Genomic DNA, 72,089 nt, shown 5'->3' on the forward strand with positions numbered 1-72,089 from the left:
AAGCATCCCTTGAGGGAAAATTGAAGAGAGTTTTGTGATGTGACTGTGATAAATCCATCAATATTTTCCCCTCTGAACCTTGGCATGATTTGCATTCAGTTTCTTCAGGACTGAAGAGTTAGTGCAGTAATCCATTGCAACCATGGCCTACAATCAACCAAAACCAGTCTGATTGCAATCTTAAGGAAGGAAGGAAGGAAAGAAGGAAGGAAGGAAAGAGAGGGAGGGAGGGAGGAAAGAAAGTAAAAGAAAGTAAAAGAAAGAAAGAAAGAAGAGAGAGAGAGAGAGAGAGAGAGAAAGAAAGAAAGAAAGAAAGAAAGAAAGAAAGAAAGAAAGAAAGAAAGAAAGAAAGAAAGAAAGAAAGTGGAAGAACAGACAGGCCCAATCAGTTTAGGCTTTTCCTCTCTTAAATTCAAAAACCATCAAATCCCTAGAGAACCTTCAAGGTTTAAGATCCAGGCAACACGTGTTTTTAGTCTGCTTAACAGAAGGAAATGGTGGAAAATATCTCACAGGATATTCCTTCTTCTTCACTTATGGTTGTTGATTTAGATCATTATCTATTAACAATTTGCATCATATGATTTCAAGAAACTCCCACTTTTCTCACGTTGCAGCATTGGCAGTATCTGATGTGTTATAGTCATTCATAAGCTGTTCATAAGGCACTGATATCTCCATCTCATTACTGGTAAAGTTAGATTCATCAGAGGATGAAAATTTCAGCAGTTTCTGGGGGCTTTGAGGCTCCTGTGCAAGATTGTCATCTACTGAAGACTTTGAAGTTTCTTCATCATCTGAAAGATCGTCCTCTTCATCATCACCCTCATTTACAAATGCTATGTTGGCATTTTCAAAAATCAAAGGTCGATAATCCCGCGAATCCCATGCTTCCCCTTCTTCTTCACTGATCCGGTCCAGCTGATTTACAAACACATTGCCTTCTATTGGGCTGTCCCCAAGACGTTTGTCAGCCAAATGCTTCATCACGTGATAGTTTTGCAGTCCAAGAGAAACATTGTCAAAGTCAAACATATTGTTCCTCGTGTACATCACTTTGAGATCTTTATTGGTATGCTGTAAGGTTGGCTTGGTTTGCTCTGAGTTGAGAATTTTGTCATTGCTTGTTTTCAAAGCCTTCTTTCCAATCTGTTTAATGAGATCATTGTAACTTTCTTCCTTTTTGGAAAGGAAACTGAATATTTTGATATCTTTCGTGTTTGACATCTGAATAACCTTTTGAGTGGGAGAGTGATTTTCAAAGGACTCTTTTCTTTTCTTCCTTCGTTTCTTGATTGCTTTGTGAACCTCTACAAACATGCTGACTTTCCAATTGACAAACAGTGAAAGCCAAGCAAGGCCTAGGTAGATCCACAGCTCCACAAAGTATCTATAGAGGGAGTGGTAGTCCATATTTGGATTCACACCTAAAAACAAAAAACACAGCAAAATAAATATAAATTCAGCTACTGTACCACCTGTAGGCGATTAACATTACTAAAAACTCAACATTTCCTTGGATAAGTTTTGCTTATGGCACATTTACAGCAAGTTTCGGCAAATCTCTAAAAGTCTAGCTTATCCCCTTTCTGAGACCTCAGTAGTCAACTGAGGCTCAGATACTAAGATGACAGCTGTCTACTCTGGAAATTAGGGAAAAAACATTCAAAGTTCATTAGCTAAATGATTATACAGAGTTAGAATTATGATTATTTCAACTTCAATCACATACAAATAATAAATAACATCTTACAATATAGGCTTGTTTATTTGTCAAGTCGCCCATAAGTTTAGACAATGAAAGCATTGTAGATATCATCTGGCTTAGAGGAAGCAGAACAGCAAATACACACAGTGCCATGGTTGTTCCTGAGATAATTTTTTCATCCCATTTTTTTTGTCTTGAGTCTCCGCATTGTACAGAGACGAACATACTACATAATCTTAATGGTAATTAGTTTTAGTAATTCTCATTTCTATTTACATGTTTTAAAATCTTAAAGCCAAACTGCTGAAAATTCACAAAATATTCATGTTAGAAGCTACTCAAATGACAAGTTTATTACTGACCAGCAACATAGTCTCCGAATCCTATCGTGGTGATGGTAATGAATGAGAAGTAGAGGCCTTCAATGTAATCCCATTCTTCAGTCACCATAAAAACCAAAGGAGGAAGAACCAAGTGGACTAGAATGCCCCAAACGATGAAGATAGCTGTGCAAGTAATTTGTGCTTTTCTCTGTAATAAACAGAAGAAAGGAAAAAGGATCAATCATACAGTGCAATCTACATTTAGTAGATTCCCCCCCCCCCATATTTAGAAAGTCCATCCTATCATATTTTTGATATACTGTCTTGCAGCAACAACAAAATAACTATAAGTTATAGGAAGTTGCTATTATTTCTGGATATTTTGTGCAGAAGGAAACAAGGTTGAAAATTTCTACTTTATTTCCCGTTTCATATGTGTGCACAAAGTCCTATATGTGTCATTTTTTGCTTGGTGAAGTGTTCTCATTGATTCCATCCCTATTCCACCAACTATAATAATAAATTGTAGAAATTCTTTGAGAAATGTCCTTTTCATAACACTTTTATAATTTCTCATTTCCCCATTTCTCTTTTGACCCATTTCATCACTGAAATGCCTATCTACCAAATGCACTTTCCAAGACTATATAAAACGTGATCTGTTAAAACAAGGTAATATTCAGGCCTGGAACATAAACTGCTGGATTGGACCCCTGTCAATCTAGTCCAGCAGTGTATTCCTACGAAGGCCAATCAATTTTACAAGGAGACTGCTGGTTTCTAGCAGATGGCCTTCAGATGCAAAGCCTCTGATCCTCGTGATTTTTATGAATTGGTCCAGCATTTTTTTATTCACACCATTCAAAATTTTGTGTACCTCAATTATGTCACCTGTCATTCACTTCCTTTCTAAATGAAAAATCCTCATAGACAAACAGCTATAGCCCCGTGACAATTTCAGTTGCCTTCCTCTTAACTGCCTCTGATTATACTATTCCCTTTTTGAAGTCGGGGGACCAGAGCCCAACATAATATGCCAGATGCAGCTGCATCATCAATTTACATCAGGGCATTATGCTTTTGGCTGGGTGAATGTTGCACTAAAATCTAAACTGCTAAGCTTATTATTGTTTATAGTCAGCTTTCCTATTAGTCAAGGAAGTTATAAACAGCACCAAGGAACAGGAAACAGATAACTGACATAGCAAAAAGCAGAGGTTGCATAAGATGGGCAGAACATAAATTCTTTGCCTAGTTGAGAAAGCAGAATCTCGAATCTAGAGAATTTAAAAGAAAAGAAAAAAAATCCTTGCTATACAACAGTTAATACAGAAAATTTAGTGGCAATTCTGGGCCCCAAATCCAAAATTATGGAGAATTATGTGTTTAATAGAAATATATATATTTACTATTTTTGTCCAGGGGCAGAGATGTGGAACTGCAGCATAGATTTTTTTTAAAATCACATCAACTATTAGTTAGGATTTAAAGAGAGAATCCTTCCTTAAGTTGGGGTTTCTTGAGATTGCTTATAATCCAATTCCAATAATTAATAATGTGCTGGAAGCAAATTAAACAGAATTCCTTACCAGGCTTACTCCTCTCTTTGTTAGGAACTGGCCCAGCCTCTTGGCACGACCACCAAAAAATTTCCCCAAAGCACTGATCCATGTTAAGCAGAGTGGAACACCAAAAAGTCCATAAAAGATGCAGAAAAGTCGCCCAGCGGGAGTTTTTGGAGCAACATTTCCATAACCTGAAAAAGAATATTGCGATTAAAAAGTTAACCATGCCAGGAGAGTCCCATATAATAAAAGGTGTAATTTGTCTTTTATGATTAGATGCTGAAAAAATTATAAAGTTTATTCTTAGCAACCTCATAGATAAGAGATTTTTTCCATGATGGTCTGTCCCTAAAACGGTGACCATTTGCCACTACAACTGTGTCTATCCACCTGGCTGCTGATTGTCTTTTTTCCCTCTTTCCTTCCCTCTTTCCCAGAATCCTAACCTTCTCTACAGCTAGGTCTTTTTCATAATGTATCCCAGATTTTGTGTCTTGAATGCCCATTATATTCTCAAGAATCTTCTCCAACACCAAAGTTCAAAAGCATGAATATGCTTCCTTCTCTTGCTCCATTGAAGTCCAACTATATCACAAATAATATAATTCCCCTTGCAATTCTGAACTTTATAGTTATAGACATATCAGGGTGTCTGAATAACTTTTCCAAGACCTTCATGGCTACTCTTAATCTGTGACATATTTTCTGACTGCTTGTTCCTTTATTACTGATGGTTGATCCTAAAAGGCATAAACTATCCACCACTTTGATAACTTCATTGTTAATTCCAAAGATAGTTGTCTATTCTAAAGCATGGTGACATTAGTTTGGTCTTTATGTTTAATTTGCAGATATTTTGCTTTTTCAGCTATCAGATATGTCATTGATAGTAGTTATTGATACTGATATTTCTTTCTCCAATTTTAAAGCCATGCTCATCTTCTAAACCAGCTTCCTTTAATATATATTCAGTATATAGGTTGGGTAAATAATAGATTACATAGTCTTGCCTCATTCCTTTGCCAACCTGGAGCCAGTCTGTTTCTTCCTGACCTGCCTAAAGGTTTCTCACAAGAACAATGAGGTATTTTGAGATTCTCATTTTTTAAAGCACATTCCACAATGTGACATGATTTGACAATTCAAAGGCTTTTTAATAATCTATTCAGCACATGACGACTTATTTTTAGTATTCTTTGGCTTTCTCAATTATCCAGCATGCAACAGTAATGAAGTCTTGCGTTTCTTTTCTAAAGCTTGTTGAACATTTGCCATTTCTTTGCTGAGTTTGCTTTGCAAACTGTAAATTTTACAAAATGTAAAATTAAGAATATTGTACAATATTTCTGATTCTTCTTCAAGTTGCTTGAATACTCCACTGGTTCCTATAGATTTTTGTTTTGTTAATGACTGGAGTGTTTATCTAACTTCATCTTCAAGCCGAGGTGGCACAGTGCTTAAGAGTGCAGTACTGCAGGCTACTTCAGCTGACTGCTAGCTGCAGTTTGGCAGTTCAAATCTCACCAGGCTCAAGGTTGACTCAGCCTTCCATCCTTCTGAGGTGGGTAAAATGAGGACCCAGATTGTTGGGGGCCAATAGGCTGACTCTATAAACTGCTTGGAGAAGACTGTAAAAGCACTATGAAGTGGTATTGCTATTGTTATTCTACTACAAAGTTTCCCAATGTTTCCAGCTTTGTGGGCTGATGGGGGAGATGGGATGATTCTGTGTGAGCAGTCATCAAGTGTGTATGCATGTGGTTCCATTTGTGCAATTGGCATGAATGTGCATGCTGCTCATGCAAATGGAGTGCATGCACACAGTCGCCAGCCATTTTCCTGGCAGGGTTGCAATCCGCTCATGGCCCACTAGTAGGCCACAGCTCACAGGTTGCATACCCCTGTTCTAGTAAACATTGTAAAAGCCAAACTATAAAAATGTTGTATTGGTTTTCTTGAGTTGTTTATGGGAAATATTGGAAGAGAGGAACTATCACATAAATTTCAAATAGACTTTAATAATAGTAACAAATGAAACATGGTGTTTTATTTGATTTATCAGCAAGGTTTCTAATTCCCTTTCCCACTTTCCCTGGTCAGTTTGTTTTCCAGCACTATGTGTGTTCTATATCAGAACAAACAAACTTTGTAACACTTATGTTTTTTCTGTATCTTACAGGGATAGCACAAAAGCAAACCTGAAAAAAATATCATCCCACAGTTCCGTTATCATATTTATTCTGCGATTTTTTCCATCAAAGTCAGCAATACCAATGCAGGGAAAACATTTCTCACTGCGGTATTGTAAAGCCACCATATTGAAATGCATGGCTTTTGAAAAAAAATAATCTTCTCACAAAACAAATGGCTTTATGTTCAGGAGAATGGATTTAGAAATCCAATTATTTGGCATTTCTATGGAAGAAAAACATTGCCATAGAAATCTCTATTTCTCCTGTGCTTTCTTTCCCTATGTTTTACATGATAGATTGATTCAAAGTCAGTAAACAGAGAATCTATTCCTACTAGGGCAGGTAGAGCTATTCATGATGCCAATATTTGTGTCTCTAAATTGCCAGTCTTAAAAAGGAAAAGAGAAATTGAGGACTTACAAACTAAGGCAGCATATAATCAAACCCCTCCAGCGTCTTACAATGTGTCAGTTTTTTTCATTTTATTAAATAGTATTACACTATATAGTTTAATATATAAATGAACCTCCATATGGACAAACTGATACTTGCCAATGGTTGTAATCACTGTAGCAGCAAAGATGACAGCATTAGGCCAGTTCCAGTAATTAAATGTGTCGTTAGCATCAATTGAAACTCCTTGCCCAGCAGCTTCTGAGACCACCTTTAAAAAAAAATGATACATGTCATTCAAAACGCAGTAAAATGTGATATTAAAAAAGAGAAATAAAATATGTTTTTCCAATTCTTCATATGTTTGTGACCTAATAATAAATATGGCTGTAGTAACTAGTTTTAAATTAGAAAATATACTTACTATCAGCACAAATACACAATGTTCAATAATTGTGGATTTTAGAAACTGAATATAAAAGTAGCAGTACATGGTAAATCATTTAATTTTCTTTGTTACTCATTATTGAAAATTGATTTTTAGTATTGAAAGCAAATTAGGTTCAGTGGTTGTTAAAACATTATTTCCAAGCATTTATCCAGTAACATTACTTAAGGAAACCAACTACTGTTCTGCACAGTCACCACATTGAGGCAACATACCTTTTCTTATTGGCCTATTTATTAATATATCCACCATTTCACCAGGAGCTCCAGGCACAGGGGATCAATTATATTTTACTTGCACTATAATAACTCTGTGGGATATGATATGTCATTGACCTGGCATCATCTAATGGCTGAGAGTGAATTTGAACCCAGTCTTCCTCGTTTTAGTTTACATCATTGTGCTAACTTTCTGAGAGAGGCATGTGTATTCCAGCAGAGATAAAACAAATATAAAATAACCTGGTAGTTGAAGCATTGACGAGGCCCAGGAAGACTCATTTTGAAGTCTTATTCAGCCACATATTTATTGCATGACTTTGACCAAACATCTATCTCAGCACTAGACTTTTCTTCTGCTGATAAAATAAAGTTAAGCCTCCTTAGTACATCTCCTCAGAAAATGGTGGGACAGCAGTGCCACAAAATACACCAACAATGAATATGTGGGAAAGGATTCATTCCTCCAGTGAAAATGAATGAAACAGACTCGTATAGTCTCTTTAATAAACAAATGATTTTTGCTTTATGTATCAATTTCATGCTTTATGAAACAGAAGGTTGGTCTGAAAAATTCAGATGTGACTTGCAAAACAAGCCACATCATCTGCCCTGTAATACAGCTTGTATGAAAATTCAGGCAATGCCTATAACAACATACCAACTCTTATACTTCCTGTATATGTTAAATAATACCATCACTCTCTGTTAAAACGTGAACAGGTGACACTGATTGTAATGCCAAGGCATTCGTGCAGAAACATCAGATAATTATAATCTGTCTCATAGTTCAGGGTCAGATAGAACATTGAACACAAAGGTTGGCTTTATAAAAAGACAGAGAAGAGAAAGCAGAAGATAAAAGTAAAGTTAATATCAAAACAAAATGCATAGCTTGGCCAAGAGATTATTGCTGTAGCAGGTGAAGCCCAGGTCACATTGTTGAGGCCCTATGTTCTCCACTGCAGATGGAATGGCCAATAGGCAGGAATGGTGGAGGTGTAGTCCAGTAAGGGTCTCAGCTTCCTCCACCCCCAATTCGTGATTCAGAAAGGATATCTATCTATCTATCTATCTATCTATCTATCTATCTATCTATCTATCTATCTATCTATCTATTTATTTATTTATTTATTTATTTCTTAGCGCTTATAGACCGCCCCCTCTCCCGAAAGGGACTCGGGGCGGTGTACAGTCCATATCAAAATACATCATAAATAACTATAAAATTTAAACAATTAAAATTATTAAGTGGATAGATCTAAAGTCAAATACGTTCATATGCGAATCAATGATGTCACAGCTTTCTTCATGCACCTTTTAAACAACTATAGCTGAAACAATGATTCAGTCTGGCGTGATCTATGCCACCTGGAATCACATGAACAATTGTTTTGATAAAGTGACCTTTCATTGCACAACAGTAGCCATCCATTTATATTAATTCATCATGCTACTTGCATGTGTGAATGGCTAGAGCTATTTTTCTGAATCTATAGCATGGGTGTCAAACTCACATGACGTAGCAGGACTTTTTTTCCCCATTCGCTAAATTGGGTGGGGTGGTGCCAGCACGCAGGGCCGCAAGTTTGAGACCCCTGATCTATAGTTACAATGCCATAAAAATATTAATTTAATCAAAAGATGAAGAAAATAAAAGGAGCATGTGAAGTGGACACTAGTTTCCCTGCAACAATTACCCTACAGGTAGGTTGATAGGTCTGTCTGTCTGTCTGTGTGTGTCTGTCTGTCTGTCTATCATCTATCTATCTATCTATCTATCTATCTATCTATCTATCTATCTATCTATCTATCTATCTATCATCTATCTATCTATCATCTATCTATCTATCATCTATCTATCTATCTATCTATCATCTATCTATCTATCATCTATCTATCTATCATCTATCTATCTATCTATCTATCTATCTATCTATCTATCTATCTATCTATCATCTATCTATCTATCTATCTATCTATCTATCTATCATCTATCATCTATCTATCATCTATCTATCATCTATCTATCCATCTATCTCTTATGGAAGATATTTAGATATCACTTTGGCCATTTCAGCTTTAAAAATACCAGGACCAGCAGAGTATATACACATGTAGAAAAGATCATTTTCTGACAAACACATAGCTGAAACTCTGCTTTTGTTTCTATTTTACTGCTAGCCGTTAGGTTAGAGAAACTGTGTTAAGCAGAAGTAAATTTCACTGGGCTTTCTTTGATTTATGTCATTTTTAACCGTTAACGAAGTTTCCACCCAAATGATTTACTCCAATTTCTTATCCATGAAATAGCTGAAACAATCTTTAAGTGTTTGTGTTGCAGGGTAAGAGGTGGAAAGCATAAATCAGCAGATGGAAAGGAAGAGACCATCATTTCAGTTCATATCCTGAGGAGGCTACAGGGCCAACTCTTTTCACTGCTGTGTCAACATTTCACAAGTTTACACTCATAGCTGTTTCTCTGCCAAAGATGCACCTCCCTCTGGTCCCTATTGGCATGCTTTGATTTAGGATGAGCTGTGGCCTTGCTTGACACTGCTTTACTTCCCACATATTTTAGTTATAGTACTTCTTAACTTGAGATTGAATCAACAAAAATAATTTCATAGTGCACAGATTAGCCATTAAAAAATCAGGATATTTCTAACAGTTTTAAGTAGAAACAGAACATGCATTATCCTATTGTTGCTTATAATAATAATAATAATAATAATAATAATAATAATAATAATAATAATAATAATAATAATAATAATAATAATAATAATAATAATAATAATAATAATGAAAGAGAAGGGTTTATTTTGACAGCTCAAGAACAAGCCTTAGCCACAAACTGCATGAAGGCAAAAATTCAACATGTTACCACCAACAGCAAATGTTGCCTCTGTAATGAGAAAGACGAGACGGTCGACCACTTGATCAGTGGGTGCAGAAAAATTTCACAAACTGACTACCTACAACGCCATGACCGTGTTGCTAATATTATTCACTGGAAGTTGTACCAAAAGTTTGGATTTGAGTACAGCAAAAACCACTGGGACCATCAGGTTGAGAAGGTTTTAGAGAATGAGAAAGTCAAGATCTTGTGGGACTTCAGAATCCAGACTGACAGGCACTTGGCCTACAACACACCTGACATAACAATAATTGAAAAGAAAAAGGTATGGTTCATTGACATTGCAATACCTGGTGATGCACGAATTGAAGATAAACAGCAAGAAAAAAATCACAAAATACCAGGACTTGCAAATTGAGGTTGAGCAACTGTGGAAAAAGAAATCATGTGTTGTTCCAATTGTAACTGGAGCCCTTAGAGCAATACCTAAAGGGCTACCTTGCTATTTGAAAATTCTAAATTATCTGACTTGAACATTCTGACTCTACAAAAAACCACCCTACTTGGAACAACTTATATCCTTCAACGTTACCTTAACAGTTCCTAGGTCCTTGGTTAGGACTCGAGCTGTTGAGCTACTAACCAGCCCCAAAGGCTGTGAATCTCACCAAAGATTAACATCATCGTCGTCACCATCATCATCATCATCATCATGATAATAATATCATCTAGTTTTTGTCTAAAGGTCCTTCAGTTTTTATTATCTGGAAGCTGCAAAACCAAGACTGAATTTATGGAAATTATAAGAACTCATGGAAAGATTTAACATTCTTGGCTGAAAGCTTTTCGTCAGACTTCTTGCAAATTTAATGCATTGTCTAACTCTAAACCATAGCTATTTGTAAGAAATTCCCTAGTGCTAAATCATGCTTTTAAACATAAACTTCTTTAGATTTTCAGAAATTTGAAACTAAGTTTTGCTAGTTTTGTTCTGATCAGGAGATGACAGAAGTTGTTCTATAGATTTGTAAACTAATTGTGTATGATGGGAAGCAGCAACAAAACCGCAATTATTTTCAGTACGCATCTATGAATATTTGTCCAACATATGTTTAAAGCCACAGTGTAATCCATTCACATAATTAAATCCCAGAGCCCTTATAATTTGGATTTCATGCTTTATAAATCTTTGTTATCCACCCTATGCCTACACGGAAGTATATTTTAAGTTTAAATAAATTCTAGTTACAAAATACAGTTAAACAGGATTCTTTTCCAAAAATAAATCTTGACTTTTAGCTATGCTATACACAGAAAATACATATACAAGGCATGTCTTATATATATTTAATCTTATTACTCTGAAATTAAAATAAAAAAAAATCTTACAGGATAGAAAAAAAGTTACATAATGCGAAAGTATCAATTGGAATTGAGTTGAAAATGTTCTGCACTGTGACGAAAGAACATAAAACAATTGAGCATTCATACAAGCAAGCACTGAATGGAATGACTTATTCTAGGTCTGTGAACTCTCACCATACAAATTACTGAAATAATAAATCACAGACAGTAGTTTGGGAAGTGGCAGGGAGAGTTAAACCTGAATTCTGGAAACATTGCAGTCTTCTGGATGTTTTTTTTTAAAGGCTTTAACAAAACAATAATGTAAATCTTCAATTTAACAGATGAATGGAAAAAGGGGCGTCAATAGGAGCTGGCTGTTTGTTAAATAGCAAATAGGATTTTTTAAATATGCAATAGCACTTAGACCAGTGGTTCCCAAACTTTTTCAGTCCACCGCCCCCTTGGTGCTACAAACTGATCCTCAGTGCCCCCCAGCAAGTGGTGGAATTCAATTTTTTTTATGACCGGTTCTGTGGGCGTGGCTTGACGGGCGTGGCTGGGGGAGTCATGTGACTGGGTGATTTGCATGAAGGAATAAAGATAGTAACAGTAAAATTCAAAACTGTAACAATTAATTGCACATTTATTCAAAATCCAATTTAAAAACCTTTGCAGTTAGTTAATTCAACAAAATTGTTGAACATGATCCAGTGATACCAGGTTTTCAAAGTCTGATAGTCATTTATCAAGAACCTTAGTAACTAGTAACTTAGTAAACTTAGCAAAATTTAGTAACTACTTCACTGTTCAGTAAATTCTTAATGTGATGGATGGGCTTGATGAAGTGATACCAGTTTCCCAATGTCTGGTTTTAAGTCACTTAGCAGGAGTCTTAAATCACCACATTCAGTAATCTGGAGTCATTTTCTTTGCTTGGAGACCACACTGAAGCCATGTTCCACCAAATATGATGTTGGAAATGCAACAAGGAGCTTCTTAACCACTGTCCATAGTGCAGGGTAGTGATCAGAAATTTCTTTCTGTAACTAAAACTCTTGGTACAATTTCTTGAACTTTGGCTTCAGCTCAATGTCACCAACATTTGCTTGAATTATTTGATGAGATTATTGCATGGTACCTAGGGATTCCCAATATGGAAAGTGAGAATGGGAACATTTTAACAGATCTATATGTTCTTGGGTTATAATTTTCACTAAAGAACCATGGGGATGAAAAGGGAAATATAGGCAATGGAGTCCAATCCCCCTCCTCAACAGTTTGGAAGAATAACTCTAGCAAAGTGCAGCCTTTTACCTCTTTGGGGAATCATTTATTATTATTATTATTATTATTATTATTATTATTATTATTATTATTATTATTATTATTATTATTATTATTATTATTATTATTATTATTATTATTAATTTATTTATTTTTCCCAATACAACTCATGCAAAGGGTCATCCACAACTACATTACATTTTCCACACTCATATTTGTGATTCCTTATAACTTCTTTAAACTAAACATTTTTAGTACAAATCAACGCATTGACATATATATCACTAATGCAGTTTCCTATCTCTTCTATTGACATAATTAACACCTTATGTATTGAATACAAGTATTTCAAATATAGGTTAAACATGAATTGAAAAACATCTAATTCAAATGGATAAGCTGTGAATTTATTATATAATCACAGGCAAACATTGCACTTATGCCTAAGTCCTCTACCCACACACATTATAAGATAGATAAAACTATCTTAGCTGGCTGTTGTAAATATTACTCTGCTAATTCAACAAGAAATGCTACTGCATGAATTCTTAATGCAGAACACAACTAAAAGTGATTTTAGCAATTTTCTTTCCAAGTTAATTCAAAATGTATATCCAAATGTTCCTCTTATTTTTTCCCTAAGCACTAGGGAGGATTATATTCAAAACCAGACACTTTTGCTGTGTGTGTGTGTGTGTGTGTGTGTGTGTGTGTTTGCTTGCTTCTGGTCTCCAGAGTCAGAAGGGCCGGTTGGGACCCCCAGAGGTCATCTAGTCCCACCCCAGACAGCCCCTCCCCACCCCACATTCCCCAGCCCCACCCCTCTGGGAAGGCTCCGGTGGGGGGGGGGAATGCAGAGTCCCTGCAGAGAGCCTCTGCTGCTCTCCCTCTCACTCACCCTTCACTCTTACTCCCTCCCTCTCTTCGCAGGCCGAGCGCCCGCAGCATTACTGGGATGGTGCTCATGGATGTGCTGTCGCCCCAGGGAGGGGAGGTCTGGCCACCAGCAAAGGGCTTCCGCCGAGGCACCCCATGCAGGCAAAATAGTGAGCGAGCGGAGGATCAGGCAGCGCACCGAAGCTCCTTCGCCTCCCACTTTGTCTTGATGAGGTCACTGCAACTTCCGGGCGCGGACGGACGGAGGTAGCTAAAGCGGCCCGGGCGGGCGAGTGGGCGAGCAATGGAGGATCAGGCAGCTCTTGTGCTCGCTCGCCCGCCCCCGGGCTTCCCCACCACTCTGGCTACCTCCGTCCGTCCGCGCCCGCAGCTGCAGAGACCTCATCAAGACAAAGTGGGAGCGAAGGTAGGCGAAATGGCCTCCCATTGATCACTCGCTTTCCCCTCCTGTCCGCACTATGCTAGCCCTGCTCTCACTGATTGGCTGGCTCACCAATCATCCCGCCCACCTCTAAAAGCCCTATCTATAGAAAGCCAAGCAGAAAAAAAGTTAACTGGGTTTAGATAGGGCTCTTAGAGGCGGGCGGGGTGATTGGTGAGCCAGCCAATCAGTGAGTGGGCAGGGCTAGCATAGTGCAGGTGGGCGGGGGAAGCGAGCGATCAAGCAGCTTCTCGGTGGGCAGGGGTGAGTGAGCAAACTTGTTCTGAATAGCTCACTAGAGGAGGCCACCTCCAGCACTCCTTTGCCGCCCCCCCTTGCCTCTTACCGCCCCCCTGGCCTCTTACTGCCCCCTAAGCCATCTCACCGCCCCCAGGAGGCGGTAGCGCCCACTTTGGGAACCACTGACTTACACCTATATACAGCTTTACAGTGCTTTACAGCCCTCTCTAAGGTTGACAGAGTCAGCATATTGCTCCCAACAATCTGGGTCTTAATTTTACTAACCTCAGAAGGATGGAAGGCTGAGTCAACCTTGAGTCAGTGAAACCTGAACTGAACAACTGGCAGTCAGCAGAAGTAGCCTCCAGTACTGCATTCTAACCATTGCGCCACCACAAGTTTAATGTATAAAGTCCACATAAAATACTTGAGCATTATCTGCATTGATATGCTAAATGGGGATCTTAATGGTTGCTTTAGACAAGCATGTTATGGACAAAATTTAAATGTTGTTTGTTATATCCAAAATACTGATTCAAGGTTCATGAAAACAACGCTCCACTGTAAATATCTTCTAACCTCTCAGCAACCCCAATGATTGTAAACTTCCTTGAAAGTTATGTGGTACATCCATAACCCTTGGAACAATTATGAGACAGCTGACAAAGTAGAGGCACGAAGCTCCATCAAAGTTTTGTTATGAACAGCTGCTATTTTTCTAAACATACTAGGATATTATTATCTGAAGTTAGATTAGTGCAGTCAATTCTGATCAACACTGATAAAAGCCAAATATTACAATAATAATATTCAACAACAATGAAACTTGTTACATTATAGGCACAACAGGTTTCACTAGATTATGTTAATTTGTTTGCCCCCTTGGCATAAAGAGGCTTACATGCTAATACAAGTAGGATCAACAGCACCAGCAGCAATAACATGAGTGTTTTAGTGCCAAGAAAGAGCTATATTGAAAGCATAGAATAAGTGACTGACTCCAGATTTCAATATAGGAATGCCTGAATGTTTATCAGTGAACATTTTTAGAACAGTTATATTTTGTGATATTTAATGTCCAGCACTACTCAAACCTTCCTCTCCCCATCCCCATCCCCCCATCCCTATCTACCAGTGTTCTCTCACAATTCAACTCAAGAGTTGCACAGGGCTGTCAAACAGATGTGATCAGCTACAAACCATCTGTTTTCTGGACAGCAAACTGGGTGAATTTGTTCTCCAATATACTCTCCAGTCTTCAAGATATAGTCTTTTTCCTGACAGATAGGCCCTCTTCCAAAGAAAGAACTAAGTTGCGACCATCTACTTTTATATTTTATTGGAGCAATGATCCCAGGAGATGGCACTTACATTTTAATTAAAGTGATATTTTAAAGCAGAGCAGGGAGTACAACAGGCATCTGTGGACCCCAACAGAGCCATATTAGGATTCCCAACCATCATTGTTGAGTACTTTTTAAAAACTCTGCTACTACTGAGGCCAATGAAGCAAATTTAGTAGGTACTCAATTAAAATTGGAGGTATTTTGTTCTCTACAGTTAGTGAAGTACACGCAAGCTGAGACAAATCACAGCATTGTGGGCTATGCCAAGCTAACTTGGAACTGAAAAATGGAAAACACTTTGTCATTTTAGAGATGATGGCTACAGCAAAAGCCATTTCTTCATACCGTTCAAATTGACGTTGTGGAGGAAGGAAGAGAACAAACATTTTGCCCATTTTTCAATCCTATATTAAACTGTTAACATGTGAGATATTAGTTTGCTTGATATTCTGACATGTCAGAATTTGGAGTCCTTTTTTTCAACTGCAGACACAATTCAGCCATCTCATATAGTATGAATACTATGAGGGTCATATCCATTATCATAAATATTTCTCCCAATACCGTATAAATATTACAGGCACTTTAGTAATGATTCATTAGTAGCTCATGTAGCCTGCACCTCCCTTAAGTACAATTGGCGGAAGTACCCTTTTAGGCATTTCACAGAGGATCGAATATATGTACAATGCATAAAAACAAATTCATTCGCAGGCATTATGGCTGCCTCAAAGTATATCCAAATCATAAACATGTGATCCTTGATTACTGCCTATCTCAGTTTCCTATATCAGACATAAGTGGAAATGTTATGTCCCTTTATTTAGCCTCTGGGACCCCAGCTATTTACATAATAGCACATAATCAGGGGCAAGATGAGGACTTGAGGAAATAACTCTTGTAAATAGCGAAGCCAATTGACATACCAACCTCTCAAATGATTCTAGAAAACTAATGTAGCATGGCTAATCATTTTTTCTCTAGTTCCCTTCAACTTTATAGTGTTATTTGAAGTTCAACTTCACACCTGAATTTTCTGGAACATTCTATGGTCTTTGGGTAAGAGAAAACAAAAAAACCAAACTCAAATTGGTAGGCAAGATGCTAGAAGTCATTGTCACCTCCTGGGATTTTTCACTTTCATTTAACCTGCCATTTACTGAAAAGCAAAACTGAAAGTTGCAATAGAGAAAAAACACAGAATAGGACTCCGCATTTCTTTCTACTTCATTTAGGAAATAAGAGATCATGGTTAAAAGTTGTAAAACTTCACAAACACTCTCATCTGAGAACAAGTTGCATACACCTAATCCACTATCAACACAAAATGTTTAAGCATATTATTGTCTAGAATATATTCAAGAGGCATTTCCTGTTTTGATCATTTGTTTCAGCCAAAAGCTTCAAAATAACTTCTCACTAAATTTACTCACAAATCTTGAAGACTTCCTCATCAGTTCTTTAAAATCTTATGTAGAGTTGGAATCCCTTCATATATTTTACCAACCCAAAGGTTACTGATAATCAAATTGGAAATGTTTGTTTACTCTTAATTTGTTATTATGACTAAGTTGAACTTAACATATTCTATATATCAGAGTTGTCACTTCTTGAAATAACATAACATAATCTCTTATAGATTAACTGGCATACAAATTCAGTTCACCCATCTATTTTGATAGAAGACTTTTAGTTTCTTTTGATAAGTATGTTAACCAGAGAAGCAAGGCCAACCAGGCACCAGTAGCCATCATAAAAATGAGCCCATCTACATTGAAAAGTAGAGGTTAGAGCAGAAGTGACAAATGCTTCCTTAAAATACATGTTCCTGCCTCTTTAAAACAGCAGTACATCTATTTTTAATGTTGTCACCATTTGGAAATTATATAGAATGTGTTTTTATTGTTTTAATATCCAAAGAGGGTAAAATAAATACGGACCAATCAATCTATCTTTTTCAGTCATAGACCACCAAATAAAACACAAAAATCGCAATTAAAGTAACGAAGGAAAAATATAATGGTTCTAAAATATCTAAAAAATGATTAGAGGAAATATTACTGTACAAAATATAGAAAAATTGCAATATCAATAAGACTTATATACTGCTTCACAGTGCTTTTCCCCCAACAATATGGGTCCTAATTTTACCGACCTTGGAAGGATGAAGGCTGAGTCAACCTCAAGCCAATGAGATTCAAACTGCCGAAGTAACTGGCAGTCAGCAGAAGTAGCCTGCAGTACTGCATTCTAACCACTGTGCCACCACGGCTCATACTGGTCAAGGAAATAAAAACAGATTGATCCTATAATAACTATTTAAGAGAAAACAGCGAGTAGGATATTTAGTAAAAAATGAGGATATTGACCATTGGCTTACCTGAAGGGTCCTTTTCTGTACACCGCGGGAGAGTCCAAGCAATGGGTTAATTCAGTCTGCTTGCCCTTAGGACTGAGGAACTATTTTTCCTTTAGCCACACCTCCTGGTGTGATCAATCCCCAGAATTCTTAGAAGGAGTCAGTTCGTGCGGACGGAGCGAAGCGTCCAAGATGATGTACTGTTGACACCGGCCCTGCAGATGTCCAGGATCGAGGCCTGGGTGGCCCAGGCCGCCGAGGTAGCAGCACTTCATGTGGCGTGTGCGGTGATGCCACGCGGAACGGCTTTGGATTGGTATTCATAGGCTGACGCAAAGCAGGCACGAAGCCACCTGCCAATCGTGGAGGAAGAAACCTTCTTCCCTAGGGAACCAGGCTGGAAGGAGAGGAAGAGAGCCTCTGACTTCCTGAACTCCGCAGTGCGAGCGATTTAAACCTTCAGGGCCCTCCTGACATCAAGATTATGCCAGGAACGCTCTCTGGGATGCGACGGATGTGGACAAAAATTTGGCAACACAATGTCTTGCGCTCTATGAAACCATGAGTTTATTTTAGGAGCAAAGGTCGGGTCCAGCCTCAAGATTACCCTGTCAGGGTGGATGACGCATAGGTCCTGGCGAACAGAGCCGCCAGCTCCGAAATCTGACGAGCGGACGTGATGGCAATCAAGAAGGCTGTTTTCAGCGTCAGGAACCGAAAAGAAGTTGTGCGTAGAGGTTTGAATGGGGGGCCAGAGATGGCCCGTAGGACCACGGACAGCTGCCAAGTGGGGTAGCGATGAACGGTGGGAGGGCGAAGGTTAGACGCGCCCTTGAGGAAGAGGCGCACCTTCGGGATTTTGCTGAGAGGCAAAAGGGGGTCGCCCGACCAGACGGTGGACAAGGCCGCCACTTGGCGTCGAAGAGTGTTCGGGGCCAGGCCCTTGTTGAGCCCCGCTTGAAGAAAGTCAAGGACTCTGGAAACAGGCGCGGTCGTCGGCTCGATGAGTAGCTCCTTACACCACTTTGCGAAAGCGGCCCAAGACGCGTCATAAATTCTGGTGGTTGAAGGACATCTAGCCACCTGAATGGTGCACACTACCTCCTCTGACAGGCCTTCGCCTTTCAGTTGGTCCCCCTCAAGTGCCAGACAGCCAACTTGAGCCACTGGGGCTCTGGATGAACCACGGCCCCCTGGCTGAGGGAGATCTGGTCCGGAGGAATGCGCCGCGGAGGAGACACCGACAGGTGGACAAGGTCGGCAAACCACGACCTGCGGGGCCAGTGTGGAGCCACGAGGAGAACTTCTGCCCCCTCTGCGATGACTTTGGAGATGAATTGAGGAAGGAGAGGTAGAGGAGGGAAGGCATACAGTAGCTCGCGGGGACACCTGCAACGCAGTGCATCTGTCCCCTCCGCCCCCGGGAGTAGAAGCGGTTGAGCTGCTTGTTGTCCCTGGACACGAACAGGTGTACGGTCGGAGTTCCGAACCTGTTGGACAGCTGGTGGAACAGGCGAAGGTCCAGTTTCCACTCCGCAGGATCTATGGTTGTCCTGCTCAACCAGTCCGCCTGTATGTTGTCCACTCCGGAGATGTGGTCGGAGCGGAGGGATTCCAGATGGCGCTCCGCCCAGCGGCCCAGGGACTCCGCCTCTCTCATCAGTGCTCTGGATCTGGTGCCAGCCTGGCGGTTGATGTGGGCCTTGGTGGCCACATTGTCCGTCATCAGAAGCACATGTTGACGATGGATGGACCGGCTGAAATGGCGCAGGGCCAGGCGAGCAGCTCTCAGTTCCAGTAGGTTGATGCTGTAACTGGTTTCCACCTGGGACCACTTGCCCTGGACAACCAGGGAACCCATGTGGGCTCCCCAGCCGGAGAGGCTGGCGTCTGTGGTGATGATTAACCTCTCGGGCTCCTTCAATAGGTGGCCCTTGAGGACGGCCGGAGACACCCACCAGCGGAGAGACCTCTTCACCTCCGGCGGGACGCGAATCGGCCTGGGAGAGTTGCGCCTGGATGCCCTCTGGTGCGGCAGCAGCAGCCACTGAAGCGCCCTGGAATGCAGGCGGGCCCACGGCACGATGGAGATGCAGGAGATCATTTTTCCCAGCAGCTGCGACAGAAGGACCACTGGAGCCTGCCTCAAGCTCATCACCTTGTGGGTCATGGACCTTAGACCGTCCAACCTGTCTTGGGAGAGGAAAACCCTGCACAAGCTGGTATCTATCACCGCCCCCAGGTGTACAAGTCTGGTTGTTGGAGTGAGATGGCTCTTCTCTATGTTTAGAGTGAAGCCGTGATTCCTGAGGGATCTCATGGTGGTTTGAAGATCCCGCAAGGCCTGCTGCCTGGACGACGACTGGATAAGGATGTTGTCCAGGTAGCACTGGAGCCTTATGGGCCTGTATCTTAGCTGGGCCGCCACTACCGCCAGAACTTTGGTAAACGTCCGAGGAGCGGACGAGAGGCCGAATGGGAGAGCTTTGTACTGGAAGTGGCGACCGGCATAATAGAAGCGCAGGAACTTCCTGTGCTGGGGACGGATGGGAATGTGGAGGTATGCCTCTTTGAGATCTATAGATGTAAGGAGATCTCCCTGTCGAATCCCCGCCAGAATGGTTTGCAGGGACTGCATCTTGAACCTCCGGTAGGCGATGTGCCTGTTGAGGTTTTTGAGGTCCAAGATGGCTCTCCACCCTCCCGAGTTCTTTGGTACCAGGAAGAGGATGGAGTGACCCCCCCTCTTCGCCGGGGGAATGGGTTCCACGGCCCTGATGTCTAGGAGATGCCTGACTTCCTGGTCCATGCGCTCCCTCTTTTGAGGGCAGGTTGGGACGGGGCACCGGATGAAGGTCCGGGGGGGAGGGACAGGAACTCCAGGGAGAGGCCTTCCCTGACTATCTGCAGAACCCAGCCATCCTCGGTTGTCTGGGCCCAATGGGAGGCAAACAGCTGGAGCCGACCCCTGATGGGCGCCGAGCTCGGGCAGTCACTTTGACTTACGGAACGGCCTGTTGGAGGCCCCACCGCGGTTATACTTGCGGAAGCCGAACTGCTGCCTGCGTCTGTCCCGGAAGGGCGCCCTGTCCTGGGACCTGTCGCCCTGCTGACCGAAGGACCTATTGGAGGGAGAGAAGGAAGAGGCAGAGGTGGAAGGCTCGGAGGCACGAAAGGACTGCCTCCTGGAATAGGGAGCGGTCTTGCGTTCCTGCTTCTTGTTTAAGGAAGGGAGGACCTTCCTCTTGTCCTTGGACTCAATGAGGAGAGGTTCCAGGGACTCGCCAAAGAATTTGGACCCCTTAAAGGGGGCGGAAGCCAGTTTCCATTTGTTTTTCTGGTCCGCTTGCCAATGGCGGAGCCAGATGAGATGGCGAGAAGTAATATTAGAGCCGAGAGCCCTGGAGGCGAATTTAGTGGCGTTAAGGGATGCGTCAGCGGCGTATTGGGAGGCCGCGATTATTTTAGACACGTCCTGGTGGAGGCGGACGTCCCCTGCTGGGAGCTTGGTCAGAAGCTCGCGCAGCCAAATCACTGAAGCCCTATTGAAAAAGGAGGCGGATGAAGAGGCCCTGATGGCCCAGGCAGCCGCCAGATGGGTCTTGTGGCACGCCTTTTCCGCCTTCTTGTCCTCCGCCTTAAGGCCTTCCAGAAGGTCAGCCGGAAGGGAGGAGTTAGAAGTGAGTGCAGCGATGGGCGGGTCGACAGTGGGAAGGGCCAGAAGGTCCTCCAGCACTGGCTCCATAGTATAAAGCTTCCTATCTACCCCGCTGGGAGAGGACTGCGTGGCTGGTTGAGCCCACTGGCGCTGGATGAGGTCGAGAAACAGACCCGGGACTGGCACCAACTCCTGTTGCGGAGCTGGAACATTGAACATGACCGCATTGGGATTAGCCGGAGTGGCATCTGCCGCCGGCGCAGCTGGTTTGGGCTTAATCTCAACCCTGGTGGCAGCCTTGACCTTGTGGAGGACAGATTTAAAAAGGCTGGGCTTGAACAGACCTGCAAAGGCGGGCGCTTCAGGAGGAAGGTCCTCGTCGTCCGAAAGACCTAGCACCTCTGGATCCGGGTCCTCTATGGCAGAGACTTCGCTGACCACCGAGGATTCCAGGGAAGGATGGCGGGCACGCTTGCTAGGAGGGGGAGCTGCCTGATCGGATTTGGGACCCCTAGGGGCCACCGCAGTGGGATTCTTAAACTTCATGGCCTCCGTGATGCCCTTAGCAATAGCACGGGCCATCAGTTCCTGCATGTGGGGAGATAACTCCTCTGAATCAGAATCAGGATCTAGGCCCTCCTCCGGGGGGGGGGAACCTCACCCGGCATGTCATCTATGCTAGCATCCCCAGGGGGAGGAGCCTGCTCGCAGTCCCACGAGGGGACCGGGGAAGCCGGCTCCGCGAATGACCTGTTTGGGGACAGGTCCTGGGACTCCACCTCCTCGGCAAGGACCATTTGGAGATCCTCCCGGGAGGGAGGGATTCCGGAATGGGACTGCTCCCTGCCTGCCTGGCATCTGGCCTTCTCAAACTGCTTGTCAAGGGCCCGCTGGCGCCTTTCAGCATCCTTGGCCTCAGCCACAGAAGGGGTTCTGGAACGCTGTTTCCCAGAACTACCCCCACCACTCTTGCCCGCACCCCCACTCCCAGATGAGGAGGAACCCTTGCTAGGGGCCTGAGAGAGGCTCGGCCTAGTATCTTGGGAATCGGGGGGACTGGGCAGGTCCATAGTCAATGACCACACAAGATGGAGCAAGGCTATGACAAGGCAGAAGATTAGAGAGAGAGACTGGTTGCTGCAAGGGGAACAAAACAAAAAGATTTGTCAAAATTGCTATATGCACAGTAATTGAGTCAATACGTATGAAAGTATCCCATGCTTAATACCAGTCAGAGGCCCAGGGGTAGGATTGGGGCCTGCACTGAGGCGCAAGGCCCCGCAGGAGAAGCAGGGAGGAGAATGACTAGAAAAAAGGCTTTGGCCTGCGCTTACTTAGGCCTCCTCACTGAGCCGGTATAATGACCGTTGGTATGGCCCAAGAACCAGCACCGCTTGCAAAAATAGGCAAAAAGACGAAGGTGGTGGCCCCAGCCTGAGAAACCCTTGCCAGGCCCTGCCACCTCCAGCGGTCTCCTGATAGCGAGGCTGATGTAAAATGGTGGCCATGGCTGGGCGTGCTTTTTTTCACGCCTAAAATGGCCGCCGCAACAGCGTGGGGGCGAAGGGAGAGCGAGGAGCGAATGCGCCTTGATGGCGACGATCGCTCACTCCTCCCTGCGGCAGAGGTCCTCTAGCAGGCCGGGGAACGAAAAAATACGACTAAAACAACAAACGAGGGGCCTGGGAACGTAGGAACCTCGCCGCTGCAGCCGCGCCGTTTTAAACGACAAGCGGCAGGCCTCCGAAGCCGTCCCATAGAGATCGGCTGAGGGGCACCCCCCACCACCTTCCAGCTTACCTCCTGGCCTTCAAACGAAGATTCTGCTGGAGAGAAATGCAGCAATGAGGAGAAAAACGTCTCACAATGTTGGGGAAATGTCAGGAAAGAAGAAAAAAAACGCAAATAGAGAGTCCAAGCCAAAAAAGGATTAATTTAGCTCAGAGCTCTAGCTAATTACGTCCAAACGGGCTGACTGAGGAAGAATTCTGGGGATTGATCACACCAGGAGGTGTGGCTAAAGGAAAAATAGTTCCTCAGTCCTAAGGGCAAGCAGACTGAATTAACCCATTGCTTGGACTCTCCAAGCGGTGTACAGGAAAATTGCAACGTTCATGACAAGCAAAGTCAACGGGGAAGCCAGGTTCACTTAACAACTGGTTTACTAATTTAAAAACTGCAGTGATTCACTTAACAATTGTGACAAGAAAGGTCATAAAATGGGGCAAAACTCACTTAACAAGTGTCTCATTTAGCAACCTAATTTTGGGGCTCAATTGTGATTGTAAGTTGAGCACTACCTGTAGTGAAATTCAAAATTTTTGTATATAATTCAAAAATAACTCCCACCTTAAAACCATATTGATCTTCATTAACACCGTATCACAAATGCAAGGTTTCCTTAAATGAGACCGATTATCTGAATAATTTTTATAATCTAGTTGCAAGTCTGATTTTGAGATAGAAGCAGCTTTGGTAAATTATCTACATATAGCACTGGGCAAGGCAAGCACGCTCCTGTTGAAAATGTGACTTGGGGAGAAAGTGGGAATATACTTGTATCTTCTTCCTCCTCTGCAATTGTCACCTCCTCATGTCAAGCATGGACTTCTGAAGTAAGGAATTATTTTAAAATTAATTTAGGCCTCATGTATGTGTAGCACTGCTCACATTTTTGAACTGTTTATTTAGTTTTAAGATTTGTGTGGAGAATAGCTCAAGATTTAGATCAAATTGACACAGAAATATTGAAAATTCAAACTTTTAAGGAGCACTATAGTTTACCCTTAGTGTATATATATATTAATTGAAATAAGATTGAGAAGTAAAATGAGCATGCTCATTCTCATTCACTAATTAAAATGAGAATGATCCATCACACTTTACATCAGATAAATATGAATGTCTACCCTTTGCGCTACAGTTCTTTGCAAGAACTATCTAAATATCATGCTTCCATTTCTCTTGCTCCACTCAGACAAAGAAAAGTGGAAAAAAATGCTCAAATTGTAGGTATTAACTTTGTATTCTTTGATAACTGTTTAAATTTGCTAAGGCCTTAGGCAAGTTTTCCCAGTACTCTTTTGTATAGGACTGATTGTTGCCAATAGATACCATTTGTTCATTTCAGCAACTGACTGCTGATTCCGCAATTCTTTCTTGTGACATGAGCAGCCATATAAATTTGATGAATAAATAAGATAAAACCGATTCCTTTTGTAGCTATCTTTTCAAAGAATGGCAACAAAGTTCATGGTGATATTGCAATCTCTCTGCTGAAGCATGAATATTTCCAAGTTGTACTGGTTTAGTTAGATTTTATGCACAGCACTGGATTATTTCTTAAATCAGGCTATAATCAAAATTAATGTTTAGATGTAATCTTTTTCTTATTATTAATTAGGCTATTATGCAGTGCATAGCATTAAAATGATATTGTGGAAAAGGTAAAATTTATTTTTTCATTAAAAACATAAGGACTGCAATCTGGTTAAAATCAATAAAGCAATCTTTAAGTAAATACAGTTGGGGCTTGCACAGAAATTAACAGATTACAGATATGTACCATTCTCAACTCAAAAAACAGCATAGGTAGAATCCTGATGTACACTGAAGCATTTAATACAGAAAAACAGATCTGACTATAGTTTTGACTGTTCTTTCAATATTTGTACAACAGTACTGGTGTTTAGATATTTTAAGGCTGCAAAGTAGACTGTCTTATTTATTATTATTAATTTGTATAATTACTAAGGCAGCAACCTGATCTTGTATCTAAAAGAACCTCTCTTATCTAATGAAATGTCACAGAATGTAGGAAAATTAGTAATTTGACGTCTTGAAAATGGGAGCAAAAGTTGTCTGCTTTCTTATTTGTTGCAAGACTGAATAATGCAATGAACAGAGTTTTATTTTTTAACAATTTCAGAGAATATGGGCGGGGAGTGCTTCTTATTCTTCTTTATATCGATCTTCATCTTTCGTGCATTCATTATTTAATTTTTAATTAATGCATTTTGCTACAGGGAACATAGGAGAAATTTGCATTGCTGTAATATTAGAATGATTCAAGCTTCAAGAAAGGGAATCAACATAAATAGAGGTAAAAAGGATTAGAAATATCAGGATAAATGCCTTTAGAACAGGGCTGTCAAACTCCCAGCCTACGGGCCGGATGCATCACGCACTGGCCACGCCCATGCCCAACCGGGCAAAAGGGGGAAAAGTCCTGATACGTCATGTGACACTGCCATGATGACGTTTAACACCCCTACTTTAGAATATGCATGCAAAGGTAAAGACCATCCAAAAATAAAGTTTAAGGGTGCCTAAAAGTCTCCTTTAATCCATGGATTATTAGCACTGCTCAGTGTGGGGAAGACAAAGCAATTAATGTAAAATGACATTAGCATAGGAAAGATGCTGTTTTAAGCATCAATATTAAATTAGCAAGCAATTCACCTTTACTGTGGAATAGTATCTGTTCAACAACTGCACCACAATTTCATGTATGCATAGCCTTAAAATTATTGATAAATGACATTAAAACATAATTGATTTCTGAAGCAAATTGTCCATATATGTCATATATAGATTTGTAAACAAAAAAAATTCTCAACAGAGGAGCAAAATATGACAGCCTAAGCATAGTACAGGGTTGGAATCCTGCTTACAGTAGTCATAAATTGAGTACTTTTTCATGACAATCCTGCACCAAACTAGGATTCAGACTGCTGGATCACACCCAAGGCAAATCAGTGTCATCTCTGAACTTTTGACCTTACCTGCATTATCTCAAAACAAATAAATAGAAGCTAAGGAAAACATAGTTATCTCTGCTTTATACTTCTCAGTAAGACTGAACTTGCTTTCTCTCCCTGTCCTCAAATCACAGAAGCTACCTCTTGTTAATAAATTACAAGCATTCTTGAAGACAACAGCATCTCTTGATAATGAGTCTTCTTAACAGATACTAATTTTAAAGTAAGTAAAAAGGGGCAGAATATATTAATGGTTGCGATAAGTTTTGGATCATGAACAGGATTCTTACATTTATGAAATTTGATGCCAAATAAATGGGAAATGGTTCCAGTTTCCTGTATTGTACAGTCACTGGTGGGTTTCAAAATTTTTTAGAACCTCTTCTGTAGGTGTGGCCTGCTTTGTGGGAGTGGCTTGCCTGCCATGTGACCAGGTGGGTGTGGCCAACTTGTAAAATGCGGTGAAACTCACTTAGCAACGCTCTTGCTTTGCAACCAAAATGTTGGCTCAGAAACTCTGGCATTTGAAGCACACAAGTCTTAAAGCTGTCAAGTTACAAGACCCTTGCACCCCTAACCCTTTAGAAAAAAAAAACCCAGAGGTGTTCAAACTTGACAGCTTTAAGACTTGTGGACTTCAACTCCCAGAATTTCTCCTCTCGCTCTTCATCTTGATGATGTGCGGACGGGCGGGGGGAGGGAGCTGGAACCGGTTCTAAACGGCACTGTAGATTTGTGGAACCTCTTCTATAGAAGAGGGGAGAACTGGCAGGAACCCACCCCCATGTACAGTATTATATAAAAACACATTACAGCATGGGGAATAGGCTTACTGTCAATATTCTCATACTGATGTACTTGTGTGCATGGTTGACAGTAAAACTGTGATTGCATCATTGCACATTAGCACAAATGCAATCAATTTTAATCCATATATGAATTGCTGCACAAAGGCCATTTTATATTTTTTCCCTTCTGTTGCTTTCATATTTTAATAGCTGCTCTCATTTGCCTTCTGATGACTCCAGTAAAATATTATTGTAAGTAAAATAATTTCAACATAATCTTTTCCCAGCATTAATCAGCATCTATTTTGTAGAGAGATATGTAACAGAGATAAACACATCTAATTCTGTTTTCATTAACTTTATACTTCATGGCCTATATATATGCAATATGTGTGTGTCATATGTGGGTGAATACAGCCAAGAAATAATACCTCAAGTCCTTCATAATATAAATAGTTATTCCTCATCCCTTAATAACATAAAAGACCCTCAAAAATAATATGTAGAATATATTATGTCAAAAATGGAGGCAATTGCATATTCATAAGAATAGAGTATGCATTATATATAACGGAACCTTTATTATTTAGAATTAATGACCTAATTTAGATAAAAGATTACTCCTCATTCAATTATTTTCTGTTCACACAGAATTACAACCAAGAGAAATAAGCACAGGACATGTCACTGAATTGTATTCTAAGCCTTGTGTATCTGTTACTGTGAAAGTCCGAAATCTGGTGAATGTCGACATTCACCGGTGAATGTCGACATTCACATAGTCGCTTGGTGTATGTCCGAAATATATACCCTTATCCTCTCGACACCCTTACCCTAATACCCTTATCCTGTCGACACCTCGGCTCCTCGCTTCCTTTTAAGTGTCTTCTATTCGCGGACTTCTTTTTTTAAAAAACCTGCGATCCTGCACGGTTAGAACGAGTAGTTTCCAGGACCGCGAATTGAAAAGCAAAAGTAAAGCATTACGCTGACTCGTTATATATATGTCACCGTGAAAGACCGAAATTGGTATGTGTCGACATTCACCGGTGAATGTCGACATTCACCAATTTTGGTCTTTCATTCACCGGTGAATGTCGACATTCACCAATTTCGGTCTTTCACGGTGACATATCCATCCTAGAATCAAAATCAGCACCACACCTAACTTTCATAATAAAACTTTCGTGAATTAGAAATCTCATTTTACTTTGCTACCCAAGAAATTTAGATGAAGGAATTAAAAGCAATAGTGCTCTAAAAATTTCTACTTTAAGTAACTATTACACCAAACTCTAGCCATATTGCTTTAACAAAACTATATCCTATTTTACATCAGAACCTCTCAGCTCATGTAAATATACTTCTCCTCTAACAGATTTCTGGGTGGCTCCTCAGGGGAGAATGGTCAAGGAAAGTTATTTCGATTCTCTGAGTTCATGGTTAGCATTTAATATATAATTACGTTTGACTGTTCACGCCTGCACTTTGCCAATATTATTCAAGTGGTTTGAGGGATTCATGAAATCTGAAATCTTCTAAAGGACTATTCAATATGGGCTGCAAACATTTGGAAGACATAACAGCAAAGAGGTGCAAGAATTTAAATCCTTGTTATTGAGAGGCTCCCCTGATTTTTTCAGCCCAGCTATTAGAACTCCAAGTTATAGTAAATGTCTGCAAGAAACTTTCCTGATAAAACTTTTTGGCTTCTATCCATTGTAGCCATTTGATAGAGTCTCAGTTCAGACTAAGAGTTTTTAGCAAATTCCTTTAAACTGTACATTACCTTTCACATTTTTTTGACTGGGATGTTAGAGAGAAATAGCAATAAATAGAAATATTATAAATAGGATCTCAAGTTCTCATCCATGAACAGAATAAAGTTCAAGGACACTAGGGTGTGGAGGCAGAGGTGACAGGACAACAGAAAAACACACCTGGCCTATAGTACTGCAAATCATAACCATGAGCAAAACCGCTCCAAATAGATGTTCCCACCAAGGATCCAAAGTATTCAGCTAATATGATATATAATAGAACTAACTGATAAAGGAGGCATGGCCCTTTAAAGCAGTTTATAATGAAGAAATAATTAACAGCCCTACTTTTAACACTGGATTTTGACTATATATAGTATTTTTGGCACCAAAGGATCATGCTTCTCACAAATTGTGGTTGGCTCATTATATAATTAACATCATATTACACTGATAAATCACAAAAAATCAGATCTTACCAACAAGCTTTCCAAGAAAGGAGACCATATTATATTAAGAGATATTTGTATGTATGATGGCATAAAAGGAAAATGTTCACATTTTTGAACAGGTCACCATTTGCTTGAAGCAAAAGATTTCTATTCATTATTATTTCTCACCTTCCTCCCATTTTAATAGTCTCTATATCTATTTATAAAGAAAAAATAAACACCACAAACTTCCTTCTCTTAGCCAAGTTGCATGTTCAATAACCACTGAAAACGCAATACCCTTCTTTTGAAACAAGCGCAGCTGCAAGTGTTATTGCATCATCTCAATAGTTTACTGGTCACCAAAGGGACAGCAGCTGTTGAGACTTCAGTCCAAGAAGCAGCTGTCCATGTTGGAGGAGGTTTGGATATAAATTCTTAAGATGTCTGCAAAATTAAAGTTTGAATACTGAATAATAAATGTTTCATAGATCACTGCTGTCACACTAATTTTATACTTGTTTCACATCTCAATTAAAGATATCACTCTTTAACATGATTCTAATTGTATGAAATTGGGAAAGTAACATTGAGAAATCTCTCTAGAAGCTTAGCAAAACTGCCCTGTGATACAATATCCCACCATTTTAAACTGATTGTATATAATCAAAAGGAGTGGACTTCATAGAGCAGACGCCAGCAACAATCAATCACATTGGTAGTTGTCCTTGTCAGAGGTTTTCCTGATTGCTCTTTCCAATTTGTAAATGGAAGTTATTCAGGTTTGGTTTGGAAAAATATTGTGCTCCAGTTCCTACAAGGAAATACAAGATACTTTCATTATGCATCACACATTTATTTGGGACCCTGACTTTGTGATTTTTTTTTAAAAAAATTAACAATATCCAGAAACTAATGTATGGCAAGAAAATGCTTTCTCAAAGACAGCACCCCCTTCTTTTCAAACTACAAATATGTTTCATAATTCACATTTAGAATTAACTGTAGCTGCTGCAGCTGCTTCTTCCCCACTTTGCAGTCTAATCCAAATGAGACAATCAATAGTATGATATGTCTATCTTAAAAGGCTGTGTGAAAACCACCATCCTTAATTCACTGTCTGTAATACAAGTTGCTTTGTTCTGGATTTATCTAGCTTAGTAGATGATTGGCAGGAGCTGGCATGGTTTCCTAACCCTTTAAAATAATCATTTCTCTTTGAAAAAGTAGATGCTAAATTATGTCAACAAAACAGACTTCTGTAACTTATCTATGCACATGCTTTCAATTTGGAATTGGGGAAGGCAGTACTGACAAGTGTTTTATAGCTATTCTAATGAGAAACTTAAAGACTAATGAAGGGGACACAAGATCATCACAGCCTGACCTTTCAGTGGCTTGATTTCATGTAATACACAAGAATTCTCATGACATCAGTACACTGCCTGATCTATCACAAGATTTCTCATGTGCTTTATGGAATCCAGAGATTAATGGAAGATAAAGTTATATTCACAGTTAATTTCATAAATGAGCATAAGAATGCAGTTAGTTTTTCACCATACGCTAGGACTAACTGCTTAAGCACAGTTGCACCATAGAGAAAAATCTGCAATTCACTACCCAGCTGCATGGTAAACCTAAAGCTCACAGACTTTTCTCTGCACCTATCTATGCCAAACATGTAAGGAGAAAGGCTAAGGTTTTGATAACAATCTTTAAAGCGCTCCATGGCTCAGGACCTAGTTACTTGCGGGATCGTATTCTGCCCCATACATCCCTGCGACCAATCCGCTCGCACAGAGAGGGCCTCCTCCAGGTGCCGTCCACTAGACAGTGTCGGGGGGCGGCGCCTAGGAGTAGAGCCTTCTCTGTGGCGGGCCCAGCCCTGTGGAATGACCTCCCTCCGGATATTAGGAATACCTCTGACCTCCGCTCCTTTCGTATTAAGCTTAAGACCCACCTATTCCAAGTAGCTGGCCTGGCTCAACTTTGATCTAACCATATCGCTCCTGACGGGTTTTTAATTGGGTATTTTAATTATATTTAATTATTTAGGGGTTTTTTAATCACTGTATTCTAATTGTTTTTTATTCATCAGCCGACCTCCTCCTTGTGTATGTCTCGGTATATGTCTCTGTTATATGTTTGTTTTGTCCACATATTTATTTCATATGTTTCATTGTACGCCGCCCCGAGTCCTTCGGGAGAGGGTGCGGCTAAGAAATAAATATTTATTTATTTATTTATATTAAGGTGTCAAACTGTCTTGGATCTTGGCTCCATACCCACTTTCCACATGTAATCTGCTTTCATAAGAATCGTGGATGAAGCAAACTTCTTTTAGGTAGAGGGCTGGAATAGACTTTATGCATGCCATCAAATCAAACTACTACCTATCTTATGAAATAATCTTGTAACAATTCTAGATCAGTTACTTATTGCCCAACTCATACAGAGGAAAGAGGATAAGATCTATGCTAGTGTTGTTCCTCCCTGGCCCTGCCAGATAACATGCACTGTAGCACACAAGAGGAGAAGTGATCATCCAACAACTGGTGGGCAGATAGTGGGACTGAAGCTGATTATCTTCATTGCAAGTTTAACCAAAACAAACAAACAAAAAACCTCAAGCTGTTCAATTGCTGGATAGAAGATTCTATTCCAGTCATGAATTATACATGTACTAGAGAAAGGGATAACCTGAAGGGAAACTGGTTCTTTACAACTCTTCTACAATTACATTTTTACAAAATTCTGAATTTTAATGGCAATGTATAATTTGCATTGTGACAGTATCATACTATTTGAGCATTATATGCCAGTAATAACCATCTTAAAATATCTGAAACTTACGCATTGGTTGTGAACTGATCAACTGAACAAACAAATTCACATTTTTCTATGGCAGTGCCATAACTGTTTTAATTTGGACCTAATGCTGTTCACTGCTAGCCTATAAAATTTAGAAATCGGGTTTTTAAAAATGCTTCAGATAAAAATCTAGGAAATAGACATTTGAATTAGGAAGTATAGCACCCTAACAATATTTTTAGGGCTACAAATGGCATGTTTGTAGGGGAAATGAAATGTTGTACACTTCATATAAAAGTTTCCATAATATTTTAGTAACCAAATCATCACTACCAATAACAACAACTGCAACATTTTCAAGTTTACATTCTTCTGTCTGTTGACATGTGAATCAAACATTTCTCTCAAGGCACTGACAACACATTTTCATATAAGACCGGAACCATAATTATAGAGCATACTTTTTTAAAAAAATAACAATAAGCAAATATAATTTTCTAAAGGAAAGAGAGGGAGGTGTGTTAAAATAAATTGCCAATGCTATGCTATTTTAAAGAAGACTCAACTTTCTCTAAAAATTATCAATTTGTAAGTCATGACAATATGATCATCTCTCTCCCCTCCTTTTTTAGATGTCTTCCCATTCCCATGCTATTCTGACTGTCACTGGGATCTTTCCTTTACAATGCTAATAAAGACCCTTTCACCAATTTATCCAACTGAGAAAAAAAAACCTAGCCTATTCATTTTTGCTAAAAGGGAGAAAGTCTCCCAGCTTGGTTCCAAGAAACGAATGGATTATATGGCTGCCTGCTTGCTTCTTTATCCCCCAGCAATGGTGCAATGTTTAATTAAACACTAGTAATATATTTTTGCTTCTGCATAATTGTCAGACCACAATAAAAAATTGACCAAATTTAAGTACACCCATGTAAAAAAACAACAACTGGCAAACACATCCCTATTTTAAAAATACATGACAGGAAATGGAGAGAAAAGGAGTGCAATACTGTATTAATTTTATGCAAGATGTAACAGGAAGTGTTGCAACATGCAAATAAGACTGTGACAAAAATTGAGGCAGGCTAAAGTGTTTTAGTGGCAAATAACAACTAGACAAAGCTGTACACTAAGATAGAGGGATGTACATTCAACTTGTTACTATAGAAGTGCAGTAAATTTATCTTGCTCACATTCTAAGTAAATTCTAAGTATGTCGATTAGTAAGTAGTATCAATCATACAGCGATATCAGGGAAAAAAGAAAGTAAGTTCCATTTTCCTAGTAGTTAACTACTGACAAAGTAGAAATTGCATCAATTTATGAAGTGTGAAAAGATCTGGCTAATTCTTTTGGTATAAGAAAATATAAACGCTCTATAATATACTCAACTCATGATCACAATTGAACCCAAAATTTCCATTGCTAAACAAGGCAGTTTTAAAGATAATTTTGTCCCATTTTATGTCCTTTCTTGCCACAATTTTTAAGTGAATCACTGCAGTTGTTAAATTTAGTAATATGGTTGTAAAGTGAATCTGGCTTTTCCATGGACTTTGTCATAAGGCGGTGAAAGGTGATCACATAATTCCGGGACACTGAAACTGACATAAATACATGCCAGTTGCCAAGCATCCAAATCTTGTTCATGTGACCATGGGATGCTACAACAGTTAAGTGTGGAAAAATTGTCATGTCACTTTTTTCAGTGCCATTGTAACTTCTAACAATCATTAAATGAGTGGTTATAAGTCAAGGACTACTTGCATGCTAAGATCCATGACTAAATGATACTATTCAATAGAGTAAGATACAACTAACCTATTTTTGAATGTATGTCATTGTTTTCATAAACATATGTCGAAGAACAATCTGTTATTTAGTTTCACAAATGATAATTATATTTTGACAATATGAATTGATAATAGGTTGCAAGGTTGTATTTATAATTATCTTTGACAGAAATCCAACAAATTTCTGGAGAAGCTTTTATTCCAATATTGTTATTACACTTAACTCTTCACTCTTCAGAAATAAATTTTAAAAATGACACCTTCAATTTTGATTGACTTGGGTTTGACCTGTTGCTAAGAAACTGAGGAGGGAAAGGAGAAAAAAAGTATACATAACCGTGGAATTCAAAAAGTTGGAACAAAGCTTTAATATTGTTGTAGAGAGCCCAAACATACATCAGGTAGTGTGACCCATTCAGAATATCAGCCAATGTAACTGTGCCCAAATAAGTTAAATTAAACCTAAGTTAGAAAAATAACATTGCCCAGTGAATAAGCTAACTGCGATGCTATCTTTCATACATTATTTTATTTTACTTTATTTATTTATATGTCACTCATCTCATCCTGCCAAACAATTCTGCATTATTGTTCTGTATGAAAAAGTCATAGACCAAGAATTCTCATATTTTGTGGTTTTGTAGCCCAGTATAACAAAACACAAATATGTTCCTGTACCCAATACAATTTCTAACTGATAATGCTTTATACATATGAGAAAACAAGATCTAATCCTCGGAAGATCTTTCCCAGTAAAGTTGCCACCCTCTCTATGCATACTTATTAGATAATAAGTCCTTCTAAAATCAGTAGATATGTTCCAAAATAAACATGCATAAGATTATGCTGCTATTTTAAACCCACTCCTGCAGACATACAGAGAAAAATATCTTTTCTAATAATCCCATTCAGAAGTTCATGACATCTTTTAAGACAGAAATGCACCTGTGGTTTTAAAGAATAAAAAAAAGTTTTCTATGTACCCTGTTACAGGAAATAAAAACCAGTTACTAACAGTTACAATTTATGACTCAATGAAGCAACAAAATAGGGACATTTTATCATTACAAGTTGTGTCTATGTTACTTCATTACCAGCATAAAATGTAAGAAAAATATAGCATGAACACCAACTTTTAAAACAATTCATAGAACAACCATTTTAAAGAGGGTGGGGGAGGAAAAAGAATATAGCTTATTTGTAACTTTCAGGAAATTGAGAATAAAATAGGAGGAAGATAAGTAATATTTAAAAAAAGTGAGAGAATATATAATTGGAAACCTAATACAGGCCTCCCACATGTACAATATATGGAGAACAAAGCACAATTGTGCAAAACAAGAAACAAGTTGTGTCCAAGTTGCATATGAGAGCTACTAGGGATTTGAACATGGGTGTGGTACAATAATTTGAGCAAAAAGAAAAAGAGATAGTCATACCACCAGAATTCCTGGATTCACTTAAGAACTTTTATAAAAAACAAAAACTCCAATACAAAGTGTCCAAAATTTTCATTAATGGAAATGGAAAATAAAAAATCAATTTGTATTTTAAAAAAACCAACAACCCCTCAGGATTTACTAATTGAGTAAACATAGTGTGTGTGAAAAAGAAACACAAATGTAAAGGTCTTAATAATCATAGTCTTAGATGATCATTCATCTATGATTATTAGGACCTTTAATTGCATGGACTCCTCACTTCATTTAGAATTATGCAATATGTGCAGCAACCAATGTAAGATGAGTGGTACTGAAACTTTACTTCAAGAAGCCTTTCCCCTACTTCCTGGGTACATTTTAGGTACAGTCTGTTAATGAAGAAAGAGGAAATGCTAAGAAGTAGAGGTTTCTAAAGAATATCTTGCTATCTAGGTAAGTACTTACACTTCAAAGTGTACAGATTTGCCTCTTAAACAGCGCAAGGAACTTTTCTGAAAATTTTGAAATAGCCATCAGCTCTGTGAATGGTTCTGTATATGTGCCCAATCACTTCAGCAAGATATATGCCATAGTAGAGTTTTAATTTGGAAGTCTACCAAGCATCCTCCCAAGTGGGTGTAAGACAAGAAAATACAAGTTTATGAAAAACAAGGAAGCAGAGTAGCACTGTTTCATGCATCAAAGTTTAAGAACTTCACTGACCTGAAATAAGGGACTTTTTCAATTACAAGTGAACAAGAGGAAAATCCAGTTGTAGACTAATTTAAACAACAATATGGAGAAATCTAATTCATTTTATGAACTGAAACAGAGCTTATATATCAGCGACGGCGAACCTTTTTTGGCTCGCGTGCCACAAGTGGGGGAGCGCAGGGGGGTCGTGTGTGGGCGTGCCGCACCCATAATGCAACGTGCGACCCCCCAGTGCGCATGCGTGCAAAACGCACGACCCCCCCATTTTTACATACTTTTTTCACCCTCCCCAGGCTCCAGAGGCTTTATAGGAGCCTGGGGAGGGCGAAAAGAGCCCCCCTGCCCCCCCGGAGGCTTCAGGGACTGTCCGGAGGCTTCCCTGAAGCCTTCGGAATGCTTAAAACCACCCTCCGGTCACTTCCGGTTTGCTCAGAGGGTGGTTTAAGTGCTCTGAAGGCGTCAGGGAAGCCTCTGGACGGTCCCTGAAGCCTCTGGAAGGGCGGGGGAGGCTCTTTTCGCCCTTCCCAGGCTCCTATAAAGCCTCTGGAGCCTGGGGAAGGTGAAAAATAGCTTTTAAAAAGGTGAACTCATCTGGCCAGCGCGCGCATGTGCGCTGGCCAGTTGACAGGGCAGCGCCTTGCGTGCCCTGACAAATGGCTCTGCGTGCCACTTGTGGCACGCGTGCCATAGGTTCACCATCACTGTTATATATCATGCTAGTTAGCTCAGGTCTCCCAGATCATGACATACAGATTTATTTGGCTTATATCACAGGTGTCAAACTCATGGTGTCACGTTGCTGTCATGTGATTTTTCCCATTTGCGGAGCTGGGGTGGGCATGGCTTGCATATGACACATCTGGCCCACCAGTTTGATACCCGTGGCTTACATTATAGGTTCATCCAGTGACTTTTGCACTAATTTCTCCCAGTCTCAGTTCACTCAACTTAAAATAGGGTATTAGTGGCCAAAATGTCATAAGCCAAATTGAAGACAATTCAGTGATTATAAAGCACTGTGCAAGGTTAAAGATGCTACAAGTAAAATGCAAAATGTGGCATATAAATGCATTATAACAAAACTATTTGCCTTTTTTCTTCTTACCTCCAGAAAACCCCTCCATCTTATAGAAGAATGGAAAGAGGAAAATATAGAATATTCCAAACATGCAGCCTTGGCTAAACTCAGTATCTGGTTCAGATTGTACTCATTTGTCACAGTTCAAAAAAGTTAATAGCACAGGTGGAAGAGTTTCAGTAGAACTGCATTGCTTGTGTCTGCCTTTCTCAAACACATGATCTAGAGCAGTCATGGAGAACCTTTTTCACCTCATTTGCCAAAAGTACACGCATGCACTATTGTGTGCGCTTGTGTGCCCACCCTATAATTTAATGTCCCCCTGTGTCATGCCCCCTGCACATGCATGTGTGACCCCCCCGCATGACTTTCTTGGAGCCTGGGGAGGGCGAAAATGGCCTTCCACCCTTCCAGATGCCAGAAACGACCCATTTGCTGACTTCTGATGGGCCCAGAAGGTCCGTTTTTCACCCTCCTCAGGCTCCAGAGGCTTTCTTAGAAGGTCTGTTTTTTGCTCTCCCTAGGCTCCAGAGCCTTTCTTAGAAGCCTGGGGAAGGCAAAAATGGTCTCACCCCCACCCAGAGGCTGAAAATAGCCTGTTTTTTTTTTTTTTTTTTACTTCTGGTAGGCCCAGAAGGCCCAAAAATTAGCTGGCTGGAGTGCACATGTGTGCTGGAAATGAGCTCGCATGCCCACCGATATGGCTCCGGTGGCATGCGTGCCATAGGTTCACCAGCACGGTCCTAGAAAGTACAGTATTTGGTGCACAATATTTTTTTACTATAATTTTAAAAGCGGACCCGGCACTTAGCAGATGCTAATTAGGAAAAAATCATATATTATATATATAAAAAATAATTTTTAAGCCCACAGCTTGAAGATGGCAGGTGGGATCCTGCCGAAACATTGCAAAGACAATCTCAACCTTACACGGGAAAAGACCCGAATACAACAAAACCAGCATATATATATATATATACATACATACATACACACACACACACACACACATACACATATACATATATACGTATATATGTACACACACACACACACATATATACATACATACATACACTGTACATATTAATGTCAATATTAAACAAGCCATTCTTTTACAGGAGAAATGGAAGTGTCTTTTCCTTGAAGCATGTAACATCCTAAAAAAGAAGATCTGTATTCTTTAAACATTACAATAATTGGATTGCAATCCAGAAAACTTTAATTAAAAGGCTACTGCAGAACATCTAACATTTCTATGCTAAACACTAACATTTCTATGCAAAAGCCAAAAGGGTAGAAGTGCAGCAAGGACTTGGCCTAAATTGTGACTCACTCAGTCATAACAAATATACTGCATTCTTTATTGTACTCTCTGGCCTCTGTGCAAGACAGAGCTTAACACAAGTGCCAGACAAACTTTTCTACTTAATGGAGCTTAACAGATAGATAAGAAGGGGCAGGCAAAAACAAAGACCAAGGGAAGGACACATTCAGCGCCCTCCTTTGTTTTTCAGATCCTTATGAAGTTCAGCCAATCAGGTGCTTACAGTCTAAGCTCTCTTGAAATCTTCAGCCTTTCTACTCACTCACTGAATCCAAAGGAAATAAATAAATAAATAAATACATACATACATACATGTATATACATACATGGAACAAAAAACTGCATAGCCACTTGGATGATAATTTCCAGTGAATGTACAGCTCACCTTTGACCTTTTGAGAACCAGAGGTGCACCAGCAGTTCAAGGGGTTAGACTGCCCATACCCATTCAATGAGAAATTTTAGCTGCCTGTTGACATTATAGCCCTAACCTTTTTGGCAATAATCTTAACAGTCACCAAGAACTTCAAGAAAACTTAAAAGTGCAATTTGATTACAAAGTAGGCCTCCCTTGCAACATTAGTCTCATAAATACAATTTTTCCCACCTGTTCACCTGTTCAATTTCAGAAATATTACTGTGCAACATTTGGAGGGAGGGGCTGAAGAAACTGCAAAAAAGCACCTGCTATTGAGATAAATGCTCCCACATGGCATTCAGTATCGTCATAATCACTGCTAAAATTTTACCAGTTTGGTTTTTCACAATATCAGGGAACGAGACAAGTGAATCTGGACACTTCAGAAGTAACCTGCTTTTAAATGTAATTTCAGAGACCAATATTTGCACAGCAAATCTATACTTTCCACTATAGCAGAGTTCAGCGACTCTGGATGTTATCCATGCCTCGTTAAGTTTGTGCAATTCAGTGCACGAAGAAGCACATACCTAGCAGTAAAGCCATCAGAGTCGAACAATGTTTTTACTGTGTTCAGTAAAAGAACTGGCTCCTGCCTTCCAAGAGGGGGGGGGGAGCAAACGTCTCAATTCGGAGGGCAATATCCCTCTTTTTCACATTGCAAGGGGTGTGTGTGTGTGAGAGAGAGAGAGAGAGAGAGAGAGAGCACAATGCGTTTACGGGCGCGAATTTTAATTACTGCAGGTGCCATTTGCTCAAGCGTAAAGTGTACTTGGCGCCCTGCAACAATTGCACGTTTGAAAGGAGGCAACCCATTTTGTTCGAGTCGAAAGAGATAGCGGGAAAGAAGCTTTAAAAAAAAAACACCTCACCCTCAGGATCTTATCTAGCCCCTCCTGGCTCAGACAGGGAAACTCTTTCAGGAGCTCCGACTTTTTCTGCTTGTAACCCTCGGCCGCATTTTGCAAATAAGGATGCTCCAGCACTTCGAAGATAGCTGCTCCAATGGACAGGTAGAAAATGATCGCCGACGTCAACAAAGGACCCCTATCTACCATGGCGGTGTACAATGGGTAGCCTCAGCTCCAGAGGAAGGGAGAGGAAACCACTCGGGGGTTCCTCGGCAGGAAAGCAATAAAGCGAGAACAGTCCCGCTCCGTCGGTAGAGAATGCCAGGGATCCTCACCCGGCCTCGGCTTCCCACCTTTCCCCCCTGTTTTTCTTCTCCTCCCAACCGCCGCCGCCTTTCTTCTCTCCCGCTTCTCGCTCTTCTCCCCGACTGCTCGGCTTCGGGCTACTCCTCCGGGTTTCCACGCGGCTGCCTCCGCCGTTTGAATTTGGAGCCCTTCTCTTCACCCACTCGCCTCCTCGAGCGGCGCATGCGGAGCGTCTCCCGGCCGGCCGCCACCAGCGGCGGTCCAAAAAGCGGGCAGCGAAAGAGCGAGGGTCCCCTCCGCTCGAGTTCCCTGGCCGCAGCACGTGGCCGGAGGACCCCCTCCCTCGAGGCGCCGAGTCCCGGCTGCTCTTACGCGAAGTTCGAGCGAAACGGCGGCGGCGGCTGACTGAGGCAAAGCCGCGCTTCCGCTTTTGACTACTTCGGCCCCGCACGCTCGGCGGCGCTCTCGCAACTGGAGCGTGGCCTTAGTCTGCGCGCCGTCTTTAGTACGGAACGCCCACCCCGCGGTGCCAGCTTGTGGGACGGTCGGACTCGGTCGGAGCTCTTTGCTACTGCCACCGCCTGGGTGGGGTGAGCTGCGAGCAGCGTAGATATAACTGAGATAGCTCCTAATTCTTACCTTGAAGTAGGTGGGGTCCTGCGTAATACGTCGTGGCGGGTGACGCCCGCGTTTACATTCTCCTGCCCTCTTTTTTTTAAGGGCTGCGGGCAGGATAAACGCCGGTCAATTGTTTCGAAACGAGCGAAAACTGTCGGGTTTGGTCCCCTCGGGTAGAATCACTGCCTTGTGACTGCTGAGGCTAAGAGACTGTCGGATGAAGGCAGCCGCTGATTCTGCGACTAATAATTCTGCCCCCCCCTCAATAAAGTTGTTACCGTAATAGACTCCTTATCAAAGTATTGGGGGGGGCTGCCACAAAGAGGATCCCTGATTGTTCCCTAATAAAGTTGTCATTAGTGGCCGGACGCAGCGTGTGTTGGCAGGAGAAGAGAGGTCGACCCTACGCCCCCTTACTTGTGGGGTGCCACAGGGGTCGGTCCTCTCGCCACTCCTGTTCAACACATATATGAAGCCGCTGGGTGAGATCATCCGTGGTTTCGGGGTGGGATACCACCTGTACGCTGATGATACTCAGCTGTACTTTTCCACCCCGAACCACCCCAACGAGGCCATCGAAGTGATGTCCCGGTGTGTGGAAGCCGTACGGATCTGGATGGATGACAACTGACTCAAGCTCAACCCCTCCAAGACGGAGTGGCTGTGGGTACCAGCTCCCCGGTTCAGCCAATTAACTCCATCATTGGCCATTGGGGGCATTCAACTTGCCCCCGTGGAGCGGGCGCGCAATTTGGGCGTCCTCCTGGATGCCCGGCTGTCCATGGATGACCATGTGACAGCCGTGGCAAGGGGGGCATTCCACCAGGTTCGCCTGGTGCGCCAATTGCGCCCCCTACTGGACCGGGACGCCTTACGCACAGTCACTCATGCGCTGGTGACGTCTCGCTTGGACTACTGTAACGCTCTCTACATGGGGCTTCCCTTGAAATGCACCCGGAGGCTACAGTTGGTCCAGAACGCAGCCGCGCGGGTAATTATGGGGAGTACTAGGTACTCCCATGTGACACCGTTCCTGCGCGAGCTGCACTGGCTTCCTGTGGTCTATCGGGTGCGTTTCAAGGTTTTGATAACAATCTTTAAAGCGCTCCATGGCTCAGGACCTAGTTACTTGCGGGATCGTATTCTGCCCCATACATCCCTGCGACCAATCCGCTCGCACAGAGAGGGCCTCCTCCAGGTGCCGTCCACTAGACAGTGTCGGGGGGCGGCGCCTAGGAGTAGAGCCTTCTCTGTGGCGGGCCCAGCCCTGTGGAATGACCTCCCTCCGGATATTAGGAATACCTCTGACCTCCGCTCCTTTCGTATTAAGCTTAAGACCCACCTATTCCAAGTAGCTGGCCTGGCTCAACTTTGATCTAACCATATCGCTCCTGACGGGTTTTTAATTGGGTATTTTAATTATATTTAATTATTTAGGGGTTTTTTAATCACTGTATTCTAATTGTTTTTTATTCATCAGCCGACCTCCTCCTTGTGTATGTCTCGGTATATGTCTCTGTTATATGTTTGTTTTGTCCACATATTTATTTCATATGTTTCATTGTACGCCGCCCCGAGTCCTTCGGGAGAGGGTGCGGCTAAGAAATAAATATTTATTTATTATTTATTTATTATAGTAGACTCCGTATTTGAGGGGCTGCCACAAAGAAGAGGTGGGAGGGGGGGATCAACTTGTTATTTTCCAAAGCACCCGAAGGCAAGAGAAGAAACAATGGATGGAAACTAATCAAAGGAGAGAAGCAACCTGGAATTAAGGAGAAACTTCCCGACAGTGAGGACAATTAACAGCTGCTTTCAGAACTTGTGGCTTCATCACTGGGGGCATTTAAGAAGATACTGGACAGCCACTTGTCTGAAATAGTATAGGTCTCCTGCTTGAGCAGAGGGTTGGACTAGAAGACCTCCAAGGTCCCCTCTAGCTCTGTTCTGATTGATTGGTCTACTTTTAGCCCCAGCTCTCTTGGTTCTTCTGCGTTTTGCAGGAGAGAAAATAGTGAGCCAAGGCCAGGATCTGTTGGGTTGGATGGGCTCATAGTGGATTGTATGGTGTCAAGGGCTATGAGTGATACTGTAATAATTAAGGTTCTGATACTTTAATTGGCAGAGTGGATCCTGTGTTTTCTCAGTGTTTTAAGAAAATGTTGTGATGATGAACAACAATTTAGAGTGCCACAAGACTTGGTTCTTGCTGTTCAACGTGGTTGGAACTAGGTAAAATTTTGTTTTAACATTAAATCTCATAAATGTTATTTCTCCCAGAGCTATGTTGATAGGGAGGGTGGTCAGTCCTCGTTCCACATTGTGGGTGGCCTTTGGCAATATGCTTTGATGGTGTCACTGTTTTCTTCTCTCAATGGGTTTAATCTTCCAGCCACACCACCGAGGGGGGTGGCTACAGTAAGATACTGCCTTTTGTTAGGCCATCCGTGGGGACAATTTGGGCTGCTGACCTTGAGAACAATATTGTGCCAGTCTCTTTCCTTATCTGGACCACTCAGTCACCACTTGTGTCAGGAGCAGATACTTCATTTGCTTTCCTCCTGACTGATGCAGCATCAACAAGGTCAGTTTTCCCTTTTCTCTCTCATGTCCTCAAATGCACTGGGATTGAAAGTCCAAAATGACATGCAGGAGGAAGCAGGGGCCATCTCTTTCTTTTCTGCTCGCTTTTTCTACCCTTCATAGCTGAGAAAATAAGGTGGGTGATAGCCACAGGTGCTTCTTCTTCTGATTACTGTGCTGTAGTTTCATTTCTGAACTCAGTGGTGACTTGGAAATCCGGTACCTTTTACATATGTTAATAGAATAAGTAATAATTAATTATGGAAAGATGTATGAAAGTACTGATGAGCCAATGGTCCATCGAACATATCCAAAGTTTTCACTCAAGGCGCAAGTGATCAGGCTCAAATTATCATAGTTCAGACTTTTTATGTGAGGACCTAACTCCCTGGAAAAGGCTCTAATGCTGGGAAAGGTGGAAGGAAAAAGAAGAAGAGGAGCAATGCAAGGTAGATACACTCAATCAAAGTGACAATGAGTGTCCAGTTGAGAAACCTGAAAGAAGAGGTTTGAGACTAGAACATCAAGGAGAAAATATATTTACATGGTCACAAGGTCTCAAAAAATGACATGATGGTACATAACCAACCAATCAATGCAATAATAATAATAATTAATAATAATAATAATAATAATAATAATAATAATAATAATAATAATAATAATAATAATAATTCTGATCTTGGCATCCATGTAGAGCTCATCTTTTTCATAGTAGTTTCCAATTTTTGCTATTGCAAAACTAATCTTTAATCAAGGTAGTAGGATAATGACATTGTGGATGCAAAGCTTGAACTACATGTGCATATCAAGTCAGTATGACACAGAATGTCAGGCTAAGGTAAGGAAAAATGCAAGGCAGAATGTACAGAAAGCAAGTCACACATACTGAGAATCAACATTGCTGGTCATAGCCAGAAGGAATGTTCATTTTCTGGGAGGGAAGCCGAATTAGAATTAAGACAGTGGATGAGGCTGGAGCCTTTATTAAAAAATATTTATCTCTCCCAGAGGACGAAGATAGGGGAGGTGGGGGGAAAGGCAGCAATGTACAAGACATGGGGAAGCGGGGGCTACGGCTCCACCTGGGGACAGGGAGGAGGGAGCAATATCAAAAAGGCTCACGTCGTAAAAAATAAATATATCTGAAATATTATTGTAATTGTTGATGTACTAGAAAGTGACAAAGAAAGAGTTGATTGAACACATGGTTGATATAAAGTAAGAATTCTGTTTATGCTTATCTTTTATATGTTATTTTTAAAATTGTAGAAGCGTGAGATGTGGACGGATTTCTACTACTAACATGGGAGCTACCAAAATTTTCTATGTACCCTTTTACCTTTTCCCCATAAATGTTTTAAAACCAATAAAAATTTTTACAAAAACAAAACAAAAACATTGCTGGTCATTTAAGGGACACCAGGAAAATGAAGTGCAGTTTCTTAAAAAAAAAATCACCCAACTATCATTGCAACATTGTTGAAAGAAGTGTATAACTCCTTCAGATAAATCAGTGCTTAGTAACAGGTGCTTCTTTCTATCATTTTCTGTTGCTTTTTCTCATGCACAATTCAATACTGCAGGAAGAAAAGAAGCATAAGGAACCTTTGGAATAATTAGTCTGTGGATAAATTATGTGGTTTGCACAATATTTTCTGTTACTTTAGAAATTATAAAACTTTAAATATGTTATCTTGACAAGTCCCATACAGAGCCCCATACAGAGAATACAATATATAATTTAAATAACTCAGTCTATATAGCCCTACATCATCAATGTCTGCACAGATGAGGCAAGCAAGGAAATGTGCATTATGACATATACCTTGTGACGGATATATTTGTTTCCGACAGCAAACACAAAAGGCTGAGATTTATTGTGACAGAACAGTTGTTACATAATTTTTGCATCATAGTTTGTACTAGATGCCTGTATTCTTTGCATTGTTTCTTGCTTTGTAAAATCATATAGGTGATTCAGTTCTCATATATAATCTGAATTTCTCTGGAGTAATCAAAGCACAATTGAATTGAATTTTGATTTATATCCTATATTCGCAGGCTCTGGCAGTCAGTGACTTGTGCTTATCCTCCATCTACTTTGCAAATATTTTATTAGGTAAATTATATTTTATACAATACAATACAATACAATAGTAGAGTTGGAAGGGACCTTGGAGGTCTTCTAGTCCAACCCCCTGCCTAGGCAGGAAACCCTATACCGTTTCAGACAAATAGCTATCCAACATCTTCTTAAAGACTTCCAGTGTTGGGGCATTCACAACTTCTGGAGGCAAGCTGTTCCACTGATTAATTGTTCTCACTGTCAGGAAATTTCTCCTCAGTTCTAAGTTGCTTCTCTCCTTGATTAGTTTCCACCCATTGCTTCTTGTTCTACCCTCAGGTGCTTTGGAGAATAGTTTGACTCCCTCTTCTTTGTGGCAACCTCTGAGATATTGGAATAATGCTATCATGTCTCCCCTAGTCCTTCTTTCTCTTAAGCTAAACATACCCAGTTCCTGCAACCGTTCTTCATATGTTTTAGTCTCCAGTCCCCTAATCATCTTTGTTGCTCTTCTCTGCACTCTTTCTAGAGTCTCCACATCTTTTTTACATCGTGGCGACCAGAACTGAATGCAGTATTCCAAGTGTGGCCTTACCAAGGCATTATAAAGTGGTATTAACACTTCACGTGATCTTGATTCTATCCCTCTGTTGATGCAGCCTAGAACTGTGTTGGCTTTTTTGGCAGCTGCTGCACACTGCTGGCTCATATTTAAATGGTTGTCCACTAGGACTCCAAGATCCCTTTCACAGTTACTACTACTGAGTAAGGTATCACCTATACTGTACCTGTGCATTCCGTTTTTGTTGCCTAAATGTAGAACCTTACTCTTTTCACCATTGAATTTCATTTTATTAGATAGTGCCCAATGTTCAAGTTTGTCAAGATCCTTCTGTATCTTAAGCCTATCTTCTGGAGTGTTGGCTATTCCTGCCAGCTTGGTATCAGTGTGTGAATAATCTTTATAACTAGTATGTATCATCATACATGTACATTTATTATAGGAAGGTTGTCGGAAAGTCAGGTAATTTTAACGCTCGTTCTTGACCAGTTTCTCCATAAGCAAAGCTCACTTCTTTTTTCTTCTATCAGCAGGGTGTGCTTTTCTATTTAACTGTGGAAGTCATACATTAGTAGGCAACACAGTGCTGTTACTATATTATTATTATTTTCCTTCCGAAAATTTAGTTACCTTCCTTACTTTCAGAATTTTCAGATAGACTGAGAATGCCTCTGTCTTTAGAAATGGAGAATTTGTTCTTGGTACTATAAATATCAGGTTATCCGTATGATACATAACAGGTATCAGGTGAGTAGATTACTTGTATTATTCTTATGACTTGACTTATTCTCATATGTCCATGAGAATGCAGCCTTGATTATAAAGTAATCCATCTGGATTGAGGCAGCTGATATATTCCATAAATGCATCCTTTGTTCTGTTTAATCTCTTCTTTCATATGTTGCTGTTTAAATATTGGTGTTGCAGTTAAAATATTTTTCACAGATTTCTGTGATGATATAAAGACTAATTCTTATTTCCAGTTTATATAAGAACTAAGGGGTAAAGCAGTAATGCTAAGTTACAAAAGGATCTCAAACTCAAATTGCCCCAGGTGCGATAGAAGGAACAGTCCAAGGGTTATAACACCAAGAGACCAATAGAAAAGTCTCTAATAAGTAAAATAAAATGGACCAAACTTCTATACACAACTGCCCCAGGCTTTTCATAGAGCTACCCACCAGTGGTGGGTTCCCATTTTTTTTACTACTTGTTCGTTTGTGCGCATGCGCAGAAGCGTCCAGGAGGCTCCGCCCACCCACCACCGCCACTAGCTGTTCGCTCAATCTGGGCTGAACCAGGAGCAACTCACCTCTGCTACCCACTCCTACTAGCACAAGGGAATATTTGCAATGCCCACCTGAATTTGGCAAGCCGCTCTCCCTAGCTCTGTTGCCAAAATACAAGCTGAAAGTTTGAATTTCCTCACAATTCTCCAATTTATCTATGCTGAAAAAAATGTAACAATCATTAAATGGCAGCAAAGAAATATTAGGAGGAAAAAAGGAAAACAGATATTTTTGCTGCCATTTAGTAATTATCCATACATTAGCAATCCATATGTGGTAAGCCTAAGGATCATATAGAATAAGACTACAATGTAAATTATCTTTAGTCTATTCAGTCTGTAAATTGGCTAATGAATTCAATGTTTGCAATTGTTAAGTAATAAAAGAATTCCATTTTAATATGTTTAGAGCAATTTAAGAATTCAGAAACCAAATTCAAGTTAGATGTTGACCCAGATGGACATGGAATAGGCCATAGGGTAACTAATATAAAGGAGCATAGAAAATTCATAGAAATTCCATGTAGCTATTAGAAAATGTTTCATTTATTTTAGTGGATTTTTATAGAGTGAAAGCTAAAACAAATTTATATTATGGACAGGACAGGGGGATGATGCCAAAGCTAAGAGGAAATTGATGGAGTTCAGTTGTATCTATTTAGGCTTAATTTCATTATATACATAATTATATAGCAATTTTAAATAAACAAAAATGATTAATCTTTTTAAATTACAATTATACAGATAAAGACTAATATGAACTACAAAAAATAAAAATATTAACAATATATTAACAATGTATTTAACAATACTTCTGTTAAAATACAACAATAATCTCTCTTTTCAGTCATTCAGCCCTGCTCTGTAAAAGTCCATTAAGGGTGATCAGAAATAATGATATATCTCTTTTTAACCTAGATCACATAAACCCATTTTATATTCCTTCCTTTTAATTTTAATCTTGATCTTGATCTTTAATCTCTTCAAAGATTGTTATATTTAAATTCAAAATCTTACTCCATTTTAACTTTTTAAAATCAGTGTTCAGTTATTCTTTTTCTGTTTATCCTCCTCTGTTTTTTCCTTAAACTTATATTTAAAAGTTCTTTCACTAAGGATTAAAGGAAACTCACCCAGAGTGTCTTGTTGATAGAAGTATCTTAATAGTTGAAGCAGTTAAGGAACAAATTCTTAATACGATTAAGAAATAAAGACCAGCAGAACCTTATATCCATATAGGCTACATTACAGCAATGAGCTTAGATGAAATGTCCCAACTCCCAGCCACTTGACTCCTGAACCAGCTGCAAAAATTTCAGATCCTGTAGTTTACTCATGAAAACACATCTGTCCAGAGTATATATGTTCAATTTTATAAATTCACCTTTTTCAGAGAGATTCTGGTAGCCAGAATTCACCCTCCAGCTGTTGATCTCTGATGTAACACCATCATCACTTTTTAGAGAGGTCTACTTCACTATGATCCTCATCAGTAGTCTAGACTTAATTTCTTTATAGAGTAAATAACATTGGGCTTTTCAGTTGTTCTTGATAAATATCCCTCTTTGTTTTATAGTCCCTATGCTACGTTTCAAAATGGAATTCAAATGTTTTTTTTTAAATTTATTGGTTTTTTTAACATTTATAAGGGAAAAGGTAAATGGAAAGGTATACAAATTTTGGCAGTAGCAAAGTGTGGCAGGTGCCCCCTCCCTCCAAACTCATAGTATACATCTTAGTATAAAACATTAGTACATAGTCATATATAATCAGCATATTAATTCTATTGGTATTTTCAATCAGTGTATACATTATAGTATATAATCCACATATAATTCCATTACTACTTTCGGTCAGTTTATAACAATGAGATTTTCTTATTCATTTTTGTGATCTGAGCTTTCTTGGTATTGCCCCTTCTCCCCCCGCTGGCAGAGCTCCGGCCCCTCCCGTGTCCTGCATATCCGTTGTAGGATCTTCTGTTTTTTCTAGGTGTGTTTTGTTTTTTTCCATAAAGGCCTGTGCCTCTATGGGTGTGTTAATTCTAATTCTTGTCTCCTCCCAGAATATCAGCATACCTTCAGGCATCAACCATCTAAACCACACCCCCTTCTGGTATAATTTATTCGCCAATTGCGAATAATTTTTCCTTTTTTCCCTAATTTTCTTGGGGATCTGCTTCAAGATGGTTATTTCCCTATCGTGGTATGTCAGTGCCTGCCCGCTTTGTACACCCAGAATTTTGTCTCTTGTGCTTTTTCTAAGGAATTTAATATGGACCTCCCTGGGTACATTGTGTGTTCTGGCATAAGCTGAGTTCACTCTGTAAACCAGATCTATCTCCCATTCCATCTGTTGTTTTTCTTTGTGTATATATTCAGCCAAAATGTTTGTCATAATGTCCCTTATATTTTCCCCATCTGCTTCTATGACATTTTGAAATCTAAGATAAAAGGACATTCTCTCAAATTCTGTTTTCATTTGCTGGGTATCAAGTTCTTTGTTTCCCTTCTGCACCGCTTCTACCCCCCCCTCACCTCCGCCACCCCACCCTCCACAAGGTCTAGTCTCTTTGAGTTCTTATAAATTTGAACTTGGTTCTCTTTAATTTCTTCTTTCATTTCCGTTAATTGTTTCTTAATTTCCTCCTGTCCCTGTATAAGTTGCTGAAGCATTTGTTGCAAATCCATCTCTGTACTCTTAGGTTGCATCAGGTCTGTAATCTTTGATTGTGTGGCAGGACTGGATGTTGCAGATGTCGGGGCAGAGGTAGCAAAGCCAGGTTTTCCAGGGGGTGGTCTTTTAGGAGACATAGTTTATAAAATAAAGAGTTCAGTCAGTATGGAGAATGGACAACTGGAGAAGCAGAGCAGCCAGATGAGTCCAGGAGGCAGAAGATCCAAGCAGAAGAGAATTTCTCTAGTCAGTCTGGCAATAGAGAAAAATTTTCCCCCCAGAGAGTTCAAAGAATAACAATCCACAAGAGATTCTTCTGGGTGGCACAGAGACAAAGACCGGAAGCCTGAATTTTAAAGGTGGAATCGGGTTTCACAGTTCATGAAGACAACGGAAGTGTGCCATCTTGCCCTGCCAGCTTTGGGCTCAGAGGCATAACAAAGTTTTAAGAGTTCCCAAAGTCCTCAGATCATCAATAAGTTATGGAGCTAAATTCAATGAAAAGTCACTTTAGCAAGGGTGAGGCATCATTGGTTGGCTCTCCCCCCTCCTCCTTCCCCTGGGGCTGAGAGCAGAATCGTTCCAAGCCGCTTGTCCAAGGGGGGGGGGAAATCCCCCTCCCTCCAGCCGCGCCTCCAAAGTAATCCGAAAGTTAAAGTTTTAAAATGCTGAAAAGTCCTTCAAGTCAAGAAAGGGAGTGAAGGGGGGTAGTGCCTCACCGCACCGCCGCTGCTTCCTTCTATTTTTTCATTCTCCGATCAGCCTGTTGCGAAGACGCGAAGCGCCCTCCGAAACTGCTCCCCGATGCCTAGAGCGAAGCGGGGGGCCCCCCACCAGCCGCCGCCGATGCCGGGATCCCCCGCGAAGCCGCTTCTCCGGCAGGACGCCTCTCCGGGGTGTCCTGTGCCCACCAAGAGGTGGGGAAGCCCACCGGGGAGCCGGAGCGGGCAAACGACTTGCCCGTCGCCGTCAGCCGCCGGAACCGGAAGTTTCAAAATGGAATTCAAATGTTGATTTAATCTATACAACCCTTTGTGACTTGACGCCACCTTCAGGACCACCTCTTCCAATCATTTTGATCCTTTTGAAACTTTCCCAAGAGAGGCTGTCAATAAGGCTCCTTATTCCAAGGAAGTTGTCTACTGTTATTTCAGTAAGGTTGCCCTAGCCTAGTCTCTGGGATGGATTTCCCTTGGAGTTATGATTAGCTCCACTGTTAATAGACTTCTGGAAGCTGATTAAAACTAAATTATTCCAGGGGGCTTTGGGATAAGTTGTGAAGACTTTATTGCTGTCAATTATAACTGTTGTGAACCACCCAAGAGACATTGTAGCATATAAATAAATATATGAAACTGTTCTTTGCAATTGAATGGCATATTGAAAAGTAATTACATAATAAATAAGGCTTAGAATTCCGTCTATCAACAGGATAACTCCCTGTAAACAGAAGAGAGACGACCAAATTTGGTAGGACAAGAGAAGCTAACAATAGCAACAAAAGTACATTTGAAAATGGACTGGATGTACTTCCAGAGGTAATTAATAATTAATAATAATAATAATAATAATAATAATAATAATAATAATAATAATAATAATAATAATAATAATAATAATAATAATAATCCTCAGTGCATTCCTGAGGAAGAGAGAATTGAGCAATGCCTTAGAATGCTGGTGTCTGCTCCATTCTAAGTTCGCTTTCCTCCTGGTCATCTGCTCCAGAGAGTTGTTGCTATTAAGAGGTGGGAAAGAATTCCAGAAACCTTGTTCTGCAACTTTCCCTTACTTTGTCATCCTCTCTTTCCTGCTACTTTTGGGTTCTAGGAATTTTCAAGCACATTCTTCCCATGCGCAACTTAAAAGTCAACAAAGTTGTTTATACCAAGCATCCACAGAATTTATATATGAAAAGGAAACTTAGCTGTATTTTTGTTTTCTTGGGACAACTTAACAATTTTATTTGCACCTCTGCAGAAATGTATAAGGCCTTCAAGCCCTTTTACACTCCTAATGAATATCTTAATACCACATCACCAGACATGCTAAATTTTGGGGGAAAATATATGTAATTTAACAAGAATGATTTCCCACAAATCACTGTTGTATTGAGAGAGCAATAATGAATGGTTATCTAACAATCCATTTTAGGTAATCAAATGGTGCATTAAATTAATTATGCCTTCAGTGCCTGTAGCTGTTCAGTTTTGTTCTACCTTTTAGTTTTAACTAACATTTGGTCTCTTTGATATGGGAGATGATGGAGCATTTGTGAAAGAAGCTAAATAATGCCTCAAAATAGCAAGCCCATTGTGTAGTAATATAAATAAAGCATAGATGTATTTATGAACAGTCTCCTTTCTGGCCAATAAAATGAAACATTCCATTGATAGACAATGAAAATACTTGAAACCAAGTGCGATTTGTTTTAATATTCAGTGGAATTCTAGAAAAATTGAGAATTTTCCTTGGATGATAATCATACATTTTTCTCCACAAATATTTTTTACAGATGTCGAAAGCACTATGAAAACCAGAAGAGGTAGAGCTAAAACCGAGATGTAACATTTAATGGAATCAAAGAAATTTAAATAATTTCTTCGAATCTGTTTCCCATTCTGAAATTAATATTACATTGCATTAAAATCAAATGTATTACATTAAGATCAAAGCAATGTATACAGAGGTGGTATTCAGCAGATTCTGACCAGTTCTGTACAACCGGTAGTGGAAATATTGAGTAGTTCAGAGAACCAGTAAATACCACCTCTGACTGGCCCCACCCCATCTATTCTCTGCCTCCCGAGTCCCAGCTGATCAGGAGGGAATGGGGATTTTGCAGTAATCGTCCCCTGCCATACTCAGCAAGCCATGCCATGCCTACCAAGCCATGCCGTACCCACAGAACCAGTAGTAAAAAAAATGAATCCCATGAATGTATATTATATTACCTGCTTGCTATGTTAATTAGATTTAGTGGTTTTCAGCTAAATATATAATATTGAAATTATATATGTGTGTGTGTGTGTGTGTGTGTGTGCGTGCGCGCAAAGCCATTTTTTTAATGTTGCCTTGTTAAATTTGTGTTGCATTTGTTCATTTATTTATTTATCAGCACAAATGCAACATATATATATATATATATATATATATATATATATATATATATATATATATATATATATATATATATATATATATATATATATATATATATATATATATATATATATATATATATATATATATATATATATATATATATATATATATATATATATATATATATATATATATATATATATATATATATATATATATATATATATATATGCTGGTTTTGTTGTATTCGGGTCTTTTCCCGTGTAAGGTTGAGATTGTCTTTGCAACTTTTCGGCAGGATCTCACCTGCCATCTTCAAGCTGTGGGCTTAAAATGTGATCGGAGTTGCCGTCTTTCTGTAAGTCTTGGTGGGAGGGGATGGGGTGCTGGCTTTGTTTCAGTAAGTGGAATGATTGGTTGTGTGGTTGTATCATGATTGGTAGATTGGTGCTGATTGGTGCAGGCTGCGTGTGCATTGTTGTTTTGTATTTTAACAGCTTGGGTGGTGGGTGGTGTTCGTTTGTTGGCTAGGGCTGGTTTCCAGATGTTTGGTAGGCGGGAGGTATCATCACGTTTGTTCATGTTGTGGGGTGTTTCTCTATTTCGATGGCTTCCATGATTATTCTCTTGTGGAGGTGTTCTGTTTTGGAGATTAACCTGGCTCCTTCAAAGTTGATTTCATGTCCTGTAGCTTTAAGGTGCTGGAAAAGGGAAGAAGTTTTTTCTTTTTTTCTTACTGCGTTCTTGTGTTCTGTGATGCGTGCATTTATCCTTCTGTTTGTTTGTCCTATGTATATTGCTGGGCAGATTTTGCATGGTATTTTGTAGACTCCTTGGTTTTCTAGCTGGATTTTGTCTTTGGGGTTTTTTAAGATGTTGGCTATTTTTTGGTCAGTGGTGAAGGCTGTCCTGATATTGTGCTTGTGGAGAATTTTGCTGATTTTATCTGTGGTCCCTTTGATATAAGGGAGGAGGGCGATGCCATTGTCCTGTTCTGTGTCTTGGTTTTTTGGGAGAGTCTCTTTTTGGATTAGGTTGGTGATTGTTTTTCTTTGGAATCCATTGGAGATTAATACATTTGTGAGTTTGTGTAATTCAGTTTTCAGGTGGTCTTTGTCGGCTAGGCATTTGGTTCTGGAGATGAGGGTCTTGGCTACAGAGTTGATCTGTGCAGGGTGGTGATGGGATTGTGCATTTAAGTAGCGGTTGGTGTGTGTTTTTTTCTGGTAGATGGTGTGTCCTAGGGAGCCATTAGGTTTTTTGTAGATTAGGACATCCAGAAAGGGAAGTTGGTTGTTTGCTTCTATTTCCATGGTGAATTGTATTTTGGGGTGTAGAATGTGTTGTATTTGTGCTGTTTAGCTCTCATCAGCTAGCCATACCCTTATTGGGATTTGAACCTGGGATGTGTTACATATTAGGCAAACTTGCTAGCCACTACACCACCGGTTCTCCTCCTTTATCAGCTAAGCCAGGGAAATAAGTATGTGTTTGTGTTACAACCCCTGGTATGCCCAAATACAACACAAATATAAAAAGGCAACATTAAAAATAAAAATATGGGTTTCTGCCTGCATGGTTTTCTGTGATGAGCCGAAGGACAGAAAGAGGGAGGAGTGAGCTCCCTCCCATATTTGGGCATACCAGGGGTTGTAACACAAACACATACTTATTTCCCTGGCTTAGCTGATAAAGGAGGAGAACCGGTGGTGTAGTGGCTAGCAAGTCTGCCTAATATGTAACACATCCCAGGTTCAAATCCCAGTAAGGGTATGGCTAGCTGATGAGAGCTAAACAGCTTGAAATGGATCCATACTAGTCTCCCTTTATTTATTTATCAGCACAAATACAACACAAATATAAAAAGGCAACATTAAAAATAAAAATATGGGTTTCTGCCTGCATGGTTTTCTGTGATGAGCCGAAGGACAGAAAGAGGGAGGAGTGAGCTCCCTCCCATATTTGGGCATACCAGGGGTTGTAACACAAACACACACACACACACACACGCACACACACACACACATATATATATATGTGTGTGTGTGTGTGTGTGTGTGTGTGTGTGTGTTACAATGTTAATTACAATATTTTGTCATTTATTTATTTAATTAGTTGTTAGGTTTATATTTCATTCAGCAGTTCAAGTCAGTGTAAATATGGCTCCCTCCTGTTTTTCTCACAAAAATAATCCTGTGATGTAGAGAAACTGAATGGTGCAAAATCACCCAGTGGATTTGTGGAATCTGGTTCTTCCGGGTGTCATTCCAATAATTCCATAACTACTCTTGGTTTTTTTTTTAATAGCCATTTTAATGCTATTATTGTCAGCCAACCTGGACAGTTAGCTTATAGCTTATATAAGCTATAAATAAATTTGAATTTTAATGAGTTTCAGAGATGGAATGCATAAATAGGAGTACTAGGTCATCTTATGTGCTGTATGACTAAACCTATTGATATTCTCAAGTTCTTAGGACAAGTAATGATTGCTGGGCCAAAGGTCAAATAAGGATGACAATATATTGCTTATTATGTCATGTATAAAGTCAAGCATATCTACAGGATTTTCAATTAGAAAGTTATTTTTTTTCTGGAATTAAGTCTCCCTGACATTAATGGGGCCTACTTCTGAGTTAGCATAAACAGGATTTTACTACAACTGTGTCTAGATTCACACAGTGCACTACACAATTTCATTTTGCTTTGATACCAAAATGCAAATTCCAGTGGTTGCATTCACTTACTGCATTGGGCCAAACAAATGATATTGTGTATAGTTTGCTGTATGAACACTGTCAATAATCTTTTTGGTGTGGAATCATGATTCAGTTCATAAGTTTTATACATTTAATTTTTGCTTAAGCTTTAACGCATTTGTATTAAATAGAATTAGACTACTTTAGAAGAGACACAAATTTTAATGTTTGAAAAAATGATTGCAAAATGAAAGGCTTGCGTTGGCCAGCATGCATTCTTCCTTCCCTTGGTCTGTTTCCCTCAGACTTTAAAGGTAGCCTGAAGAGCACTGGACCACACCTGGTTTCCAAATATAAAAGGAACAAGCACTGGAGAGTGGACAGTGTGAGTATCGTGTGGGAGGGAAGATAAGATTTTTTTTTAATCCAAGGGAGTAGAGCAGCCATTAGTTCAGCTGGTGACTTGTAGGAAGTTATCACCCAGCCTTCTCCCAGAAAAATGAAATATCCTAGGAAATATTGAAAAGGCAGAATATTATATTTTCCTGGATGTGAAAAAGGGAGAAACACACTTTAAACACAAAGTAAATTCCTGCAGCTTCCTGCCCATCCTCACTTTATCAATGGGCCATTAAGAAGGCCAAGCTAGTCCACTTTACATAATAAAGAGTTCTCCCCTTCAGCTCCAGGGGGATGGGTGCAGAGTTCTGGCAGTGACAATGAAGGCATGATAATATAAGCCTTTACTCAACTGACCACATGGCATCTGAACTCAATCAAACCTGGATTCAAAACTCAGCCTAGAGGGTTGCCCCTGCATGGGCCCATGTGAGTCTGACAACCAATCAGAATACATTTCTTACACAGGAACAGGAAACAGAGAGGTGGGACTGAACAGGTTATAAAAAGCCTAGCAAGCCCCTCCATCTTCCCTTCTCTTCTTCTCCACCAACATTGAAGCATGTGATCACCTTTTCTGTTCAGGACTCAAGCCATGTGGTCCTGTCCACCATTAAAACCATCTTTCCAAGCAGTCTCCATGTCTCCAGTGTCTTTTTCCCCACTTGGAGCTGAACCCAGAAGGACATTTCTTTCAACAGACTGAACCAACAAAAGAAAAAAAAATGAAAAGGGAAGCAAAGATTCTGAGCCTATAGCAAGCTGCTGGTATATCACCCTTATTTCCCTTTGCCTCTAGTCAAACTGAGAAGCTGCAGCCAACAGCCACAGTATCCTATTAACTTGAAACTGGCTAAATGATAGCTAAAGACTAAATGATAGCTAAATGATAGCTAAATTCAGGAAGCAAAGAAGATCAGAATGTTTCCTAAAACTATTTAAGAATTAGGTAAATATATAGACACAGAAATATTTGTATAAGTGCACTGTAACATAGACTTAGTGATGTGTTAAGATAGGGGTTAGGAAATGAATTCATTAATTTTTTACTATATGGAAACAGAGGGAAGATACCAAAAGTGTATTAGTGGTAAGATTGTGCAGCAGCTGAGCAAAACATGCAAGAGTTTTGAATGAAAGAAAAGCAGAACCTACACACAGGAAATTGGAGTTTGGTCCTAAAAGGCAAATCTTTTAGGCATCGAGTGCCCAAACTGGAAGGCACTTGTGCATGCATGTGCACATATATGCAACGGAAACCTGAACATCAGCTGGTCAGCATGTGTGCCAGAAACCCAAATGCAAGCTGGTCGATGGGAGATGGAGCATATGTTCCCCTGTAAACGAGGGTGAGAAATGCCACGGAGAAACGTGGTGGAGCTGAGCTGGGGTGACAGTGCATGTGCCCACAAGGCTCTGTGTGCCAACTTTGGCACGCATGCCATAGGTTCGCCATCACGAGTCTAGGACAGTACAAGGCATTGCCTAGGTTCCTTCCCTAAGCACATATATAGAGACTTGTGCTTATGTAAGGAACTTGGAGAAGAAGACGGAGGAAGGCAGACGCTGACTCCCAAGTCCAAGCAAAAAGTAAAGAGATTTTCTTGGATTCCTGGCTACATATTATAAGAGACATGATCTAGCAGTAGGATGAGGAAAGAAAAAGAATGGGAGGGTGAAGATAATTGTGGAGAGAAGCTGAATGAAGAGACCAATTTGAGACAGAAATACTGGTTAGAGAGGAAAAGAGGAAAGCATCCCAGGAGATTATTGCTCTATTGAGGAATGCTTGAACCTTTCTTGTTCCACAGTGGCTGGTATAAAGGAAGGATCCCAAACTTTTACAGTGGAGGAGTGTATAGGATCTTCTTTGTGGCATTTGAATGTGTTGCAGTTGCTTGAAAATAGCCTAAGGCACAGTGGGTGGTTCTGCTAATTCCATGCTTATGTACAGGGCTCCTTTCAGAAGTGATCTCTGATTATAATTATGTTAAGGAGGCTGTATTGTATAGGCATGGAATGACTAAAAATACCTACAGACGAAGATTTAAGGCAGTATCCCTATAACCACAGGAAGGAGTAAGAGAGTTATGGACGAGAGAATTATAAGATATAGGAAAAAAGTCATTAAAATCAAATATACATAATAAGGAGGATCATATTGGATCAAGCTGTTAGGACAGTTTCTCCCAAGTTCTACCAACTTGTGTTAGATTTTGCCAGCATCACTTACCAACTGGGCTGAAACATGTAACTTTTGCAGAGGAGTACCTAGCTGCAGAAAAGGCAGAGAGATCAGAAAAGAGTTAGAAATTGGGAAACAGCCACAATAGCAAAAAATAAAAATGGCCTGGCAAAGTCAACACTGACAGATGATAAGGAAGATAAAGTTAAAGAAACAGAAAGGACAAGAAATTTCCCACATTTCCAATAAGATACCTACTGGCTATATCTATGGTAAATCAGGGCATTTAGCCAAGGTGAGAGGTCATAATAATTTTCCAAAAGGACCTAGTACAGCAGCTCTTAAAGATCCTGTAGGACAAAAGATGACTATGTCTGTAAAGGTAAATGAGAGACAAGTTGTCCAGTCTAAAAGACACTGTGAATCCCAAAGTGATTCATAAAAATAAAGAAAACCTTTACAAGTATATATGGATAGACAACTACAATGTCCTTAGTACAGACTCCAATTAAAATAGAAGGAACTACTAAGGAATCTTCTAGAAGAAAAAGTCCCAAGACTGCCTTCTGATCTTCTTACAGGAACCAATTTTCTTTCCTACTGGAAGTTAATTAAAAGCTTCAGACAACAGAAGTCCTCGGGAGTAGTTTGAGTCACCACTAGAGCTCAGGCCAAACAGAAATAGAAGCTATAAAAGGTTGGAGTATACTTCCTACCCATTCAGTGTTAGTGGGTGGCAAAGGTATCCAAAGAAAGAAAAACATTTGCTTAAAGCTGATAAAAGTAGAAGATATCCTACAAAGAATTTAAATATGCCCTGAAGGTAAACATAGGGGAGAAACAACAAAAAGCTCGGTAGGTATTATAGTATATTTTATCCCTCATTTTGCCACCCAAACCAGGTCTTACAGATTTAACCTGAAAAAAGAAACCAGTTGAAGTAAATTCCCAACAAGATTTGGACAGCATAGATGAAACAGTGAATGGATAAATGTTTATGTTAAGGAATGAAAATGTATGGGAAGATGTTTGGGTGCTTTTAATCAAGGAATTGGTTTATATGCATTGTATATTGATTTTGCGATTTTGTATCTTTGTGCACCCCAGAACGATATTGCATCCCCTGATACATGGACAGTGGATTGAGAATATTAATCTATTTCCTGACATCTAAAACAAAACCAAAATGTATTTAATTATTTAGATTCTGTTTTTCTTTTACAGCCTGTAATAAGCAGACTCAGCATAAGGTAAAGGTTCCCTTCACACATATGTGCTAGTAGTTGCCGACTCTAGGGGGCTCCATTTCAAAGCCGAAGAGCTAGTGCTGTCCGAAGACGTCTCCATGGTCATGTGGCCAGCTTGACTAAATGCTGAAGGCACATGGAACGGTGTTACCTTCCCACCGAAGGTAGTCCCTATTTTTCTACTTGCATTTTTACATGCTTTTGAACTGCTAGGTTGGCAGAAGCTGGGACAAGTAACGGGAACTCACTCTGTTGTGTTAGTGTTGTGTTAGTAATTTGAACTGCCAACCTTCTGATCAACAAGCTAAGCATCTTAGCCACTGAGCCACCACGTCCCCTTAGACTCAGCATACATGAGAAGAAAATGCATTTTATGACATTAAATTAAATTTATTGTTCTTGAAGATTTACTTTTTATACATTATCCTATGAAACTCGTTGCTACTTTAGGATATGTTAATCCACCATTTAATTGAGATTCAAGAATATAGTAGTAGGTAGAACTGAATGTGTATATCAATACTTAACTTATGTGTATCATGTGTGTATCATGCACAACATGCAGGTGTACAGTATGTGGGCGGGCAACTATGTGCGCACATGTGCATGCACCTGCGCACACTCGGACACACTGCATACTTATTCGGGGGTAATATTTCCTGGCTTGTATTGGATCTCGTACCAGTACATAATTCTCTGAGCAATAAATACAAATGCATTTCATCATAAGATCTAAACCTTAAATTACATACTCAGGAAAAGTGACTAGGCTACACCCATTGACGTGATCATGAGTATTCTGAAATAGTTGGCTTGCAAATTGCACCAAAACTTCACATTTTGATACATTCTATTGGATTTCTCATTGCCTTCGTGAAACGTTTGGAGATGGAAGACTGTGATTACTTATCTACATCCTGAAGCTTTACAAAACGAAGGAAGTTTGGTTTTTATACTGTTATAAAGTGTACAAAAAGACTGATTCTTCAGAGAAAAATGTGCTACTGTACTTGCTTGTCCTTTTTCTGAAGATGGCCAGTAACTGAGTCAGTTGACATTTAGCAAAACAGGGCAATAAAACCCACACATATTATTATTAAAATATTATTAGGTGCACCACACCTTGCCAGATTGTTTCCTTTGGGATTGTTTTCCTTTTTTCCTTCTTTAAATAGCCAATCCAGAGCAATATTTAAAAAAATATTGAAATATAATTTAGTGGGAAAGGAACTCCCCAGGAGTAAGAGTAATTTTATGATTATGTCAAATATCCCTTTTTCTCCTGAACTTTCATTTCAGGCTTCCTTATCATTTGAATTACAACTAGCTATTCCCCCACCCCCCTACCCTTTCAGTTCTTGCAAAATGAGTGCCCATGGCAAGAAAGAATCTGTCTGAGGCACAGATACTTTTATTTAACATTCTCAGGGGCGGACTTTTTCTTAAGTACTTTTCCATCCTAGCAACTCTCATTACTTCTGGTGATTCAAAGTGCCTCTTTTCTTGACCTCATAAATTGCCCATTCTTTTTTTAACCTTCTTTTCCACTCCCTGCCTCTTTCTCACCCATTCTGTTTAAACAGTGTCTTTATTATTCACTCTGAGCACCTGTCACATGGGCCCCACCGTTTTTCCTGTTAGCTGAGTTAATGAAAAAGGCGAAAATGGTTCCTTTAAATGGCTAAAAGTAAAGCAAATTAAAGCAGAAAAACCACCGTGAGGCGAAACAGATAATACTGTGGTGAGCAACTCTGTGATTATCAATCATTCATATTATTTGCATAGGTCATCAGTTGTTTCAGCCTGTCCATCCAAAAGGGAAATATCTTTCAGCCAAACTATATGCCTAAGACACATTTGCAGTACAGATGTTTCCTAAATCAAGGCAATGAACAAATAAGTGTCTGAAAAATTGTTCTAGATCAAGCAAATGGAAAAAGGACAGTAAAGGAAGTCTGCCACTGCTTGAGATGTTACTAATGGTGATAAATTGAAACCTCCATTTAAAATGTTGATCTTCAAAATGCTTTATAACCCTATTGTGCTTAATCTGTCAAACTCCACAGATGCTGCAGCTTTTCCAGAAAGGGTTTGAGGCACAGACAGAATTTTATCCCACAAAAGGATAAGCAGGAAATTTAACAAAGATACCTGTGTTTTCCAGAAAATTAAACTGGGTCTTATTTTGTTTTGGGCCCCCAAATAAGCACTAGGACTTATTGGGGGGGTGTTATCTTATTTTCCCCTTGATGTATGGGAAGCTCACTTCTTCTGCTTGCTGGCAGCAGGGCAAGAGGCTGTGTGAAAAGTTATTGCCACTGCTGTGAGGTGGGGCATGAAGCTGTCCCATGTGCCTGCACCAGATTACCTCAGGGCCCCTGCAACCAAGCAACCCATGCCCCTGTTGGAAGAAATGTCCTTCTGGGTTCGGCTCCAAGTGGGGAAAAAGACACTGGAGACATGGAGGCTGCTTGGAAAGATGGTTTAATGGTGGACAGGACCACATGGCCTGAGTCCTGAACAGAAAAGGTGATCACATGCTTCAATGTTGGTGGAGAAGAAGAGAAGGGAAGAGAAGCAAAAATGGAGGGGCTTGCTAGGCTTTTTATAACCTGTTCAGTCCCACCTCTCTGTTTCTTGTTCCTGTGTAAGAAATGTATTCTGATTGGTTGTCAGACTCACATGGGCCCATGCAGGGGCAACCCTCTAGGCTGTTTTGAATTCAGGTTTGATTGAGTTCAGCTGCTATGTGGTCAGTTGAATAAAGGCTTATATTATCCTGCCTTATCCCATCACTCTGGAGTTGAAGAGGAGAACTCTTTATTATGTAAAGTGGACTAGCTTGGTCTTCTTAATGGCCCATTGACAAAGTGGGGATGGGCTGGAAGTTGCAGGAATTTACTTTGTGTTTAAAATGTGTTTCTCCCTTTTTTCACATCCAGGAAAATATAATATTCTGCCTTTTCAATATTTCCTAGGATATTTCATTTTTCTGGGAGAGGGCTGGGTGATAACTTCCTACACCCCAACACTTGCCTTGCCTCATGGCAGCAGCTCTGGCAGCATCAACCAGCAGGACCCTGTGTGGCCACTGGCCTACTTCTACTTGCTTGCGGTTGCCACAGCCACAATGCGAGGCAGGTGGGTTTGAGCTGCCCCACATGTTCTGCAGTGGCTTACCTTTGGGCCCCCGCAGCCAGGCCATCCATACCCCAATACCTACCTAGATTCAGTGTAATGATTAGAAGGCAGAAGGCATGGAGAAAGTATGAAAGCTCAAAATGCAGAAGCAGGAACTAATCTTGCTACTTTGGTATAGCAAATGCCATACAATATTTTATTGTAATGTTTCTTAAAAATAATTAAGCTTTTTAAATGAAAATAAAAATGGAGGAAAGATGTTCAAATCACAGTATACTTTGGTACCATTCTACAAAGACAAAGTACATAATTTCCATAATTACTGGAATATACACCTCTGAATACTATTTTTTTCCCTATTAACAAAACAAAAATTGTTTGGAATGCTGTAAATCTATCTGTAAATAATTGGTGTGACCCAGGGAGAAAACAGTGAAGTATTCCAAAGTATACATAAATGACAAAAAAGGTAAAGCAATTTTTGGAGAAAGTCTGATACAAAGGAAAAAAAACAAAAATTGAAAAATGTAATTAATTTATTAATTTTTAATATATACAAATGTTGGCAGAAAGGTAATAGTTTGTATGTGGCCTGTTATTAGGAATGAATGTTTGTCAAAAGAAGTGGAAGCAGTTGGGTATAAACCTTTTCACCTGCTCACTTTGATAAAACAAGAAAAAGATAGGAATAAAAATGAATGGTTACAGAATGAATGTGGATTTAAAACAGGAATGAATAACTGTGAAAAAGAAGTACAATGAGGAGATTTGATGATTCTGAGGAGAAATACATCATGCAGTATTTCATTTCTGACAAAATGTTGGCTTTAGGACAATTTTTATAAAATAAAGAAAGCTGTCCACTCTGAACCTTTATCATTTATCTGCATGATTTGACAGTAGTACTTTGTTTCTCTTCAGACTATTATAACTCAATAGAACCCATTTATTAATGATTAATGCTATGATTTGACAAATTTCCCAGTGGGGACAGCACTGATGATGTTTCCCACTAGAGAAACCACTCGTTGCTTTACATCCAAACTTTACCAAGAAGATTCAAAACAATACAAAGTATAATTAATATGATGCTCTCCCAGTTCAAGGCTTTAAATGTACTGTAAAACAGGAACATTCCTCCTTTTGCCCAAAACAGAATGGAAAATTAAATAGAAAAAAACAATTATCCAAATATTAATGATTGATTAAATAGGTCAAAGTGAAGTTTTAGAAATGTTTCTAGTCATCATCTTTTCCTATGTAAGACAATGTCTTCATATGTTCAGAGAATCAGAATATTTGATTCTATATACCTTAAGGTACAGAGTTGTTAAGTCATATTTATATTATTTTAGTGACCATAAAGCTTTCGAAACTGAGCCCTTATAAATGAAATGCAGTACTGCAGGTAGGATCCTTCAGGTCCTTTTTAGGGTCCTGAATTGCAGGTAAAACATGTTCTTAATTGGTGGGTTTTCCTAGCCTGCATTCTGTTTGCAACAGGATGATACTTGTTTCATTTGGGCACATCTCATCTGTCATCAGTGTTGCTTTTCATTAGGAAACAAAATGAGGGTAGCATTGCCTCTAGAACACGGGTGTCAACCTTGCGCCATCACATTGCTATCACTTGCTATATGGAGTCATTTTTCCCATTTGTGGAGCTGGGGTCGGCGTGGCTAGCGCATGACACATCTGGCCCGCAGGCTGCCAGTTTGACACCTCTGCTTTAGAACATAGATTTTCTATTAGGGTACATGTTGGAATTGTACTTTTTTTACACAAGGAAAATATTTCCAAAATGTAAACATACTATAGATGGCTTTGCATTGCTAGTCACAATAAAATCATATCCAAGTGATAAATACGGCACCATTGTGCTTAAAATAACACTCAATTCTATTACTATCAACCTCAAATTAAAGGTGTGCTTCCAGAACAATGAGGTTTGCTACATATATATAAAAACTGCATGTTTAGTGTAAAATACTATTTCAATCTTCTGTGAAAGCTTTTCTGCCTGACACTATGTATCTAAACAAAGCTTTCCCCCCTCCCAAATCCGGCTGCTCCCAAATCTCCACAAATAAATTTCTCCCCTATTCTCAGTGTCTCTGCTTCCACACGAACACACATTTATGTATATGTCTCTTGGACTCTGTTTCTTGATTGAGAAAGTTGACTTCCCACCACTCCTTTACCTTCCAGCTTGTAAATAGCAAGAGAGGGTGATACAGAGCAAAAGCAGACTGGGGACAGCTTGTAGATCCAGGGAGCAATACAGTGGTAAGGTTTTTTTTAAATACAAGGATAATCAGTTTCTACATCCAGTAGCAACAGTGTGAGAACATGTAGATGCTTATCACACTCCATTATTGAATATCTACTTCCACCTGGTTGAGCAGTACATTGAATAAATGTCATATACAGTAAAGGCTCTTCCATATACCTGAAGAATGATAATTATTGTACATATTTTGTCAAAAAAGCCATCAGCCACCAAACCAAATTAAAATGGGTTATGAAGAAAGCCTTTTTACTGCTTCAATGTAACTAGCTGGAGAGATTCCAAAATCTTCATTTCTAGTGAATAATGCACAGGGTACATGGCATTCCTTGTTTTCTTCTTTTCTAAAAGCATGATGTCAAGCTCAGTTTCAGGAATTATATCACCAGACACCAGGCTAGAAACTGGGAGACTGTGAATTGTAGTTCTGCCTTAGCTGGATGACTTTGGGTCAATCATTCTCTCTCAGCCAAACTCACCTCAGAGGGTTGTTGTGGGGAAAATAGGAGAAAGAAAATGTGTTCAATATGTTCGCCATCTTGAGTTATTTATAAAAATAATGAAAAGGTGGCATATAAATAAATGAAGTCTTATGCCCATTCTTATTATACTGGTCTTAGAATTTCTCTAATATCCATGTTCCGCAATATTGTACTTTACTAGGTAATCTGCCTTCATACATTGTCTACTGAGATTAAGGAATCCCACAGGTATATAATAGAGCAGGCGTGTCAGACTCAACACCTGGGGCCAGATCTGGCCCTTGTGGTGCAGGGCCACCCTGGAAACAATGAAGGACCGGCCCACGGTGCCTCTGCCAGTGAAAATGGAGCTCAGGAGGGCCGCATGCAGCCCTCTGCCATGCTTTGCTGGCACAGGGTTGCAGAGGCCATCACAGCTGAAAACATAACTCAGGAACCCATTTTTGCTGGCAAAGCACTCGGGCCACCACAGGCACCCCCCAACACAAGTGACGTCAAGCTGGCCAGGCCTACTGCCACCACGCCCACCCCAGCCCACCAAGGTCAAACACAACGCTGATGTGGCCTTCAATGAAATCGAGTTTGATACCCACGTAATGGAGGGTGAGGTTCACAATTAAGTTACATCTATATGTGTAAATTCAGAAAGTGTTAATGTTAACTATCTCTTAAGTTTATATGTTAATATATACATTTAGTATATATGTATGTATACTAAACATTTTTTAAATCCTAATGTTTAATATTTTGTAAAGTTTATGCAAGAAAAGTTTTGTTTAGAAAACTACTTGTTTGATTTTCATTTGGTATCATTCTTAAGGCCAAAATCATAGACCTGCTTACCTGGGTCCAAGTGTTCCTGACCATAAGTAGACTTGTATGGCAACTTAGAGAATGATTGTCCTTTTATATTGATTATTCAAAGACATTAGAGTCATAGTACATTTTTCTGCTGCTTGCTTTAGTGAAACTTGCAGAAGAACTACCTCCAGTGAATTTTTTTCATAGTTTTGGTGGTTTAGGTTAAGAATCTTTGGTATGCTGCTCACAGCCATGCTGTAATATACCCAGTGGAGCTGAACTATTGCATTGATATGGTTTTGCCACTCATATCTAGCATGAACCACATTGCTGGTCTCATTTTATGCTGGTCTCATCTCATCTTTTTGGAATTATTTCTCTGGGTAATTTTTTTCTTCCCATTTATCCCCCCCCCCCCACCACCAATTATAGCATGCACCACTGCACTCATTTTAAAATAATGGCTTGGCTATTTATCTTTGACAAATGATTTGCCTTTTCCTGTATGCTCAGGCTCTGTGAACATGTCTCCCTGTATTGTATTTTCTTCTGATTTTCTCTCTAAATCTCCCTTAAATCTGCACTGAGGTATATGTAAATCTCTGCCACAATGATATCACAGTTCATTTTGATCTGATACTAGATTTGCATGTGATGGTGTAGTTATACACTCAGTATTTGCTTTTATTCCTAACTGCAGTTGTACAGTACCTCTAGTGGCAGATTTCTTGGAAATAGCTACTTCAAGTGCTGTCTTAAATGTTAAGTCTGCCTCTGTTAATCTGCCTTTTTACCTACTTAATTTAAGAATTCCACAAGTAAATCAATCTCAATGGAATATTTTAGTAATTCTGCAAAGCTCAATTATGAGGGCAGTTAAGATTTGTTTGAAGCTGTATTCTTTGTCTTCCATGATAGTAAAACAGATACCCTTTCCCAGGGCCTCTTGTTGTCTTTACTCTGCAACCAATTCAGTGATATTCCACTTAATTCTTTCTTTGTTTATTTTTCTCCCCGCCCCCATGGAAATTAGACAAGGCACAAGAAGGTTCTTTTTAAAAATGTTGCCAATGTTGCATTGATCAGATACAGTTTTTCGGCTGCTTCTTTACTGAATTCATCCCTGTAAATCTTCAGAACAGCATATACAAGCTGGCCAAGATAATCAAATAACACTTAGGAATCTTAATTATCCAATACAGGTAGTCCTCGACTTAAGACAACAATTGAGCCCAAAAGTATGTTGCTATGTGAGACATTTGTTAAGTGAATTTTGCCCCATTTTATGAACTTTCTTGCCAAAGTTGTTAAGTGAATCACTGCAGTTGTTAAGTTAGTAGCAGAGTTGTAAAATAAATCTGCTTTCCCCATTGACTTTGATTGTTAGAAGGTCACAAAAGATGATCACATGACCCTGGGACACTGCCCCCATCATAAATATGAGTTAGCTGTCAAGCGTTTTAATTTGGATCATGTGATCATGGCTGTCAGGGGAAATTTCACCCTGAGCTAACGAGGTCTAGAATCGACGGCTTTCCAAACAGCATATCTTCAGAAAAAGCGAAAGTAAAAACCCGAGAACATGTTCTAATGAAAAACAAAACTTTTAATATGAAAATAAGAAAATAAACAAATCTATCTAATTGTTACATTTTGGCAAGAGCAATTGTCGCCCACCTTCTTGGCAGACGAACAGAAGATCAAAAGTAAAGAAGTCTCTGGAATTTGTGATGTATTTAGAAACGTGTTAAGAAGCATGCACAGTAAATCATTGCTGATAAGGCCTATGACCTGCGCAGTATATCTCAGTTCAGCTAGCAAACAATTAACACAGTGACAATGGCCATGCTGCAATATTCTTAAGTGTGAAAAACAGTCATAAGTTACTTTTTTCAGCACCATGGCAACTTTAAATGGTCACTAAATGAACTGCTGTAAGTCGAGGACTACTTGTAATGATAACCTACTACATTGCAGAAGTCTCTACCTCAAAAAACATATTGCTATTTTATGAATTCCATTGTTTGGCTTAAGAGTGGAAAAAATTGCTGTTGCCCCAGTGTTACAAAATTTGTATAACTGGCAATAAATGTGATACATACTAGTTATTCAATATTGCAGCTATCTTCGAGAAAGCTGTGAACCTTGAGTTTTGCACACTAGATAGTAAATATAGCTTGTCTTACATATCTGTCCTCTCTAATTCTCAATGTCTTGTAAAATCTCTCCACTTTACAAACTGGTGAAATATATGTAAAAAAGTAATCTCACGCAAATCAGTTTCTTGTGTTCTTTCCTGGAAAAAAAGAGCAGAGGCCCCCTGCTTCTCTAATTTTTTCTCTCTCTCAAAAAGTTAAGACTGTTTTATTTCAGAATGTATTTGCTCTACATGAAATGGGTTTTATTTGCCTGGTTGTACTTTTCATTATTGCTGATATTTGTCAGTTGTGTGCTTTTACTGTGTACTTATCTTGTGTTTTGTTTGTTGTAAGTCATCTTAGAGTGCTTTGGCAGAAAAGAGAAGGTACTGTGGAAAGTTATCACCCAGCCCCCTCCCAGAAAAATGAAATATCCTAGGAAATATTGAAAAGGCAGAATATTATATTTCCCTGGATGTGAAAAAGAAGAAACATGTTTTAAAGACAGAGTAGCTCCCTGTAGCTTCCTGCCCCCTGCATGGCCCCATGGGAGTCTGACAACCAATCAGAAGACAAGCTCAAGATCGAAGGCCAGAGAGGGCATAAAACCAGGGACTCCGCATCTCAGTCCTCCCTTCTCTTCTTCTCCACCAACATTGAAGCATGTGATCACCTTTTCTGTTCAGGACTCAAGCCATGTGGTCCTGTCCACCATTAAAACCATCTTTCCAAGCAGCCCCCATGTCTCCAGTGTCTTTTTCCCCACTTGGAGCCAAACCCAGAAGGGTATTTCCTTCAACAGTAGAAAAAATACACATCTGAATCTTTCACACTAATAACCATTTGCCACACAAGGATAACTTACTGAATACAGTGATGACATTAAAAAAAAAACAACAAACGACAAAGCTAATGTTTTAAGGCAAGAAATACTTTCTTAGCCCAACTTTGTAGTTGCTCCAGAAAGATTAATGATAAAATATAATCAATAATTATTTATAATATGAAAGCTTCTCAGGATAAAAAACAAGGACTTTTATCATATTAGCCTATGAGGGGAAAAACGTAAAGTCTACAGTTGAGCAATATCTTCATTAGATTCTACTTATTTGGCCAACTATGTGCTGGACTGTATGTCATCCTGACATAATCAACTATTGATTTTTAAGTTTAAAGTTCAATGGCTAATCATAAGCTAAACTGTAGCTAGCATTTTAGTTAATATGTTTCCCTTTATATGTAATTCTATTCAGCAGGTTTTTCCTTTTCTATTAAAAGGAGAAAAGTAAGAAGGGAGAGAGAGTTGGATATTTACACAACGGGCTCAATAGCCAAAGACTAGTGTCCTTGTAAAATAACAGACAGACCTTGATAAGTAACAGACAGCCCAAATTTTTGTAAGAAATCCAAGGTTTCCTGTAGGATTCCTTTAGCTAAGAATTTGAAGGGCGTTGATCATTTCTGAAGATACATTTCCCTCTCAAGGATAATTGTACACAATGAAACAAAGCTCTTCAGTCACAATGAATAAAAACTCAACTGTTTTCTCTGATGGGATGAGGTACTTCAAATTTCACTAAAGAAACTCACAGTATACATTAACATACAGAGTACACAGTCTTAAAGTTTCAACCAAACTAAGTATAGTTTATGAGATATTAGTCAGAAGAAGCAAGGATGGGTCTTATTTAGTAAAGGAAGTCCTCCTAGGATTTTTAAAAATATTCTGGATCAGTCTAAAAAATCAGCACAGTTCCTATTTCACTATGTCAAATGTGCTATTCCTTACCTCCATATCTCTTCTTAGTTATATTCTATGCTTTTTTCTTTTTTTCTTTCCTGCCAGGACAATATTACAACCATCACAACACAATTCAAACTGTTGATCATATTTAAAGGTTTGAAAATATTAGATCAAGGATTTCTAGACATCATTTTTCAAATATCAATCTGTTTTTCTCCCAGCTCCAATGAACAAATTTCTTTTCTGCATGTATGTCAAGGCCATGTTGATGGACAAAATGAAAGAGGTTTTTCAGTGGCCACACCCAAATTATGGAACACTTGTTTTGACAGGTTATGCAGACATCCTCCTTATTATTATACTTGCGAATATCATTTATTTCCGAGAATAAGCTTGTTTGATAGGAAATGGGAGGTTCAGTAACATTTTTAGGTGGATTAATTTCTGCAGCAGCTAAACTGATACTTGTATGCAGCACCTCTGCTTAGATTATTTTAGTTAGCTAGTTAGTTTATACTTTTAATTAGCTCCATTATTAGCTTAATTTTGTTTAGGAATGAATTATTAATTGCAATACATTGCAATCCTTCATACAATTTCTTAAAGATAACTTTAGTGGGAATATATAAATTGTGCATTGTTATGACAATTGTTGGCAAATTTTTCTAATGACGTATGGAAATAAGTCATTAAAGTCTCATTGCAAATACCTTCTAAGTGTTTATTTAGGTTATCTCCTTACATATGCTTGCTGCCTTCGCTACTAGTTCCCATTTTCTAGTCTTTCATTTTTTCTGAATACTTAGAGACAAGTGTTGGAAGAAATGTCCTTCTGGGTTCGGCTCCAAGTGGGGAAAAAGACACTGGAGACATGGAGGCTGCTTAGAAAGATGGTTTTAATGGTGGACAGGACCGCTTGGCTTGAGTCCTGAACAGAAAAGGTGATCACATGCTTCAATGTTGGTGGAGAAGAAGAGAAGGCAAAAGGAAGGGAAGAAGAGCAGGGCTGAAGAAGGGCTTGCAGGGATTTTTTATAATCTGTTCTGCCCCACCTATCTGTTTCCTGTTCCTGTGTAAGAAATGTATTCTGATTGGTTGCCAGACTCCCATGGGCCCGTGCAAGGGCAACCCTCTAGGCTGAGTTTGAATCCAGGTTTGATTGAGTTTAGATGCCATGTGGTCAGTTGAGTAAAGGCTTATTATCCTGCCTTAATCCCATCACTATGGAGTTGAAGAGGAGAACTCTTTATTATGTAAAGTGGAGTAGCTTGGCCTTCTTAATGGCCCATTGACAAAGTGGGGATGGGCAGGAAGCTGCAGGAATTTACTTTGTGTTTAAAATGTGTTTCTCCCTTTTTCACATCCAGGAAATATAATATTCTGCCTTTTCAATATTTCCTAGGATATTTCATTTTTCTGGGAGAGGGCTAGGTGATAACTTCCTACACAAGTAATTTTTTCATCTTAAAGAAAGCACTATATTTTCCTGTTAAACGTGGATTTTTCACTATTTCCAAAATCTGGCCCTGTTTTATTCATGCATAATGAGAGGGCAACACCAAACTGACTTTGGTTGAACCTAAGGCCAGCTTTAGTCAAATAGGTACTATCCTAGGATGCCAATGCTTAGGAAATGCCAATACTGCCCCTCTTTCTGAAAACCAAGGTTATTCTAAAAATGTAATTCTTTACGCCAATGGGAATTGATGTCAATGTCACCTAGGGCCTCATCTCTGCTTGAGCCTGCAATGTCTGATCTTACATAGTTAAGCAGGGTTACATCCTATTTGTACCTGACTAGAAGACTATCAGGACATCCTAGGACTAAAGGATACAAGGGGTCCTTGGCGCTCTCTAAACTTGCTTGTTTTCTGGCAGACATTTCATTACCCAAATAGGCACAGGGTAACATCATCATTGCTAGTAAGGAGCACAGTTTTTTGTCAGTTTATATTCTAGTGGCTTGCCCTATCAGGCTTGGTGGGGGTGGTTTTAGAGATTCTTTGGTTGAGCAGTTGGCTCTTTGGCAGTTTCTTGACTGGGGTATTGTTTACTTGATTGTTGGTCTGATTTTAAGTTTGGAGCTAATCTATGCTGATCTGGTACTGATTGCTGGTGGAGAGGTGCTTGAGTCTTTTTGTTCCCTTTTTGTTGTCTCTTGCATAGTTTATAGAGGTTGTTAATGTCTCTGTATCTATTGATAGACTTGATTTGGTCTAAAAACACCAGGGAATTTCTAGAAACCTGTCATTCTGACAAATTAGTCATCAATAGATACATAGACATTAACAACATGTATAGACTATGCAAAAGAGACAATCAAACAGCCCCAAAGAGAAGAAAAAG

At 39.7% G+C, this 72,089-nt stretch overlaps 1 protein-coding gene across 1 annotated transcript; it reads right to left on the bottom strand.

Annotated features, from left to right (window-relative positions):
• Window positions 1-321: 321 nt before the first annotated feature.
• On the bottom strand, window positions 322-40,300 carry KCNK5 (potassium two pore domain channel subfamily K member 5). The gene is made up of 5 exons (XM_081944814.1): window positions 39,436-40,300; window positions 6,341-6,452; window positions 3,621-3,787; window positions 2,071-2,239; window positions 322-1,427 (listed from the first exon to the last, which is right to left on the bottom strand). Exons 1-5 carry the CDS (start codon window positions 39,619-39,621, stop codon window positions 607-609), a joined length of 1,455 nt encoding a protein of 484 aa, XP_081800940.1. The 5' UTR covers window positions 39,622-40,300; the 3' UTR covers window positions 322-606.
• Between the last annotated feature and the right edge of the window lie 31,789 nt (window positions 40,301-72,089).

This window comes from Natrix helvetica, assembly GCF_964273705.1.
Source record: "Natrix helvetica genome assembly, chromosome: 2".
Lineage (NCBI taxonomy): Eukaryota > Metazoa > Chordata > Lepidosauria > Squamata > Natricidae > Natrix > Natrix helvetica.

What these genes read in the sequence shown, in the direction of transcription:
- KCNK5 (XM_081944814.1), bottom strand. Translation starts at nt 39,621, where the DNA reads ATGGTAGATAGGGGTCCTTTGTTGACGTCGGCGATCATTTTCTACCTG. An exon ending in CAAAGAGAGGAGTAAGCCTG is followed by an intron (nt 2,240 to 3,620) that starts GTAAGGAATTCT and finishes TGTTTATTACAG; the next exon opens with AGAAAAGCACAAATTACTTG. An exon ending in ATTCGGAGACTATGTTGCTG is followed by an intron (nt 1,428 to 2,070) that starts GTCAGTAATAAA and finishes TTTTGTTTTTAG; the next exon opens with GTGTGAATCCAAATATGGAC.